This window comes from Rhinopithecus roxellana, chromosome 11 (genome assembly GCF_007565055.1).
Source record: "Rhinopithecus roxellana isolate Shanxi Qingling chromosome 11, ASM756505v1, whole genome shotgun sequence".
Taxonomy (NCBI): domain Eukaryota; kingdom Metazoa; phylum Chordata; class Mammalia; order Primates; family Cercopithecidae; genus Rhinopithecus; species Rhinopithecus roxellana.
Genome location: NC_044559.1, coordinates 125,129,637 through 125,201,725, shown reverse-complemented (window position 1 = coordinate 125,201,725; position 72,089 = coordinate 125,129,637).

The window sequence follows — 72,089 nt, the reverse complement described above, 5'->3', positions numbered from 1 at the left end:
TGGTGAAAAAGCGAATATCCCAGGATAAAAACTAGAAGGAAGTTATCTCAAAAACCGACCAGTGTCATGTGCATTCATCTCACAGAGTAAAAACTTTCTTTTTGTTCTGCAGTTTTGAAACACTGTTTTCTTTGTATCTGCAAAGGGATTTTTTTTTTTTTAGCACATTGAGGTCTAAAGTGAAAAAGGAAATATCTTCAGATAAAAACTAGAAAGAATCTTTCTGAGAGTCTGCTTGGTGATGTGTGCATTCCTCTCACAGAGTTAAAATTTTCTTTGGATTCAGCAGTTTGGGAACACAATTTTTGTCCATTTTGTTAAAGGATATTTGGGAGCTCATTAAGGCCAAGGGCGAATAAGGATATATCCCAGTACAAAAACTAGAAGTATCATATCTGAGATATCGCTTTGTGATGTATGCTTTCGTCTCACAGATGTAAACCTATCTTTTCATTCAGTAGTTTGGAATCACTATTTGTGTAGAATCTGTGAAGGGATATTTGGAAGCACATTGAGGCCTATGCTGAAAAAGAAAATATCTTCACATATAAACTAGAAAGAACCTTTCTGAGAAACTGCTTTGTGATGTGTGCATTCATCTCACAGAGAAACCTTTGGATTCAGCAGTTTGGAAACACAGTTTTTGTTCATTCTATGAATGAAGCTATCTGACACACCAACATGTGATGTGTGCATTCATTTCTCAGAGTTCAACCTGTCTTCACTAAGCAGTTTGGAAACACTGTTTTCTTTCTTTCTTTTTAGATTTATTTTATTTATTATTACTATTATTGGTGAGAGTGTGTGATTTTTTTATTACTATACGTTAAGTACTAGGGTACATGTGCACAACATACAGGTTTGTTACATGTGAATACATGTGCCATGTTGGTGTGCTGCACCTATCAACTCATCATCTACATTAGATACATCTCCTAATGGTATGCCTCCCCCCCCTCTCCCCACCTCATGACAAGCCCTGGTGTGTGATGTTCCCCTTCCTATATCCAAGTGTTCTCATTGTTCAAGTCCCACCTATGAGTGAGAAAATGCGGTGTTTGGTTTTCTGTTCTTGTGATAGTTTGCTGAGAATGATGGTTTCCAGCTGCATCCATGTCCTACAAAGGACATGAACTCATCCCTTTTTATGGCAGCACAGTATTCCATGGTATATATGTACCCACATTTTCTTTCTTTCCTTTTGCATTTTTTTTATTATTATACTTTATATTCTAAGGTACAGGTGCACAACGTGCGTGTTTGTTACATATGTATACATGTGTCATGTTGCTGTGCTGCACCCGGTAACTCGTCATTTACATCACGTGTGTCTCCTAATGCTATCCCCCCCCTCACCTCACAACAGGCCCCAGTGTGTGATGTTCCCCTTCTTGCGCCCAAGTAATCTCATTGTTCAATTCCCACCTATGAGTGAGAGCATGTGGTGTTTGGTTTTCTGTTCTTGCAATAATTTGCTGAGAATGATGGTCTCCAGCTGCATCCATGTCCCTACAAAGGACATGATCTCATCCTTTTTTATGGCTGCATAGTATTCCATGGTGTATATGGGCCACATTTTCTGAATCCAGTCTATCATAACAGACATTTGGGTTGGTTCCAAATCTTTGCTATTGTGAGTAGTGCCACAATAAACATATGTGTACATGTGTCGTAACAGCAGCATGATTTATAATCCTTTGGGTATGTACCCAGTAATGGGATGACTGGGTCAAATGGTATTTCTAGTTCTAGATCCTTGAGGAATCACCACACTGTCTTCCACAATGGTTGAACTAGTTTATTTACAGTCCCACCAACAGCGTAAAAGTGTTCCTATTTCTCCACATCCTCTCCAGCACCTGTTGTTTCCTGACCTTTTAATGATTGCCATTCTAACTGGTGTGTGATGGTATCTCATTGTGGTTTTGATTTGCATTTATCTGATGGCTAGTGATGATCAGCATTTTTTCATGTGTCTGTTGCCTGCATAAGTGTTTCCTTTTGAGAAGTGTCTGTTCATTTACTTTGTCCACTTTTTCATGGGATTGTTCATTGTTTTTTCTTGTAAATTTGTTTGAGTTCTTTGTAGGTTCTAGATATTAGCCCTTTGTCAGATGAGAAGATTGCAAAAATTTTCTCCCATTCTGTAGGTTTCCTGTTCACTCTGATGGCGGTTTCTTTTGCTGTGAAGAAGCTCTTTAGTTTAGTTAGATTCCATTTGTCAATTTTGGCTTTTGTTGCCATTGCTTTTAGATATAAAATGTAAGTCTCTAACCCATCTTGAAGTAATTTTTGTGTAAGGAGTAAGGGAGGAATCCAGTTTCAGCTTTCTAGTTATGGTAGCCAGTTTTCACAGCACCATTTATTAAAGAGGGAATCCTTTCCCCATTTCTTGTTTTTGTCCAGTTTGTCATAGATCAGATGGTTGTAGCTATGTGGTATCATTTCTGAAGGCTCTGTTGTCTTTCCTTGGTCTATATCTCTGTTTTGGTACCGGTACCATGTTGTTTTGGTTACTGTAGCTTTCTAGTATAGTTTGAAGTCAGGTAGCGTGATGGCTCCAGCTTTGTTCTTTTGAGTTAGGATTGTCTTGGCAATGCGTGCTTTTTTGGTTCCATATGAACTTTAAAGTAGTTCTTTCCAATTATGTGAAGAAAGTCATTGGTAGCTTAATGGTGATGGCATTGAATCTATAAATTAAAATGGGCGTTATGACCATTTTCATGATATTGATTTTTCCTATCCATGAATATGGAATGCTCTTACATTTGTTTGTGTCCTCTTTTATTTCATTGAGTTTGTAGTACTTCTTGAAGAGATCCTTCACATCCCTTGTAAGTTGGACTCCTAGGTATTTTATTCTCTTTGAAGCAATTGTGAATGGGAGTTCGCTCATGATTTTGCTCTCTTTTTGTCTGTTTTTGATGTAGAGGAATGCTTGTGATTTTTGCACATTGAGTTTGTATCCTGAGACTTTGCTGAAGTTGCTTATCAGTTTAAGGAAATTTTGGGCTGAGATCATGGGGTTTTCTAAATAGACGATCATGTCATCTGCAAACAGGAACAATTTGACTTCTCCTTTTCCTAATTGAATACCCTTTATTTCTTTGTCTTACCTGATTTTCCTGGCCAGAACTTCCAACACTATCCTGAACAGGAGTGGTGAGAGAGGGCATCCCTGCCTTGTGCCAGTTTTCAAGGAGAATTTTCCCCATTTGTGCCCATTCAGTATGATATTGGCTGTGGGCTTGTCATAAATAGCTCTTATTATTTTGAGAGACTTTCCATCAATACCTAATTTTTTGAGAGTTTTTAGCATGAAGGGGTTTTGAATTTTGTCAAAGGCCTTTTCTGCATCTATTAAGATAATCATGTGGTGTTTGTCTTTGGTTCTGTTTATATGCTGAAATACGTTTATTGATTTGCATATGTTGAACTAGCCTAGCATCCCAGGGATGAAGGCCACTCAGTCATGATGGGTAGGCTTTTTGATGTGCTGATGGATTCGGTTTGACAGTATTTTATTGAGGATTTTTGCATCGATGTTCATCAGGGATATTGGTCTAAAATTATCTTTTTTGTTGTGTCTCTGTCAGGCTGTGGTATCAGGATGATGTTGGTCTCATAAAATGAGTTAGGAAGGACTCCCTCTTTTTCTATTGATTGGAATAGTTTCAGAAGGAATGATACCAGCCCCTCCTTGTACCTCTGGTAGAATTCGGCTGTGAATTCGTCTGGTCCTGGACCTTTTTTGTTGGTAGGCTATCAATTATTGCCTCAATTTCAGAGTCTTCTATTGGTCTATTCAGGGATTAAACTTCTTCCTGGTTTAGTCTTGGGAGAGGGTATGTGTCCAGGAATTTATCCATTTCTTCTAAGGTTTTCCAGTTTATTTGCGTAGAGGTGTTTATAATATTCTCTGATGAAAGTTTGTATTTCTGTGTGGTCGGTGGTGATATCCCCTTTATCATTTTTCATTGCATCTATTTGATTCTTCTCTCTTTTCTTCTTTATTAGTCTTGCTAGCAGTCTATCAGTTTTATTGATCTTTTCAAAAAACCAACTCCTGGATTCATTTATTTTTTGAAGGGGTTTTTGTGCCTCTATCTCCTTCAGTTCTGCTCTGATCTTAGTTATTTCTTGCCTTCTGCTAGCTTTATAATATGTTTGCTCTTGCTTCTCTAGTTACTTTAATAGTGATGTTAGAGTGTTAATATTAGATCTTGGAAACACTGTTTTCTTAGAATCTATGAAGAGATACTCTGTAGTTCATTGAAGCCCATGGTGAAAAAGGAAATTTCATCAGATAAACAGTAGAAATAGTGTTTCTGAGTAACTGGCTTGTGATGTATGCATTCACCTCATAGAGGTAAACTTTTCTTTGGATGCATCAGTTTTTAAACACGTTTTTTGTCCATTCTGTGAATGTATATTTGGGAACTCATTGACACCAGTGGTGAAAATGTGAATATTCCAGGATAACAACTAGAAGAAAGACATCTGAGAAACCACTTTGTGATGTGTGCATTCATCTCGTGGAGTTAAACTTTCTTTTCTTTTAACATTTGGTAGCACTCTTTTCTTAGTATCCATGGAGAGATATTTGGTAGTGCATTGAGGCCTGTGATGAAAAAGGGAATATCTTCAGATAAAAACTAGAAAGAAGCTTCCTGGGAAACTGATTTTGGATGTGTTCATTCATCTCACAGATTTAAAGCTTTCTTTGGATTCAGCAGTTTGGAAACACTGTTTTTTTCCATTCTGTGAATGGATATTTTGGAGATATTTGAGGCCAATGGTGAAAAAGCGAATATCCCAGGAAAAAATCTATAAGGAAGTTATCTGAAATACAAACTCATGATTTGAGAATTTAACTCACTGAGTTAAACATTTCTTTTCATTCAGGAGATTGGAATCAGCCTTTTCTTGTATTCTGCAAAGAGATATTTGGTAGCACATTGAAGCCCATGGTGAAAAAGGGAATATCTTCTGAGAAAAACTAGCAAGAAGCTTTCTGGGAAACTGCTTTGTGATGTCTGTATTCATCTCACAGAGTTAAACCTTTCTTTGGATTCATTAGTTTGGAAACACGGTTTTTGTCCATTCTGTGAATGGATGTTTGGGAGCTCAGGAAAGCCAATGGTGAAAAGCAGAATATCATAGGATAAAAACTAACAGGAAGATATCTGAGAAATTGCTTTGTGATGTGTCTGTTCATGTTGCAGAGCTAATCATTTCTTTTCATTCAGCAGTTTGGTAGCACTGTTTTCTTAAAATCTGAGAGGAGATATTTGGCATCGTATTGAGGCCTATGATGAAAAAGGAAATGTCTTCAGATAAATAGTAGAAAGAAGATGCCTGGGAAGCTGCTTTTGGATGTCTTCATTCGTGTTACAGAAGTAAACCTTTTTTTGATTCAGCAGTTTAAAAAATCTAGAAGGAAGTTACCTGACAAAAAGACTTGTGATTTGTGCATTTGTCTCAGAGAGTAAAAGATTTCCTTTCATTCAGCAGTTTGGAAGCAATGCATTACTGTATTCTGTGAGGAGATATTTGGTAGCGATTTGAGGCCCATGGTGAAAAAGGAAATATCCTGTGAGAAAAATTAGAGAGAAGCTGTCTGAGAAACTGCTCTGTGACGTGTGCATTCATCTCACAGAATTAAACCTTTCTTTGGATTCAGCAGCGTGCTAACACTGCTTTTGTTTAATCTGTGAATTGACATTTTATATTTCCTTGAGGTCAATGACGTAAAAGTGAATATCCCAGGATAAAAAAAAGAGGGAAGATATCTGAGAAGCCGCTTTGTCACGTGTGCATTCATATCACAGATGTAAACCTTTCTTTTCATCCAGCGGTTTTGAAATACTGTTTTTGTAGTATCTGTGAAGGTATATTTGGGAGCACATTGAGGCCAATTGTGAAAAAGGAAATATCTGAAGATTAAAAACTAGAAAGAAGCTTCCTGGGAAACTGCTTTCTTATGTGTTCATTCATCTCACAGAGTTAAAGCTTTCTTTGGATTCAGCAGTTTGGAAACACTGTTTTTGTCCATTCTGCAAAAGGACATTTGGGAGATATTTGAGGCCAATGGTGTAAAAGTGAATATCCCAGGACAAAAATTAGAAAGAATTTAACTGACAAACCGACTTGTGATTTGGGCATTTGTCTCATAGAGTTAAAGATTTATTTTCATTCAGTAGTTTGGAAACAGTGTTCTCTTATATTCTGTTAGGAGTTACTTGGTAGCACTTTGAGGTCCACGTTGAAAAAAGAAATATCCTGTGAGATAAACTAGAAAGAAGCTTTCTGAGAAACTGCTTAGTGATGTGTGCATTGATCTCACAGAATTATACTTTTCTTTGGATTGAGCAGTGTGTTAACACTGTTTGTTTATTCAGCATATGGACATGGGTTAACTCTTTGAGGTCAATGGCAAATAAGTGAATATCCCAGGATAAAAACTAGGAAGAAGACATCTGAGAAACTGCTTTGTGATGTGTGCATTCATTTCACAGAGTTTACCCTTTCTTTTCGTTCAGCAGTTTGAACACACTGTTTTTGTAGTACCTGTGAAGGTATTTTTGGGAGCGCATTGAGGCAACTGGTGAAAAAGGAAATATCTTCAGATGAAAACCAGAAAGGATCTTTCCAAGCAACCACTTTGTGATGTGTGCATTCATCTCACAGAGTTACACCTCTCTTTGGATTCAGCAGTTTGGGAACAATGTATTTGTCCATTCTGCGAAAGGACATTTGGGAGCTCTTTGAGGCCAATTGCAAAAAAGGGAATATCCCAGGACAAAAACTAGAAGGAAGTTATCTGACAAATCGACCTGTGGTGTGTGCATTCATCTCACAGAATTAAACCTGTATTTTCATTCCACAGTTTGGAAACACTGTTTTCTTAGAATCTGTGAAGAGCTATTCGGTAGCACATTAAGGCCTATGGTTGAAAAGGAAATATCTTCAGATAGATAGTAGAAACAATGTTTCTGAATAACTGCTTTGGAATGTGTGCCTTCATCTCAGAGAGTTAAACCTTTCTTTTGATTCATCAGTTTGTAAACACGGTTTTTGTCCATTCTGTGAATGGACATCTGGGAGCTCATTGAGGCCTATCATGAAAAACTGAATATCCCGGGATAAAAACTACAAGAAAGATATCTGAGAAACTACTTTGTGATGTTTCCATTCATGTTGCAGAGTTAAACCTTCCTTTTCAATCAGCAGTTTGATAGCACTGTTTTCTTAGAAACTGCAAAGTGATATTTGGTAGCGCATTGAGGCCTATGATGAAAAGGAAATATCTTCAGATAAAAACTAGAAAGACGCTTCCCAGGAAACTGTTTTAAGATGTGTTCATTCATCTCACAGAGTTAAAGCTTTCTTTGGTTTCAGCCGTTTGGAAGCACTGTTTTGGTCCATTTTGCAAATGGATGTTTGGCTGCTCTTTGAGGCCAATGCCAAAAAAGTGAATATCCCAACATAAAAAGTAGAAGGAAGTTACCTGACAAATCAACTTATGATTCCTACATGCATCTCACATAGTTAAACATTTCTTTTTCTCCAGCAGTTTTGAAACAGTGTTTTCTTTGATTGTCCAAAGAGACATTTCGTTGTGTTTGGAGGCCTATGATGAAAAAGGAAATATCTTCAGATAAAGCTAGAAATAAGCTTTCTGAGAAACTACTTTGTGATGTGTGCACACATCTCCCAGAGTTAAAACATTCTTTAGATTCAGCAGTTTGAGAACACGATTTTTATCCATTCTGCAAATGTATATTTGGGAGATCTTTGAGGCCAATGGCAAAAAAGTGAATATCCCGTGATGAAAACTATAAGGAAGTTATCAGATAAAACAACTTGCAATTTGTACATTCACCTCACAGATTTAAACATTTCTTTTAATTCAGCAGTTTGGAACACGGTTTTCTTGGATTTTCCAAAGACATATATGGTAGCACTTTGAGGCCTACTGTGTAAAAGGAAAAACCTTGTGAAAAAAACTAGAGAGAAGCTTTCTGAGAAACTGCTTTGTGATGTGTGCATTCATGTCACAGAGTTTAACGTGTCTTTACATTCAGCTGTATGGAAACACTTTTCTTAGTATCTGCAAAGAGATATTCAGTAGCACATTGAGGCCCATGGTGAAAAAGGAAATATCTTCAGATAAATAGTAGAAAGAATGTTTCCTATTAACTGCTTTGTGATGTGTGCATTCATCTCAGAGAGGTAAACCTTTCTTTGGATTCAGCAGTGTGGTAACACTGTTTTTGTTTATTCTGCGAATGGACTTTTTGTAGTTCTTTGAAGTCAATGGCGAAAAAGCATATGTTCCAGGATAAAAACTGGAAAGAACAAAACTGAGAAACTGCTTTTTGACGTATGTATTCATTTCGCAGATTTAAACTTTTCTTTTCATTCAGCAGTTTAGAAACATTGTTTTCATAGTATCTGTGAAGGTATATTTGGAAGTGCATTGAGCCCAAAGGTGAAAAAGGAAATACTTCAGATAAAAACTTGAAAGAATCTTTCTGAGAAACTGCTTTGTGATGTGTGCATTCAACTCAAGGAGTTAAACCTTTCTTTGTGTTTAGCAGTTTCAGAACACTGTTTTTGTCCCTTCTGCCAATGGACATTTTGGTGCTCTTTGAGGCCAAAGGTGAAAAAGTGAATATCCCTAGATAAAACTACAAGGAACTTATCTGACAAACCAACTTGTGTTTCATACATTCATCTCACAGAGTTAAACAATTTCTTTTCATTCAACACTTTAGAGAAAGTGTTTTCTTGTATTCTGTGAAGAGATATTTGATAGTGCTTCGAGGCCCATGGTGAAAAAGGAAATATCTTGTGAGAAAAGCTAAAGAGAAGCTTTCTGAGAAACTGCTTTGTGATGTGTGCTTTCATCTCACAGAGTTAAACCTTTCTTTGGATTCAGCAGTGTGGTAACACTGTTTTGTTTATTCTGTGAATGAACATTTTATAGCTATTTGTGGTCAATGGCGAAAAAGTGAACGTCCCAGGTTAAAAACGAGAATGAAGATATCTCGGAAACTGCTTCATGATGTGTGCATTTGTCTCACAGAGTTTAACCTTTATTTTCATTCAGCAGTTTGGAAACATTGTTTTTGTAGTATCTGTAAAGTTATATTTGGGTGCTCATTGAGGCCAATGCTGAAAAAAGAAATATCTTCAGACGAAAAGTAGAAAGAATATTTCTGAGAAGCTGCTTTGTGATGTGTGCATTCACCTCACAGAGTTACACCTCTCTTTAGATGCAGCAGTTTAGAAACAATGTTTTTGTCCATTCTGTGAAAAGACATTTGTGAACTCATTGGGGTCAATGGTGAAAAAGTGAATATCCCATCACAAAAACTAGAAGGAAGTTATCTGACAAACTAACCTGTAATGTGTGCATTCACCTCACAGAGGTAAACGTTTCTCTGAATTCAGCACTTTGGTCACACTGTTTTTGTCCATTCTGTGCATGAATGTTTGTGTGAACCTTGAGGCTAATGTCAAAAATACGAATATCCCCAGATAAAATCTAGAAGGAAGTTATCTGACAAACTGACTTGTGATTTGTGCATGAATTTCACAGAGTTAAACATTTCTCTTCATTCAGCAGTTTGGAAACAGTGCTCTTTTGTATTCTGTGAAGAGATATTTTGTAGCACTTTGAGGCCCATGGTGAAAAGGAAATATCTTGTGGAAAAGCTACACAGAAGTTTTCTGAGAAACTACGTTGTGATGTGTGTATTCATCTCCCAGAGTTAAACCTTTCTTTGGATTCAGCAGTTTAGAAACACTGTTTTTGTAGAAACTGTGAAGGAATATTTGGGAGAGCATTCAGGTCTATGGTGAAAAAGGAAACATCTTCAGTTAAAATCAGGAAAGAAGATTTCTAAGAAACTGCTTTGGAATGTGTGCATTCATCTCCTAGATTTAACGTGTTTTTGGATTCAGCAGTTTAGAAATACTGTTTTTGTAGAATCTGAGAAGGGGTATTTGGGAGTGCATGACCTATGGTGATAAAGAAAACATATTCAGATAGAAACTAGAAAGATGCTTTCTGAGAAACGTTCTTGTGATGTGTCTATTCAACTCACAGAGTTAAAGTTTTTTTCAATTCTGCCAGTGGACCCTTCTGAACTCCTTGAGGCCAAAACCAAAAAAGCACATATCCCAGGATTAAATCTAGAAGGAAACTGTGGGAGAAACCACTTTGAGATCTGTGAATTTGTCTCACAGAGTTATACCTTTCTTTTCATTCAGCAGTTTGAAACAGCATTTTTTAAGAATCTACACAGGGATATTTGGCATCGTATTGTGGCCTGTTGTCAAAGAGGGAACATCTTCAGATAAAAACTAGAAGTAGTTTTCTGAAAAACTGCATTGTGATGTGTGCATTCATCTGACAGAACTAATACTTTCTTTCAATTCAGCAGATTGGAAACCCTGTTTTTTCCGTTCTGCGAGTGAACATTTGGAAACCTGTTAGGACAAAGGCAAAAAAGGGAATATTCCACGATAAAAAGTAGAAAGAAGCTGCAAAAAACACCATTTTGTGATGTGTGCATTCAACTCGGAGATTTAAACCTATCTTTTCATTAAGCAGTTTTTAAACACTGTTTTTGTAGAATCTGCAAAGGGATATTATTAGGAAATCCATTGAGGCCTACTGTGAAAAAGCTAACTTCTTCAGATAAAAACTAGACAGAAGCATTCTGAGAAACTTCTTTGTGATGTACACAGTCATCTCACTGCGTTAAAACTTTCTTTAGATTCAGCAGTTAAGAAACACTATTTTGGTCCATTCTGCTAATGGACATTTGAGAGCTTATTGAGGCTGATGTGAAAAAGTGAATAACCCAGGATGAATACCAGAAGGAAGCCATCTGAGAAATCACTTTGTGATGTGTGTGTTCATCTCACAGAGTTAAACCTTTATTTTCATTCAACTGTTTGGAAACCCTATTCTCGTAGAGCCTGCAAAGGGATATTGGGAGCACATTGAACTCTATGGTGTCAAACGAAATATCTTCAGATAAAAACAAAATGCAAGCTTTCCAAGAAACTGCTTTGAGATGTGTGCATTCATCTCCTAGAGTTAAACCTTTATTTGGATTTAGCAATTTAGAAACACTGTTTCGTAGAAACTGCTCTTTGAGGCCAAAAGAGAAAAGCAAATATACCAGGATAAAAATCTAGAAGGAAACAATGTGAGAGACCACTTTGTGATGTGTGAATTCATCTTGCAGAGTTAAACCTTTTTTTGCAGAATCTGCACAGGGATATTTGGGATCACATTGTGGTCTGTGGTGAACAAGGAAACGTCCTCAGATAAAAAGAAGAAAGAAGCTTTATGAGAAACTGCTTTGTGATGTGTGTATTCTTCTCATGGACTTATAACTTTCTTTAGATTTAGCAGTTTAAAAACTGTTTCTGTAGAAACTGTGAAGGGATATTTGGGAGTGCATTAAGGCCTATGGTGATAAACAAAACATCTTCAGATAGAAATTAGAAAGAAGCATTCTGAGAAATTGTCTTGTGATGCGTGTATTCAACTCACAGAGTTAAACCTTTCATTCAATTCAGCAGTTTGGAAACACTGTTTTTGTCCATTCTGCTAATGGGTATTTGGAAGCTCTTTGAGGCCAAAAGAGAAAAAGCAAATATCCCAGGATAACAATCTAGAAGGAAACTATGTGAGAGACTGCTTTGTGATGTGTGAATTCATCTCACAGAGTTAAACCTTTCTGTTCAGTCATCAGTTTGGAAACACTGTTTTTGTAGAATCTGCACAGGGATATTTGGGATTGCATTGTGGCCTGTGGTGAAAAAGGAAACATCTTCAGATAAAAAGAAGAAAGAAGCTTTCTGAGAAACTGCTTTGTGATGTGTGCATTCTTCTCACAGAGTTATAACTTTCTCTGGATTTAGCAGTTCAGAAACACTGTTTTTGTAGAAACTGCAAGGGGATATTTGGAAACATATTGAGACCTACAGGGAAAAAGAAAACATCTTTAGATGTTTAGAAACTAGAAAGAGGCATTCTGAGAAATTACTTTTTGATGTTTCTATGCATCTCACAGAGTTGAATCCTTCTTTCAATTCATCAGTTTGGAAACACTGTTTTTTTTCCATTCTGCCAATGGACATTTGGGAGCTCTTTGAGGCCATAAGCAAAAATGTGAATATCCAAGGGTAAAATCTAGAAGGAAACTGTGAGAATCCGCTTTGAGGTGTGTCAATTCATCCAGCAGAGTTAAACCTTTCTTTTATTCAGCAGTTTGGAAACAGTTTTTGTAGGATCTGCACAGGGATATTGGGGATCACATTGTGACCTATAGCGAAAAGGAAACATCTTCAGATAAAAAGAAGAAAGAAGTTTTCTTAGAAACTGCTTTGTCGTGTGTGCAGTCATCTCACAGAGTTACAAATTTCTTTGTATTCAGCAGTTTGGAAACACCATTTTTGTCCATTCTGCAAATGGACATTTTGGAGCTCATTGAGGCCATTTGAGATAAAGGGACTATCCCAAGTTGAAAACCAGAAGGAAGCAATCTGAGAAACTGCTTTGTGATGTGTGCATTCATCTCACCAACTTACAACTTTATTTTCATTCGGCAGGTTGGAAGCACTGTTTTTGTAGAATGTGCAAAGGGATATTTGGTAGCACATTAAGGTCTATGGTGAGAAAGGAAATATCTTCAGATAAAAACTAGAAAGAAGCTGTCTGAAAAACTGTTTTCTGATGTGTGTTTTCATCTCACAGAGTTAAACCTTTCTTTCTATTCAACAGATTGGAAACCCTGTTTTTGTCCATCCTATGAATGGACATTTGGGAGCCGGATAGGTAATGGGAAAAAGGGAATATCCCATGATAAAAACTAGAAGGAAGCTATCTAAGACACCATTTTGTGATGTGTGCATTAATATCACAGAATTAAACCTTTCTTTTCATTCAGCAGATTTAGACACTGTTTTTGTAGAAGCTACAAGGGAATATTTGGAAGCACATTGAAGTGAAAACTTCTTCAGATAAAAGCTAAACAGAAGCATTCTGAGAAACTTCTTTATGATGTGTGCATTCATCTCACAGTGTTAAAAATTTCTATTGATCAGCAATTAGGAAATACTGCTTTAGTCCATTTTGCAAATGGACCTTTTGGAGCTCATTGAGGCCAAAGGCAAAAAAATGAATATCCCAGGATAAACGCTTGAAGACAGCCATCTGAGAAATCGCTTTGTGATGTGTGCATTCATCTCAGAGTCAAAACTTTATGTTCATTCAACAGGTTGGAAACACTGTGTTTGTAGAATCTGTGGAGGGATATTTGTGAGTGCATTGAGGTCTATGGTGAAAAGGGAAATATCATCAGATAAAAACAAGAAAGAGGCTTTCTGAGAAACTCCTTTGGGATGTATGCATTCATCTCCTTGACTTAAACTTTTCTTTGGATTCAGCAGTTTAGAAGCACTGTTTCTGTAGAAACTGAAAGAGATATTTGGCAGGACATTGAGGTCTATGGTGATGAAGAAAACATCTTCAGATGGAAACTAGAAAGAAGCTTTCTAAGAAATTATTTTGTGATGTGTGTATTCATCTCACAGAGTTATACCTTTCCTTCAATTCAGCAGTTTGGAAACACTGTTTTTGTCCATTCTGTCAATGGAAATTTGGGAGCTCATTGAGGCCAAAAACAAAAAAGCGAATATCCCAGGATAGAATCTAGAAGGAAGCTATATGAGAAACCACTTTGTGATATACGAATTCATCTCCTAGAGTTAAACCTTTCTTTTCATTCAGCAGTTTGGAAACACTGTTTTTGTAGAAACTGCAATGGGATATTTGGAAGCCCATTGAGGCCTAGAGTGAAAAAGCAAACTTCTTCAGATAATAACTACCCAGAAGCATTCTGATAAACTTCTTTTTGATGTGTGCATTCATCTCAGAGTGTTAAACCTTTATTCTGATTCAACAGTTAGGACACACAGTTTTGGTCCATTCTGTGAATGGACATGTGGGAGCTCATTGAGGCCAGTGGCGAAGAAGCGAATATCCCAGTATAAAGAATAGAAGAAAGCAATCTGAGAAACTGCTTGGTAATGTGTGCGTTCATCTCACAGAGGTAAACCTTCATTTTCATTCAGCAGATTTTAAACACTGTGTTTTCAGAATCCACGAAGGGATATTTGGGAGCACATTGTGGTCTATGGTGAAAAAAGGAACACCTTCAGACACAAACAAGAAAGCAGTTTTCTGAGAAACTGCTTTGGAATGTGTGAATTAATCTCCCAGAGGTAAACCTTTCCTTGGATTCAGCAGTTTAGAGACACTGTTTTTGTAGAAACTGTGATAGGATATTTTTGAGCTCATTGAGGCCTATTGTGAAACAGAAAACATCTTCAGATATAAAATAGAAATAATTTTTCTGAGAAACTGCTTTGTGATACGTGTATTCATCTCACATAATTAAGCCTTTCTTTCAATTCAGCAGTTTGGAAACACTGTTTTTGTCCATTCTGCCAATGGACATTTGGGAGTTCTTTTAGGCCAAAAGCAAGAAAGTGAAAATCTCAAGATAAAATCGGGAAGGAAGCTATGTGAGAAACTGCTTTGTGATGCGTGAATTCATCTTGCGGAGTTAAAATTTTCTTTTCAGTCAGCATTTTGGAAGTACTGTTTTTGTAGAATCTGCACAGAGATATTTGGGGTCGTATTATGGCCTGTGGTGAAAAAGGAAACATATTCAGATAAAAAGAAGAAAGAAGCTTTCTGAGAAACCACTTCATGATGTGTGCATTTACCTCCAGAATTATAACTTTGCATTCAGCAGTTTGGAGACACCATTTTTGTCCATTCTGCAAATGGACTTTTGGGAGTTCATTGAGATCAGTAGAGAAAAAGTGAATGTCCCGAGGTAAAAATTAGAAGGAAGCTGGGAAACTGCTTTGTCATGTGTGCATTCATCTTGCAGAGTTACACATTTCTTTTCAATCAGCATTTTGGAATCACTGTTTTTGTATAATCTGTGAAGGTGTATTTGGGAGCACATTGAAGCCTATGGTGAAAAAGGAAATATCTTCAGATCAAACTAGAAAGAAGCTTTCTGAAAAACTGCTTTGTGATGTGTACATTCATCTCAAAGAGTTAAACCTTTCTTTCTATTCAGCAGATTGGAAGCCCTGTTTTTATCCATTCTGACAATGGGCATTTCGGAGCCCTTTGGGGCCAAAAGCCAAAATGGGAATAACCCAGGATAAAATCTAGAAGGAAACTATATGAGAAACTGCTTTGTGATGGGTGAATTCATCTAACAGAGTTAAAACTTTCTTTTCATTGATCAAGTTGGAAACACTGTTTTTGTAGAATCTGCAAAGGGATATTTGGAAGTGCATTGAGGCTTACAGCGTATAAGCAAACTTCTTCTGATAAATGCTAGACAGAAGCATTGTGAGAAACTTCTTTGTGATGTGTGCATCCGTCTCACAGTGTTAAATCATTCCTTTGATTCAGCAGCTAGGAAACACTCTTCTGGTCCATTCTGCCAATGGACATTTGGGAGCTCATTGAGGCCAATTGCAAAAAAGCTAATACCCCAGGATGAACACTAGAAGGAAGTCATCTGAGATATCACTTTGTGATGAGTGTGCTCATATCAAAGAGTTAAACCTTTATTTACATTCAACAGGTTGGAAACACTGTGTTTGTAGAATCTGTGGATGGACATTTGGGAGTGCATTGAGGTCTATGGTGAAAAAGGAAATATCTTCAGATAAAAATAAGAAACTCTCTGACACACTGTTTTGGGATATCTTCATTCCATTCCTTGGTTTAAACCTCTCTTTGGATTCAACACTTTAGAAACACTGTTTTTGTAGAAACTGCCAATGAATATTTGGGAGTGCATTGAGGCATATGGTGATAAAGAAAACATCTTCAGATCAAAACTAGAAAGAAGCTTTCTGAAAAACTCCTTTGTGATGTGTGTATTCATCTCACAGAGTTAAACATTTCTTTCAATTCAGCAGTTTGGAAACACAGTTTTTGTCCATTCTGCCAATGGACATTTCAGAGCTCCTTGAGGCCAAACGGAAAAAAAGTGAATAACCCAGGATAAAATCTAGAAGGAAGCTATGTGAGAAATCGCTTTGTGATGTGTGAATTCACCTCACAGAGTTAAAAATTTCTTATCATTCATCAGTTTGGAAACCCTGATTTTGTAGTACCTGTAAAGGAATATTTGGAAGCACATTGAGGCCTATGGTGAAAAAGCAAACTTCTTCCAATGAAAACTTGACAGAAACATTCTCAGAATCTTCTTTTTGATGTGTTCATTCATCTCACAGTGTTAAAGCTGCCCTTCCATTCGACAGTTAGGAAACACTGTTTTGTTCCTTTCTGCGAATGGACATTTTTTAGCTCATTGAGACCAATGGCAAAAAAACAAATATCCTCAGATAAACACTAGAAGGAAGCCATCTGAGAAATCGCTTTGTGATGTGTGCATTCATCTCACAGAGTTAATCTTTTATTTTCATTCAACATGTGGGAAACACTGTGTTTGCAGAATCTGTGAAAGGATATTTGGGAGTGCATTGAGGTCTGCAGTGAAAATGGAAACATCTTCAGTTAAAAACAAGAAGGAAGCTTTCTGAGAGACTGCTTTGGAATGTGTGCATTCATCTCCTGGAGTTAAACCTTTCCTTGGATTTAGCAGTTTACAAACACTGTTTTTGTAGCAACTTTGAAGGGATAGTTGGGAGTGCATTGAGGTCAATGGTGATAAAGAAAAAATCTTCAGATAGAAACTAGAAAGAAGGTTTCTGAGAAACTGCTTTGTGATGTGTGTATCCATCTCACAGAGTTAAACCTATCTTTCAATTCAGCAGTTTGGAAACACTGTTTTTGTCCATCCTCCAATGGACATTTGGGAGCTCTTTGAGGCCAAAAGCGAAACAGTGAATATCCCAGAATAAATTCTAGAAAAAAGCTATGTGAGCAACAGCCCTGCAATGTGTGAATTCATCTCACAGAATTAAAACTTTCTTTTCAGTCAGCAGATTGGAAACACTGTTTTTGTAGAATCTGCACAGGGATATTCGGATCGCATTGTAGCCTGTGGTGAAAAAGGAAACATCTTCAGATAAAAAGAAGAAAGAAGCTTTCTGAGAAACTGCTTTGTGTTGTGTGCATTCATCTCACAGAGTCGTAACTTTCCGTGTATTCAGCAGTTTAGAAACACCATTTTTGTCCATTTTGCAAATGAATATTTGGGAGCTCATTCAGGTCATTGGAGAGAAAGTGAATATCCCAGGCTTAAAACTAGAAGGAAGCTATCTGATAAATTGCTTTGTGAAGTGTGCATTCATCTCACAGAGTTACACTTTGCTTTTCATTCAGCAGTTAGGAAGCACTGTTTCTGTAGAATTTGTGAAGTGATATTTTGGAGTGCATTGAGGCCTATGCAAAAAAGGAAATATCTTCAGATAAAACTAGACAGAAGCTTCCTGAAAAACTGCTGTGATGTGTGCATTCATCTCACAGAGTTAAACCTTTCTTTATATTCAGCAGATTGGAAATCATGGTTTTGTCCATTCTGCCAATGGACATTTGGGAGCTATTGAGGCAAAAAGCAGAAAAGGGAGTAACCCAGGATAAAACCTACAAGGAAGCTATGTGAGAAACTGCTTTGTAATATTTGAATTCATCTCACGTATTTAAAGCTTTCTTTTCATTCAGCCATTTGGAAATACAGTTTTTGTAGGATCTGCAAAGAAATATTTGGAAGCTCATTGAGGCCTACAGTGTAAAAGCCAACTTCTTCAGGTAAAAGCTAGACAGAAGCATTCTGAGAAACTTATTTGTGATGTGTGCATTCAGCTCACAGTGTTAAACTTTTCTTTTGATTCAGCAGTTAGGAAATACTGTTTTGGTCCATTCTGCAAATGGACATTTGGGAGCTCTTTGAGGCCAAATTGAAAAAGCGAACATCCCAGGATAAAGACTAGAGGGACCCTACGTGAGAAACAGCTTTGTGATGTGTGAATTCATCTCCCAGAGTTAAACCTATCTGTTCAGTAACTAATTTGGAAACTCTGTTTTTGTAGAATCTGCACAGTGACATTCGGTATCACATTGTGGCCTGTGCTGAAAATGAAACATCTTCATATAAAAAGAAGAAAGAAGCTTTCTGAGAAACTTCTTTGTGATGTGTGCATTCATTTCACAGAGTTATAACTTTCTTTGTATTCAGCAGCTTGGAAACACCATATTTGTCCACTCTGCAATTGGACATTTTGGTGCTCACTGAGGCTATTGGAGAAAAAGTGACTATCCCAGGGTAAAAACTAGAAGGAAGCACTCTGAGGAACTGCTTTCTCATGGTGCATTCATCTCACCGAGTTACACCTTTCCTTTCATTCAGCAGTTTGGAAGAACTGTTTTTGTAGAATCTGCGAAGGGATATTTGGGAGTGCATTAAAGTCTATGGTGAAAAAGGAAATATCTTCAGATAAAAAGTAGAAAGAAGTTTTCTGAAAAACTGCTTTGTGATGTGTTCATTCATTTCACAGAGTTAACCCTTTCTTTCTGTTCAGCAGTTTGGAAACACTGTTTCTGTCTATTCTGAGAATGAACATTTGGGAACTCATTGAGGCCATTGGAGAAGAAGCGAATAACCCAGAATAAAAATTAAAAGGAAGCTATCTGAGAAACTGCTTTGTGATGTGTCCATTCATCTTGCAGAGTCACATCATTCTTTTCAGTCAACAGTTTGGAAGCATTGTTTCTGTAGAATCTGTGAAGGAATAATTGGGAGGGCATTGAGGCCTATGGTGGAAAAAGAAATATCATCATATAAAAACTGGAAAAAGACTTTCTGAGAAAATGCTTTGTTATGTTTGCATTCATCTCAGAGTTCAACCATTCTTTATCTTCAGCAGTTTGGAAACATTGTTTTTGCCAATTCTGCAAATGGACAATAGAGAGCTTATTGAGGCAAATGGCAAAGAAGGGAGTATACCAGGATAAAAACCAGAAGGCACCTCTCTGAGAAACTGCTTGGAGATATGTCTATTCATCTCACAGAGTCAAACCTTTTTTTTATTTCATCAGATTGGAAATACTGTTTTTGTTGATTCTTGGAAGGGATAATTCAGAGTGCAAGGAGGCCTATAGTGAAAAAGGAAATATCTTTGTGTAAAAACTACAAAGAATATCTCTGAGAAACAGCTTTGAGATGTGTGCATTCATCTTGTAGTGTTAAAACTTTCTTTAGATCAGCAGTTTGGAAACAGTGTTGCTATAGAATCTGCAAAGGGATATTTGTGAGTGCATTGAGGCCTTCAGTGAAAAAGGAAACATCTTCAGAGAAAAACAAGAAAGAATCTTTAGGAGAAACCACTTCGTGAAGTGTGTATTTGACTTTCAGTGTTAAACCTTTCCTTTTATTCAGCATTGTGGAAACACTGTTTTTGTCCTTTCTGCCAATGGACATTTGTGAGCTCACTGAGGCAAATGGAGAAAAAGCGAATATCTCAGTACAAAAATGAGAACAAACTATCAGAGAAACCACTTTGTGATGAGTGCATTCATCTCACAGAGTAAAACATTTCTTTGGATGCAGCAGTTTTGAAACACTGTGTTTGTTGAATCTGTGAAGAGATATTTGGGAGCACATTGAGGACTATGGGGTAAAAGGAAACATTTTCCAATAAAAAGGGGAAATTTTTCTGTAAAACTGCTTTGTGATGCATGCATTTGTCTCACAAAGTTAAATCTTTTTTGGATTCAGCACTTTGGAAAAAGTGTTTTTGTCCCTTCTGCCAATGGACATTTTGCAGCTCATTGAGGGCAATGCAGAAAAAGCCAGTATCTCAGGATAAAACTAGAAGGGATCTATCTCAGAAACTGCTTTGTGATTTTAGCATACATATTGGAGAGTTAAACTTTTCTTTTCATTCAGCAATTTGGAAATGTGTGATGTGTGCATTCATCTCACAGAGGTAAACCATTCTTTGGATTCAACAGTTTGGAAACACAGTTTTTGTCAATTCTGCCAATAGACTCTTGGGAGCTCATTGAGGCCAAAGGCAAACAATTGAAAATCCCAAGAATAAAACCAGAGGAAAGCTATCTAAGAAACAGCTTTGTGATGTGTGCATTCATCTCACATAGGGAAAACTTTCTTTTCATTCAGGCATTTGGAAACACTGTTTTTGTAGCATCAGATGAAGGATATCAGAGCACTTTGAGACCTATGGTGAAAAAGCAAATATCTTCAGTTAGAAACAAGAAACAAACTTTTTGAGAATCTGCTTTGTGATGTGTGCATTCATCTCCCAGAGTTAAACTTTTCTTTGAATTCAGCAGTATGGAAACATGGTTTTTTCGTATCTGCAAATGAATATTTGGGAGCTCATTGAGGCCATTAGGGGAAAAGATAACATCTCAGATAAAAACTAGAAGGAAGCTATCTCAGAAACCACTCTGTGATGTGTCCGCTCATCTCACAGAGTTAAAACTTTCTTTTCATTTACTGGTTTGGAAACATTGTTTTTGTAGAATCTTCAATGGCGTATTTGGGAGCACTTTGACGACTATGGTGATAATGAAAACATCTTCAGATAAAAACTTTAAAGTACCTTTCTGAAAAACTGCTTTCTGATGTGTGCATTCATCTCACAGTTAAACCTTTCCTTATATTCATCAGTTTGAAGACACTGTTTTTGTCCATTCTGCCAGTGGACATTTGGGAGCACACTGAGTCAAAAGGTAAAAAAGTGAACATCCCAGGACAAAAACTAGAAGCAAGCTATCTGAGAAACTGCATTGTGATGTGTGCATTCTTCTGGCAGAGTTAAACATTTCCTTTCATTTAGTATTTTGTAAACACTGTTTTTGTAGAATCTGGAAGGGATATTTGGGAATGCATTGAGGCATATAGTGAAAAATAAAACATCTTCAGATAAACACAAGAAAGAAGTTTTCTGAGAAACTGCTTTGTGAAATGTGCATTCAATTTTCAGTGTTAAATATTTCCTTTTATTCAGCCTTGTGGAAACACTGATTATTTCCTTTCTGTGAATGGACATTTGAGAGGTCACTGAGGCAAATGGCAAAAAAAGCGAATGTCTCTGTATAAAAACTAGAAGGAAACTATCAGAGAAACTGCTTTGTGGTAGGTGCATTCATTAACAGTGTTAAACATTTCTTTCGATTGAACAGTTAGAAAACACTGTTTTTGTCCGTTCTGTGAATGGACATTTGGGAGCTCATTGAGGCCATTGGAGAAAAAGTGAATATCCCAGAGTAAAACTAAAGGGAATCTACTTGAGAAACTGCTTTATGATGTGTGCATTCATCTCACAGAGTTACACCTTTCTTTTCATTCCGCAGTTTGGAAGCACTGTTATTGTATAATCTGCAAAGGGATAATTGGGAGTGCATTGAAGCCTGTGGTGGAAAAGAAAATATCTTGAGATAAAAACCAAAAAGAAGCTTTCTGAGAAACTGCTTTGTGATGTGTACATTCACCTCACAGAGTTAAACCTCTTTGGACTCAGCAGTTTAGAAACACTGTTTTTGTCCATTCTGTGAATGAATATTTGGGAGCTCACTGAGGCCAATGGCAAAAAAGGGAATATACCAGGATAAAAGCCAGAAGGAGCTTCTCTGAAAAACCTCTTATAGATGTGTCCATTCATCCGACACAGTTAAACTTTTCTTTTCATTCAACAGATTGGAAAAATTGCTTTTATAGAATCTTGGAAGGGATATTTTGGAGCAAAATCATGCCCATGGTGAAAAAAAATCTTAGAGTAAAAACTAGAAAGAAGCTTTCTGAGAAACTGCTTTGTGATATGTCCATTCATCTCAAAAAATCAAACCTTTATTTGGATTCAGCAGCTTGGAGAAACTGTTTTTGTCCATTCTGTGAATGGACATTTGGGCGCTCACTGAGGCCAATGGTGAAAAAGTGAATATCTCAGGATAAAAACGAGAAGGAAGATATCTGAGAAACTGCTTTCTGATGTGGACATTCATCTCACAGAGTTAAACCTTCCCTTTCTTTCAGCAGTTTGTTCTTCCAGCAGTTTGTAAACACTGCTTATTTTAGAATCTGCAAAGGGGTATTTTGGAGCAATTTGAGGCCTATTGTGAAAAGGGAAAATCTTCAGATAAAAAGTTGAAAGAGGCTTTCTGAGAAACAACTTTGCGATGTGTACCTGCATCTCACAGAGTTAAATCTTTCTTTGGACTCAGCAGTTTAGAAACACTGTTTTTGTCCATTCTGGGAATGAACATTTGGGAGTTCATTGAGGCCAATGGTGAAAAAGGGAATATCCCAGGATAATAACTAGAAGGAGCCTCTCTGAGAAACTGCTTGTAGATGTGTCCATTCATCTGACACAGTTAAACCTTTCTTTTCATTCAGTAGATTGGAAACATTGTTTCTATAGAATCGTGGAAGGGAAATTTTGGAGGGCAATCTTGCCTATGGTGAAAAAGAAAACATCTTCAGGTGAAAACTAGAAAGAAGCTTTCTGAGAAAGTGCTTTGTGATACACATTCATCTCTAAGAATCAAATCTTTATTTGTATTCAGCAGTTTGGAAAAACTGTTTTTGTCCATTCTGTGAATGGACAAAAGTGCTTTGTGATGTGTCCATTCATTGCTAAGAATCAAACCTTTATTTGGATTCAGCAGTTTGGAAAAATTGTTTTTGTCCATTCTGTGAATGGACATTTGGGTGCTCATTGAGGTCAATGGCGAAAAAGTGAATATCCCAGGATACAAATGAGAAGGAAGATATCTCAGAAACTGCTTTCTGACGTGGACATTCATCTCACAGAGTTAAACCTTTCTTTGGATTCAGCATTTTGGAAACACTGTTTTTGAAGAATGATGCGAAGGGATATTTGGGAGCATATTGAGGTCTTGGGTGAAAAAGAAAACATCTTCAGATAGAAACTAGAAAGAATGTTTCAGAGAAATTGCTTTGTGATGTTTGCATTCATCTCAAAATTTTCTTTAGATTCAGCAGTTTGGAAACACAGTTTTTGTCCATTCTTCATTGGATATTTGGGAGCTCTTTGTGACCAATAGCAAAAAACGCCAATATTCCAGTTTTCAAACCAGAAGGAAGTTATCTCACAAACTGCTTTGTGATGTGTGCATTCATCTCGCAGTGTTAAATCTTTCTTTGGATACAGCAGTTTGGAAACACTGTTTTTATAGAATCTGTGAAGGGATATTTGTGAGTGCATTGAGGCCTACAGTGAAAAAGAAAACATCTTTAGAGAAAAACTAGAAAGAAGCTTTCTGAGAAACGCCTTTGTAATGTGTGCATTCATCTCACTGATTTAAACTTTCTTCAATTCAGCAGTTTGAAAATAGTGTTTTAGTGCATTCCATCAATTGGCATTTGGGAGTTCATTGAGGTCAATGGTGAAAAAGCAAAAGTCCCAGGATAAAAACTAGAAAGAAACTATCTGAGAAACTGGTTTGTGATGTGTGCATTCATCTAGCAGAGTTAAATCTCTCTTTTCATTCGCAGTTTAGTAGTACTGTTTTTGTGGTATTTCTGAAGGATATTTGGGAAAGCGTTGAGTCCAATTGTGAAAAAGGAAACATCTTCAGATAGCAACTAGAAAGAAACTTCCTGAAAAGCTGCTTTGTGATGAGTCCATTCATATCACAGAATTTAACCTTTCTTTGGATTCAGCAGTTTGGAAACACTGAACGTGTCCATTCTGCACATGGACATTTGGAAGCTCATTGAGGCCTACAGTGTAAAAGCCAACTTCTTCAGGTAAAAGCTAGACAGAAGCATTCTGAGAAACTTATTTGTGATGTGTGCATTCAGCTCACAGTGTTAAACTTTTCTTTTGATTCAGCAGTTAGGAAATACTGTTTTGGTCCATTCTGCAAATGGACATTTGGGAGCTCTTTGAGGCCAAATTGAAAAAGCGAACATCCCAGGATAAAGACTAGAGGGACCCTACGTGAGAAACAGCTTTGTGATATATATGCACCCAATACAGGAGCACCCAGATTCATAAAGCAAGTCCTTAGAGACTTACAAAGAGACTTAGACTCCCATACAATAATAATGGGAGACTTCAACACTCCTCTGTCAACATTAGACAGATCAACGAGACAGAAAGTTAACAAGGATATCCAGGAATTGAACTCATCTCTGCACCAAGCGGACCTAATAGACATCTATAGAACTCTCCACCCCAAGTCAACAGAATATACATTCTTCTCAGCAACACATCACACTTCCTCCAAAATTGACCACATAATGGGAAGTAAAGCCCTCCTCAGCAAATGTAAAAGAACAGAAATTATAACAAACTGTCTCTCAGCCACAGTGCAATCAAACTAGAACTCAGGACTAAGAAACTCAATCAAAACCGCTCAACTACATGGAAACTGAACAACCTGCTCCTGAATGACTACGGGGTACATAACCAAATGAAAGCAGAAATAAAGATGTTCTTTGAAACCAATGAGAACAAAGATACAACATACCAGAATCTCTGGGACACATTTAAAGCAGTGTGTAGAGGGAAATTTATAGTACTAAATGCCCAAAAGAGAAAGCTGGAAAGATCTAAAATTCACACTCTAACATCACAATTAAAAGAACTAGAGAGGCAAGAGCAAACACATTCAAAAGCTAGCAGAAGGCAAGAAATAATTAAGATCAGAGCAGAAATGAAGGAGATAGAGACACAAAAACACCTCCAAAAAATCAATGAATCCAGGAGTTGGTTTTTTGAAAAGATCAACAAAATTGACAGACCGCTAGCAAGACTAATAAAGAAGAAAAGAGAGAGGAATCAAATAGATGCAATAAACAATCATAAAGGGGATATCACCACCGACCCCACAGAAATACAAACTACCATCAGAGAATACTATAAACACCTCTACGCAAATCAACTAGAAAATCTAGAAGAAATGGATAATTTCCTGGACACTTACACTCTTCCAAGACTAAACCAGGAAGAAATTGAATCCCTGAATAGACCAATAGCAGGCTCTGAAATTGAGGCAATAATTAATAGCCTACCAACCAAAAAAAGTCCAGGACCAGATGGATTCACAGCTGAATTCTACCAGAGGTACAAGGAGGAGCTGCTACCATTTCTTCTGAAACTATTCCAATCAATAGAAAAAGAGGGAATCCTCCCTAACTCATTTTATGAGGCCAACATCATCCTGATACCAAAGCCTGGCAGAGACACACACACAAAAAAGAGAATTAAAAAAGGATGAGTTTGTGTCCTTTGTAGGGACATGGATGCAGCCGGAAATCATCATTCTTAGCAAACTATCACAAGAACAGAAAACCAAACACCGTATGTTCTCACTCATAGGTGGGAACTGAACAATGAGATCACTTGGACTCAGGAAGGGGAACATCACACACCGGGGTCTATCATGGGGAGGGGGGAGGGGGGAGGGATTCCATTGGGAGTTATACATAATATAAATAATGAATTGATGGGTGTTGACGAGTTGATGGGTGCAGCACAGCCACATGGCACAAGTATACATATGTAACAAACCTGCATGTTATGTACATCTACCCTAGAACTTAAAGTATAATTAAAAAAAAGAAAAAAGAAAACCAGAACAAAGCTTTCTGAGAAACTGATTTCTGATGTGTGAATTCCACTCACAGAGTTCAACTTTCATTTCATGGAGTAGTCTGTTACCAGGGTTTTTGGGGAATCTCAGAAAGGATATTTTAGATCACTTTGAAGCTTATGCTGACAAAGGAAATATCCTCAAATAAAAACTAGTAAGAGGCTTTCTGAGAAACTTCTTTGTGATGTGTGAATTCACCTCACAGAATGACACCTTTCTCTTCATGAAGGAGTTTACTAACACTGTGTTCCTGTAATCTGCAAAGTAATGTTTGGGAGTGCCCTGAGGCATATGGTGAAAAAGGAAATATCCTCAGACGGCAACTAAAAAGAAGGTTTCTGATAAAATGTTCTATGAGGTGTGAATTCTTTTCAGAGTTACACTTTCTTTTTATGGAGCAGTCTGCTACCACTGTTTTTATGGAATCTGGGAAGGGATATTTTTTATCGCATTAAAGCCTAAGTGGAAAATGAAGTATCTTCAAATGAAAATTAGAAAGAAGCTTTCTGAGAAACTTCTTTGTGATGTGTGTATTCATCTCATTGACATACACTTTTCTCTCCATGAAACAGTTTGCTATCACTGTTTCCGTGGAATCTGCAAAGGAGCATATTGAGGCATAAGGTGAAAAAGGAAATATCCTCAGAGGAAAACCAGAAAGAAGCTTTCAGAGAAACATTTTTCTGATGTGTGAATTCATGTCACAGAGTTATACTTTCGTTTAATGGAGCAGTCGATTACCACTGTTTTTGGGGAATCTGAGAAAAGATATTTTGGATCGCATTGAAGCCTATGCTTACCAAGGTAATATCCTCAAATAAAAAAGAGAAAGAAGCTTTCTGAGAAACTTGTGATGTGTTAACCCACTCACAGAATTACACTTTTCTCTTCATTAAGGAGTTTGCTAACACAGTGTTCCTGTAATCTGCAAAGTGATGCTTGGGAGTGCACTGAGGCATATAGTGAAAAAGGAAATATCCTCACATGAAAATTAGAAAGAAGTTTCCTGAGAGACTGTTCTCTGATGTGTGAATTCGCCTCACAGATTTACACTATCTTTTCATGGAGCAGTCTATTACTACTCTTTTTGGGGAATCTGAGAAATGATATTTTTTTTATTGCATTGAAGCCTCTGTGGACAAAGGAAATACACTCAAATAAAAACTAGAAAGAAACTTTCTAAGAAAGTTCTTTCTGATGTGTGAATTCACCTCACAGAATTACAACTTTCTCTTCATTAAAGAGTTTGCTAACACTGTGTTCCTGTAATCTGCCAACTGATATTTGGGAGTGCACTGAGGCATATGTTGAAAAAGGAAGAATCCTCACATGAAAACTAGAAAGAACGTTTCTAAGAAACCGTTCTCTGATATGTGAATTTTTCTCACAGAGTCACACTTTCTTTTCATGGAGCAGTCTGTTACCACTGTTTTTGGGGAATCTGAGAAGGGATATTTTCTCCCGCATTAAACCTAAGCAGACAAAGCTAGTATCCTCTAATGAAAGCTAGAAAGAAGATTTCTGGGAAACTTCTCTGTAATGTGTGAATTCCCCTCACAGAATTACACCTTTTTATTCATGAAGGAGGTTGCTAACTCTGTGTTCTTATCATCTGCAAAGTGATATTTTGGAGTGCATTGAGGCATAAGGTGAAAAAGTAAATATCCTCAGATGAAAACCAGAAAGAAGCTTTCAGAGAAACTGAATTCTGAAGTGTGAATTCATGTCGCAGAATTACACTTTCACTTCATGAAGCAGTCTGTTACCAGTGTTTTGGGGGAATCTCACACATGATAGTTTGGATCGCATTGAAGCCTATGCTGACAAAGGATATATCCTTAAATAAAAAAAAAGAAAAAAGCATTCTGAGAAATTTCTTTGTGATGTGTGAATTCACCTCACAGATTTACAACTTTCTCTTCATAAAGGACTTTGCTAACAGTGTGTTCCAGTAATCTGCAAAGAGATATTTGGGAGTGCCCTGAGGCATATGGTGAAAAAGGAAATATCCTCAGATGAAAACAAAAAAAAAAAGTTCCTGAGAAACTGTTCTCTGATGTGTGAATTCGTCTCTCAGAGTTACACTTTCTTTTCAAGGAGCAGTCTGTGACCACTGTTTTTGGGGAATCTGAGAGGTGATAATTTTTATCGCATTAAAGCCTATGCAGACAAAAGAAATATCCTCAAAAAAAATTGATAGAAGCTTTCTGAGAAATTTCTCTGTGATGTGTGAATTTGTCTCAATGACATACACCTTTCTCTTCATGAAACAGTTTCCTAACCCTTTTTCTTGGAATCTGCAATGTGATATATTTGAGTGCGTTGAGGCATAAGGTGAAAAAGATAATGTACTCAGATGAAAACCAGAAAGAAACTTTCTGAGAAACTGATTTCTGATGTGTGAATTCATCTCAAAGAGTTAAACTTTCCTTTCATGGAGCAGTCTGTTACCAGTGTTTTTGTGGAAACTGAGATATGGTATTTTAGATCGCATTGAAGCCTATGCTGACAAAGGAAATATAATCAATTAAATACGAGAAAGAAGCTTTCTGAGAAACTTCTTTGTGATGTTTAAACTCACCTCACAGAATTACACCTTTGTATTCATGAAGGAGTTTGCTAACACTGTGCTCCTGTAATCTGCAGAGTGATATTTGGGAGTGCCCTGAGGCATGTGGTGAAAAAGGAAATATCCTCAGAGGAAAAGTAGAAAGAAGGTACCTGAAAAACTGTTCTCTGATATGTGAATTCATCTCACAGAGTTACACTTTATTTTCATGGAGCAGTCTGTTACCACTGTTTTTGGGGAATCTGAGAAGTGATAATTTTTATGGCATTGAAGCCTAGGCGGACAAACGAAATATCCTCAAATAAAAAAGAGAAAGAAGCTTTCTGAGAAACTTCTTTGTGATGTGTGAATTTACCTCACAGAATTACACCTTTCTCTTCATGAAGGAGGTTGATAACACTGTGTTCCTGTAATCTGCAAAGTGATATTTGGGAGTGCCCTGAGGCATATGATGAAAAAGGAAATATCCTCTGATGAAAACTAGAAAGAAGGTTTTTGAGAAACTGCTGTCTGATGTGTGAATTCGTCTCACAGAGTTACACTTTCTTTTCATGGAGCAGTCTGTTACCACTGTTTTTGGGGAATCTGAAAAGTGATATTTTTTATCTCATTGAAGCCTAAGCGAACAAAGGAAATATCCTCAAATAAAAACGAGAAAGAAGCTTTCTGAGAAACTTCTTTGTGATGTGTGAATTCACCTCACAGAATGACACCTTTCTCTTCATGAAGGAGTTTGCTAACACTATGTTCCTGTAATCTGAAAGGTGATATTTGGGAGCGCACTGAGGTATAGGGTGAAAAAGGAAATATCCTCAGATGAAAACTAGAAAGAAGGTTTCTGAGAAACTGTTCTCTGATGCTTGAATTCTTCTCACAGAGGTACACTTTCTTTTCAAGGAGCAGTCTGTTACCACTGTTTTTGGGGAAGCTGAGAATTGATATTTTCTATCACATTGAATCCTACTCGGACAAAGGAATTATCCTCAAATAAAAACTAGTAAGAAGCTTTCTGAGAAACTTATTTGTGATATGTGAATTCATCTAAAAGAGATACACCTTTTTCTTCATGAAACACTTTGCTAACACTTTTTCGTGGATTCTGGAAAGTGATATTCCGGAGCGCATTGAGGCATAAAGTGAAAAAAGAAATATCCTCAGATGAAAACCAGAAAGAAGTTTTCTGAGAAACTGCATTGTGATGTGTGAATACATCTCCCGGAGTTACACTTTTCTTTTCATTGAGCAATTTGCCAACACTGTTTTCTTGGAATCTGCAAAGGGATATTTCTTAGCATAAGGTGACTTATGTTGACAAAGGAAATACCCTAGATAAAAACTTGAAAGAAGTATTCTGAGAACTGCTTTGTGGTGAGTTAATTCATCTCATAGAGTTACACCCTTCTTTTCATTGAGCAGTCTACAAACACTGTTTTTGTGGAATCTGTGTAGGATATATGGGAGTGGATTGAAGCCTATGGAGACAAAGGAAGCAGCCTCCAATGAAAACCAAAAAGAAGCTGTCTGAGAAACAGCTTTGGATGCTTGAATTCACCTCACAGAGTTACATGATTCTTTTCATGGATAACGTTGACAGCACTGTTGTTGGGGAATCAGAGGGGATATATTGCCTCGCATATATGCTTATGTTGGCAAGGAAATATCCTCAGATAAAAACTTGAAAAAATGTTTCTGGGAAAGTTCTTTGTGATGTTTGAATTCAACTCACAGAGTTACACCTTTCATTTCATGGAGCATTTTGATAACTCTATTTTTGTGGAATCTGCAAGAGGATGTTTGGGAGCACATTGAAGCCCATGGTGACAAAGGAAATATCCTCAGATGAAAACCAAAAGGAAGCCTTCTGAGAAACTGCTTTCTGATGGGTGAATACATCTCACAGAGTTAAAATGGTATTTTCATTGAGCAGTCTGCTAACATTTTTTTCTTGAAATCCGTAAAGCACACGTCGGAGCGCCTTGAAGCTTCTGGTGACAAAGGAAAATCCTCAGAGGAAAACTACAGAGAAATTTTCTGATAAACTGCATTCTGATGTGTGAATACCTCTCACAGTGCTACAGTTTCTTTTCATGGAGCTGTCTGTTTCCACTGTCATTGGGAATCTGAGATGGGATATTTGGCATAGTGCTGAAGCCTACACTGACAAAGGAAACATACTCAACTAAAAACTAGAAAGAAGCTTTCTGAGGAACTTTTTTGTGATGTGTTAATTCACCTCACAGTGTTACACGTTTCTTTTCATGGATAACATTGATAGCACTGTTGTTGGGGAATCTGAGAGGGGATATTTTGCATTGATTAGAAGCCTATGGTGGCAAGGAAATATCCTCAGATAAAAACTGCAAGTATCTTTCTGGGAAAGTTCTTTGTGATGTGTGAATTCATCTCACTGGGTTACACCTTCCTTTTCATGGAACAGTTAGGTAACACTTTTTTCGTGGAGTCTGCAAAGGGATATTTGGGAGGACTTGGAGGCTTATAGTGGAAAAGGAAATATCCTCAGATGAAAACTAGAAAGAAGGTTTTTGAGAAACTGCTTTGTGATGTGTGTATTCACCAAACAGAGTTACACTGTTCTTTTCATACAGCAGTTTGCTAACAGTGTTTTCGAGGAAAATCCAAGAGGATGTTTGGGAGCTCATTGGAGCCCATGGTGACAAAGGAAATTCCTTCAGATAAAAACCATAATTAAGCCTTCTGAGAAACTGCTTTGTGATGTGTAAATTCATCTCACAGACTTATATCTTCGTCTTCATGAAGCAGTTTGCTGACACTGTTTTAGTGGAATCTGTGTTAGTATATTTGGGAGCGGTTTGAAGGCTTTGGAGGCAAAGAATATATGCTCAGATAAAAACCAAACAGAAGCTTTCTGAGAAACAGCTTTGGATATGTGAATTCACCTCACAGAGATACACAATTCCTTTAATGGAACACTTTGATAGCACTGCTGTTGGGGAATCTGAAATAGGATCTTTTAAATCGCATTGAAGCCTATGGTGACAAGGAAATATCCTCAGATAATAACTGGAAAGAAACTTTCTGAGAAAGTTCTTTGTGATGTGTGAATTCATCTCACAGAGTTACAATGTTATTTTCATTGAGCAGTTTATGAATCAGTTTGCTAACACTGTGGTGAAAAAGGAAATATTCTCTGATAAAAACTGGAAAGAAACTTTCTGAGAAACTGCATTGTGATGTGTGAATACATCTCCCGGAGTTACACTTTTCTTTTCATTGAGCAGTTTGCCAACACTGTTTTCTTGGAATCTGCAAAGGGATATTTCCTAGCGCAATGAAAATTATGTTGCAAAAGGAAATATCCTCAGATAAAAACTGGAAAGCAACTGTCTGAGAAACTACTTTGTGATGGGTTAATTCATCTCACAGAGTTACACCTTTCTTTTCATTGATCAGTCTGCTAACACTGTTGTCGTGGAATCTGCGTTAGGATATTTGGGAGTGGATTGAAACCTATGAAGACAAAGGAAATATGAGCTCAAAAAAGTACATTTGCAGAATGGACAAAAGCAGTGTTTACAAACTGCTGAATTAGAAGAAATGTTTAACTCTGTGAGATGAATGCACACATCTGATAACATTTTCTCAGAAAGCTTCTTTAGAGATTTCATATGAAGTTATTTCCTTTTTCACCATCGGCCTCAAGGTGCTCCCAAATATCCTTCCTCAGATTCTACAAAACCAGTGTTTCCCATCTGCTGAATGAAAAGAGAGGTTTTGCTCTGCGAGAAGAATGCACTCATAATACAGCAGTTTCTCAGAGAGATTCCTAGTTTTTGTCCTGGGATATTTGCTTTTTTGCCTTGGGCCTCAACAAACTCCAAAATGTCCATTTTCACAATGGACAAAAGAGTGTTTCCAAACTACTGCATACAAGAAAAGGTATATCTCTGTGAGATGAATGTACACATCACAAGGCAGTTTCTCAGAAATCTTCTTTCTAGTTTTAATCTCAAGATGTTTCCTTTTTCACTATAGGTGCAATGCGCTCCCAAATATCCCTTCGCAGATTCTACAAAAACAGTTTTTACCAACTCGTGATTGAAAAGAGAGGTTTAACTCTGCAAGATGAATGCACACATCACAAAGTGGTTTCTCACATAGGTTCCTTCTAATTTTTATCCTGGGATGTTCACTTTTTTGCCATTGATGTCAATGAGCTCCCAAATGTCCATTGACAGAATGGGCAGAGCCAGTGTTTCCCAACTGCTGAATCCAAAGAAATGTTTAAATCTGTGAGATGAATGCCCACATCACAAAACAGAAAGCTTCTCTGAAAGCTTCTTTATTCTTGTTATCCGAAAATATTTCCTTTTCCCGATAGGCCTATGCATTCCCACACAGGATCCTTCTAGTTTTTATCCTGGTATATTTGCTTTTTCACCATTGGCCTCAGTGAGCTCCCAAATGTCCACTCGCAGAATGGTCAAAAAGAGTGTTTCCAAACTGCTGAATCAAAAGAAAGTTTTAACTCTGTGAGATGAATGGACACATCACAGTTTCTCAGAGAGCTTCTTTCTAGTTTTTATGTGAAGATGTTTCATGTCTCACCATTGGCTTCAGTGTGTTCCCAAATATCCCTTCACAGCTTCTACAAAAACACTGTTTCCAAACTGATGAATTAAAAGAAAGGTGGAACTCTGCTATATGAATGCACACATCACAGAGCAGTTTCTCAGATAGCTTCTTTCTAGTTTTTATCCTGGGATATTAATTTTTCACCATTGATCTCAATGAGTTCCCAAATGTCCATTCGTAGAATGGACAAACACAGTGTGTCCAAACTGCTCAGTCTAACAAAATGTTTAACTCTGTGAGATGAATGCGCACATCACAAAGCAATTTCTCAGAAAGCTTCTTTCTAGTTTATATCTGAAGATGTTTCCTTTTTCACCATTGGTCTCAATGTACTCCCAAATATCCCTTCACAGATTCTGCAAACACAGTGTTTCCAAACTACTGAATGAAAAGAAAAGTTTAACTCTGTGAGATGAATGCACACATCACAAAGCAGTTTCTCAGATAGCTTCCTTCTTATTTTTATCCTAGGATATTCACTTTCACCATTGGACTCAATGAACTCCCAAATGTTCCTTCACAGAATGGACAAAACGAATGGTTCCAAACTGCTGAATCAAAGCAAAAGTTTATGAATTATAACCTACATGTCCATAGTTGATGCTCCTTAGATAAATGACCTTGGCCTAGGAGAAATATGTCCAGAATTTTATTATCAATTTTGGCAAAACTTGGTTATTGGAGAAGTTAATGTCTCTTTTCCTTAGTTTCTTCATTTGTAGAACATGGATATTCCCTCTTCCCTTTCTCTTGGGTTTTCTTTGCATAGAAATGTGAGATTGTTTACTATTATAGCAATGTTACAGGATCCTCTCTACTTGGTTTTACCGATTTCCAGGTTGGATTTCATTAAAAGCCAAATATAGGATATTGAGGAATGCAAATACAATGACATTTTGTGGGAAAAGAGTAGCATTCACCTAATATTGTAAACTCAATATCAGGAGAATGATAATGTGTGAATATGATCTAATACTGGGGGTTCTCATTACAGTAAAGTATACAGAAATGTTACTGCAGTGCTCATTTCCTAAATTTCTTTTTTTTTTTTGTCTTCCATTACAACTTTATTTATGGACATTGAAATGTGAATCTCATGTAATTTTTACAGTTCACAAAATATTATTCTTCTTTTCGTTCTTTTCTTTTTTCCTTATTTTTATTCTAAGTTTTAAGGTGCATGTGCACAACATGGAGGTTTGCTACATATGTACACATGTGACATGTTGATGTTCTGGACCCATTAACTCGTCATTTACATTAGGCATATCTCTTAATGCTATCTCTCCCCACTCCCGCCAACCCACGACAGGCTCCAGTGTGCATGTTCCCCTTACTGTGTCCAAGTGTTCTCCTTGTTCATTTCTCACCTATGAGTGAGAATAAGCGGTGTTTGGTTTTTTGTCCTTGTGATACTCTGCTGAGAAAAATGGTTTACAGCTTCATCCATGTCCCTACAAAGGACATGAACTCATCCTTTTTTATGGCTGCATAGTATTCCATTGTGAATAGTGCTGCTGTGAATAAGTGTGCGTGTGTCTTTATAGTAGCATCATTTGTAATCCTTTGGTTATATACCCAGTAATGGGATGGCTGGGTCAAATGGTATTTCTAATTCTAGATCCTTGAAGAATCGCCACAAGGTTTTCCACAATGGTTGAACTAGTTTACAGTCCCACCAACAGTGTAAAAGTGTTGCTATTTCTCCACATCCTCTCCAGCACCTGTTGTTTCCTGACTTTTTAATGATTGCCAATATAACCGGTCTGAGATGGTATCTCATTGTGGTTTTGATTTGCATTTCTCTGATGACCAGTGATGATGAGCATTTTTTCATGTGTCTGTTGGCTGCATAAATGTCTTCTTTTGAGAAGTGTCTGTTCATATCCCTCACCCACTTTTTGAAGGGGTTGTTTGCTTTATTCTTTTAAAATTGTTTGAGTTCTTTCTAGGTTCTGGATTTTAACCCTTTGTCAGATGAGTAGGTTGCAAAAATTTTCTCCCATTCTTTAGGTTTCCTGTTCACTCTGGTGGTAGTTGCTTTTGCTGTGCAGAAGCTCTTTAGTTTAATTAGATCCCGTTTGTCAATTTTGGCTTTTGTTGGCATTGTTTTTGGTGTTTTAGACATGAAGTCCTTTCCCATGCCTATGCCCTGAATGATATTGCCTAGGTTTTCTTCTAGGGTTTTTATGGTTTTAGGTTTAAGATTTAAGTCTTTAATCCATATTGAATAATTTTTGTATAAAGTGTAAGGAAGAGATCCAGTTTCAGCTTTCTACATATGAGTAGTCAGTTTTCCCAGCACCATTTATTAATAAGAAGTCATTTCCCCATTTCTTGTTTTTGTCAGGTTTGTCAAAGATCTGATTCTTGTACATGTGTGGTACTCTTTCTGAGAGTTCTGTTCTGTTTCATTGGTACATATCTCTGTTTAGTACCAGCACCATGCTGTTTTCGTTACTGTAGCCTTGTAGCTTAGTTTGAAGTCAGGTAGCGTGATACCTCCAGCTTTGTTCTTTTGGCTTAAGACTGTCTTGGCAATGCGGGCTCTCTTTTGGTTCTATATGAACTTTAGAGTAATTTTTTCCAATTCTGTGAAGAAAGTCATTGGTAGCTTGATAGGGATGGCATTGAATCTATAAATGACCTTGGGCAGTATGGCCATTTTCACGATATTGATTCTTCCTATCCATGAGCATGAAATGTTCTTATGTTTGCTTGTGTCCTCTTTTATTTGGTTGAGCCGTGGTTTGTAGTGCACTTTGAAGAGGTCCTTCACATCCCTTGTAAGTTGGATTCCTAAGTATTTTATTCTCTTTGAAGCAATTATGGATGGGAGTTCACTCATGATATGGCTCTCTGTTTGTCTGTTATTGGTGTATAGGAATGAATGGGGTTTTTCACTTTGATTTTGTATCCTGAGAGTTTGCTGAAGTTGCTTATCAGTTTAAGAAGATTTTGGGTTGATTCCAAGTCTTTGCTATTGTGAATAGTGTTGCAATAAACATACGTGTGCATGTGTCTTTGTAGTAGAATAATTTATAATCCTTTGGGTATATAAAACCCAAGTGTCCATCTGTGACAGGCTGGATTAAGAAAATGTGCCACATATACACCATGGAATACTATGCAGCCATAAAAAGGATGAGTTTGCATCCTTTGTAGGGACATGGATGCAGCTGGAAACCATCATTCTTAGCAAACTGTCACAAGAACTGAAAACCAAGCACTGCATGTTCTCACTCATAGGTGGGAATTGAACAATGAGATCACTTGGACTCGGGAAGGGGAACATCACACAGTGGGGCCTATCATGGGGAGGGGGGAGGAGGGAGGGATTGCATTGGGAGTTATACATGATATAAATAATGAATTGATGGGTGCTGACGAGTTGATGGGTGCAGCAAACCAACATGGCACAAGTATACATATGTAACAAACCTGCATGTTATACACATGTACCCTAGAACTTAGAGTATAATAAAAAAAAAGAAAAGGAAGGTTGATTACTTTGATTAAAGATGATAATTAATGTAAATGCTTAATGCAGAGAAACACAAAATGTATACCGGACAATAAATATCCTGCTGATCTTCTGTTTATTAGGAAAAAAAAAAAGATTTTGGGCTGAGACAATGGGATTTTCTAAATATACAGTCATGGCATCTGCAAAGAGGAACAATTTGAATTCCTCTTTTCCTAATTGCATACCCTTTATTTGTTTCTCCTGCCTGACTGCCCTGGCCAGAACTTCCAACACTATGTTGGATAGGAGTGATGAGAGAGGGCATCCCTGGGTTGTGCCCGTTATCAAGGTGAATGCTTCCAGTATTTGCCCATTCAGTATGATATTGACTCTGGGTTTGTCGTAAATAGCTCTTATTATTTTGAGATATGTCCCATCAATACCTAATTTATTGAGAGTTTTTAATTTGAAGGGCTGTTGAATTTTGTCAAAAACCTTTTCTGCATCAATTGGGATAATCATGTGGCTTTGTCTTTGGTTCTTTTTATATGCTGGGTTACGTTTATTGATTTGCATATGTTGAACAAGACTTGTATCCCAGGGAGGAAGCCCACTTGATCATGGTGGATAAGCTTTTTGATATTATGGTGGATTCAGTTTGCCAGTATTTTATTGAGGATTTTTGCATCAATGTTAATTAGGGATATTGGTCTAAAATTCTCTTTCTTGTTTTGTCTCTGCCATGCTTTGTTATCAGGAGGATACTGGTCTCATAAAATGAGTTAGGGAGGATTACCTCTTTTTCTTTTGATTGGAATAGTTTCGGAAGGAATGATACCAGCTTCTCCTTGTACCTCTAGTAGAATTCGGCTGTGAATCCCTCTGGTCTAGGAGTTTTTTTGGTGGGTAAACCATTAATTATTGCCTCAATTTCAGAGCCTGTTATTGATCTATTCAGGGATTCAACTTCTTCCTGGTTCAGCCTTGGGAGGGTGTATGTGTCCAGGAACTTATCCATTTCTTCTAGATTTTCTAATTTATTTGCATAGAGGTGCTTATAGTATTCTCTGATGATTGTTTGTATTTCTGTGGGATCGATGGTGATGTCGCCTTTGTCATTTGTTATTGCGTCTATTTGATTCTTCTCTCTTTTCTTCTTTATTAGTCTTGCTAGCGGTCTTTCCATTTTCTTCACCTTTTCATAACACTAGCTACCAGATTCATTGATTTTTTGAAGGGTTTTTTTATCTCTATCTTCTTTAGGTCTTCTCTGATCTTAGTTATTTCTTGCCTTCTGCTAGCTGTTGAATGTGTTTGCTCTTGTTCTCTAGTTCTTTCAATTGTGATGTTAGGGTATCAATTTTAGATCTTTCCTGCTTTCTCTTGAGGGCATTGAGTGCTATAAATTTCCCTCTACACACTGCTTTAAATGTATCCCAGAGATTCTGGTATGTTGTGTCTTTGTTCTCGTTAGTTTCAAAGAACATCTTTATTTCTGCCTTCATTTCGTTATGTACCCAGCAGTCATTCAGGAGCAGGTTGTTCAGTTTCCATGTGTTTGAGCAGTTTTGATTGAGTTTCTGTAATCTGAATTCCAGTGTGATTACACTGGTCTGAGAGACAGTCTCTGTTATAATTGCTGCTCTTTTACATTTCCTGAGGAGTACTTTACTTCCAAGCATGTGGTCAATTTTGGAATAAGAGAGATGTGGTGCTGAGAAGAATGTATAATCTGTTCATTTGTGGTGGACAGTACTGTAGATGTTTATTACATCTGCTTGGTGCACAACTGAGTTCAATTCCTGGATATCATTGTTAACTTTCTGTCTAGTTGATCTGTCTAATGTTGACAGTGACAGATCAATGAGACAGTGACTGTCAACACAAAGCTATTTCCTAGTTTTTATCTGAAGATGTTTCCATTTTCACATCAGCTTCAATGCACTCCCAAATGTCCCTTTGTAAATCCTACAAAAACAGTGTTTCCAAACTGCTGAATCCAAAGGAAGGTTTAACTCTGTGACTTGAATGAACCCATCACAAAGCAATTTGTCAGAAAGCTTCTTTCTAGTTTTTGTCTGAAGATGTATCCTTTTCAAACTTAGGCCTCAATGCACTTCCAAATATCCCTTCGCAGAATCTACAAAAACAGGGTTCCCAAACTGCTGAATGACCGGAAAGGTTAAACTCTGTGAGAAAAATGCACACACCACAAAGCCGTTTCTCAAAGAGTTGCTTTCTACTTTTTATCCTGGGATATTCACATTTTTGCCATTGGCCTCAACGAGCTCCCAAATGTCCATTCACAGAATGGACAAAAGTTTCCAAACTGCTGAATGAAAATAAAGGTTTACCTCTGTGAGAAGAACGCACACATCACAAAGCAGTTTCTTAGATAGCTTCCTTCTAATTTTTTTCCTGGGATATTTGCTTTTTCGTCATTGGCCTTAAAGAGCTCCGAAATGTCCATTCACAAAATGGAAAAGAACGGTGCTTGAAAATTGCTGAATAAAAAGAAGGTTTAACTCTTTCAGATCAATGAACACATCCCAAAGCAGTTTCTCAGAAATCTTCTTTCTATTTTTTTATTTGGAGCTGTTTTCTTTTTCACCCTAGGCCTCAGTGCGCTCCCAAATAACCCTTCACAAATTCCACAAAAACAATTTTGCAAACTGCTGAGAGAAAAGAAAGATTTATCTCTGCATGATGAATGTACACATCACAAAGCGTTTTCTCAGATAGCTTCCTTCCCAGTTTTTGTCCTAGAATATTCGTTTTTTTGCCATTGTCCTCAATGAGCTCCAAAATGTCCATTCACAGAAGGGACAAAAAGAGTGTTTCCAAACTGTCGAATCAAAAGAAAGGTTTAACTCTGTGAGATGAATGGACAAATCTCAAAGCAGTTTCTCAGAAGGCTTGTTTCTAGTTTTTATCTGAAGATATTTCATTTTTCAACATAGGCCTCAAAGCGCTCCAAAATATCCCATCGCATATTCTACAAAAACATTGTTTCCAAACTGACAAATGAAAAGAAAGTTTTAGCTCTGTGAGATGAATGCTCACATAACAAAGTGGTTCCTCAGATGACTTCCTTATAGCTTTTATCCTGGGAGATTCACTTTTTGGCCATTGGCCTCAATGAAATCCCAAATGTATATTTGCTGAATGGACAAAAATGGTTTCCAAACTGCTCAATCCAAACAAATGTTTAGCTCTGTGAGTTGAATACACACATCGCAAAGCAGTTTCTCTCAAAGTTCATTCTAATTTTTATCTGAAGATGTTTCCTTTTTCACCAGCAGCCTCAATGGGGTCCCAAAAATACCTTCACAGATTCTACTTAAGGAGTGTGTCCAAACTATTCAATGAAAAGAGAGGTTTATCTCTGCAAAATGACTGCTAACATCAAAACGTGGTCTCTCAGATCACTTCCTTCTAGGTTTTGTCCTGAGATAATGGCTTTTTGGCCATTGGACTCAATTAGCAGAAAAATGTCCATTCACAGAGAAAAGAAAAACAGTGTTTCCAAACTGCTGAATCCAAAGAAAAGGTTAACTCTGTGAAATGAATACACATATCAAAAGCAGTTTCTTAGAAAGCTTCTTTATGTTTTTATCTGAAGCTGCTTCCTTTTTCACCACCGGCCTCATTGTGCTCCCAAATATGCTCTTGCAGATTCTAAAATAAGAGTGTTTCCAAATTGCTGAATGAAGAGAGGTCTACCTCTACAAGATGAATGCACACATCACAATGTTGTCTGCCAGATAGCTTCCTTCTACTTTTTATACCGGGATTTTGGCTTTTTTGCCATTGGACTCAATGCACTCCCAATTATTCACTCACAAAATACACAAAAGTAGTGTTTCCCAACTGCTGAATCCAAAGAAAACTTAACTCTGTGAGATGAATACACACATCACATAGCAGTTTCTCAGAAAGATTCTTTGTTGATTTTATCTGAAGACCCTTCCTTTTTCACCACAACCTTCAATGCACTCTTAAGTATCCATCACAGATTCAACAAAAACAGTTTCCCAACCGCTGAATCAAAAGAAAGTTTTAAATCTGTGAGATGAATGCACACATCATAAAGCGGTTTCTCAGATAGCTTCCTTCCAGATTATATCCTGGGATATTCATTTTTTCAACTTTTTCCTCATTGAGCTCCCACAATTCCATTTGCAGAATTGACAAAAAGTGATACCAAACTGCTGAATGTAAAGAAATGTTTAAGTCTGTGAGAAAAAACACACATCACAAAGCAGTTTCTTAGAAAACTTCTTTCTAGTTTTTATTTGAAGATGATTCAATTTTCAACATAGGCTTCAATGCACTCCCAAATATCCGTTCGCAGTTTCTATGAAAACAGTATTTCCAATCTGCTGAATGAAAACAGTGGTTTAACTCTGTGAGATTACTGCAAACGTTACAATACGGCTTCTCAGAAAGCAACCTTCTAGTTTTTATCCTGGGATATTCACTTTTCGCCACTGGCCTCAATGAGCTTCCAGATATCCATTTGCAGAATGGACAAAAAGAGTGTTTCCGAATTGCTGAATCCAAAGAAAGGTTTAACTCTCCTGATAAAAATGCACACATCACAAAGCAGTTTTTCAGAAAGCGTCTTTTTATTTTATCATGCAATATTCCGTTTTTCACCATTGGTCTCACTGAACTCCAAAATGACCTTGTGCAGAATGGATAAAAACAGTGTTGCTAAACAGCTGAAATCAAGGAAACTTTTAACTCTGTGTGTTGAATGCACACATCACAAAGCAAGTTCTCAGAAATCTTCTTTCTAGTTTTTGTCTGAAGATGTTTCAGTTTTGTACATAGACTTCAATGTGCTCCCAAATATCTCTTTGCAGATCCTACATAAACACTGTTTCCAGTCTGCTGAATGAAAAGAGAGGTTTCTCTCTGTGAGATGAATGCACACATCACAAAGCGGTTTCTCAGAGAGCTTCATTCTAGTTTTTATTCTAGGATATTTGCTTTTACACTATTGGCCTCAATGAGACCCCACATGTCCTTTCACAGCATGGTCAAAGAAGTTTTTTCAAACTTCTGAATCCAAAGAAAGGTGTAACACTTTGAGATGAATGCACACATCACAAAGCTGTTTCTCAGAAAGCTTCATTCTAGTTTTTATCGGAATATGTTTCCTTTTGCAACATTCGCCTCAATTTGCTCCCAAATATCCCTTCGCAGATTCGACTAAAACAGTGTTTCGAAACTGCTGAATGAAAACAAAGTTTTTACTCTGTGAGATTAATGCACACATCAGAAAACAGTTTCTCAGAAAGCTTCTTTCTCGATTTTATCTGAAGATGTTTCCTTTTTCACCATAGACCTCAATGTGCTCTGAAATACTCCTTGGCAGATTCTAAAAAAAGAGTGTTTCCAATCTGCTGAGTGAAAAGAGCAGTTTAACTTGGCTAGATGAATGCAAACATCACAAAAGGGCTTCTCAGAGAGCTTCCTTCTAGTTGTTATCCTACGGTATTCACTTTTTTGACATTGGCCTCAATGAGCTCCCAAATGTCCATTCACAGAATGGACAAAAACAATGTTCCAAACTGCCGAATACAAAGAAAATTTTACCTCTGTGAGATGAATGCACACATCTAAAAGCTGTTTCTCAGAAAACTTCTTTCTAACTTTTATCTGATGATGTTTCCTTTCTCGCCATAGACCTCATTGTGCTCCTAAATATCTCCTCGCAGATTCTACAAAAAAAGTATTTTCAATCTGCTGAATGAAAAGAGTGGTTTACCTCTCTAATATGAATGCAAACGTCACAATGCTGTTTCTCAGAGAGCTTCCTTCTAGTGTTTATCCTGGGATATTCGCTTTTTACAGACTGGCCTCAATGAGCTCTCAAATGTCCATTTGCGAAATGTACAGAAAAAGTGTTTCCAAACTGCTGAATCCAAAGAAATGTTTAACTCTGTGAGATGAATGCACACATCACAAAGCAGTTACTCAGGAAGTTTCTTTCTAGTTATCTAAATATTTATCCTTTTTCATCATAGACCTCAATGCACTTCAAAATATCCTTTCACAGATTCTAGAAAAGCAGTGTTCCAAACCACTGAATTAAAAGAAATCTTTAACACTTCGTGATGAAGGCAAACATCACAAAGCGATTTCTCAGAGACCTTCCTTCTAGTTTTTATCCTGGGATATTCAGTTATGGCCATTGGCTTAAATGAGCTCCCAAATGTCCATTCGCAGAAAGAACAAAAAGAGTTTTTAGAAAGTGTTGAATTCAAAGAATGCTTTACGTCAGTGAAATGAATGCAAACATCACAAAGTGCTTTCTCTGATAGCTTTCATCTAGTTTTTACGATACAATATTCGAATTTTGGCCATTGGCCTCAATGAGCTCCAAATTGACCTTTCACAGAATGGACAAAAGCATTGTTTCTGAACGCTGAAATCAAGGAAAGATTTAAATCTGTGAGTTGAATGCCCACATCACAAAGCAGTTTCTCAGAAAACTTCTTTCAAGTTTTAATACGAAAATATTTCCTTTTCACCATAGACCTCAATGCACTCCCTAATACTTTTTCATCATAGGTCCCAATGTGCTCCCACATATCTCTTCGCAGATTCTTAAAAAAGTGATCCCAAACTGTCGAATGAAAATAAATGATCAACTCTGCGAGGTGAATGGACATTGCACAAAGTGGTTTCTCAGAGAGCTTCCTTCTGGTTTTTAACTTACGATATTTGCTTTTCCACCATTGACCTCAATGTGCTCCCAAATGTCCATTAGAAAAATGAACAAAAACAGTGTTTCCAAACTGCTGAATCCAAACAAAGGTTTAATTCTGTGAGATAAATGCACACACCACAAACTAGTTATTCAGAAAGCTTCTTTCTAATTTTTGTCTGAAGATTTTTCCATTTTCACCATAGGCATCAATGTGTTACCAAATATGCCTTCACAGATTCTAGAAAAACAGTGTTTCCAAGCTGCTGATTGAAAAGAAAGTTTTAATTCTGGGAGGTGAATGCATACATCTCAAAGCAGTTTCTCTGAGAGCTTCCTGCTAGTTTTTATCCTGGGATATTCACTTGGTTCCCATTGGCATCAATGAGCTCCCAAATGTCTATTAGCAGAATGGACAAAAACACTGTTTCCAAACTGCTGAATCCAAAGAAACTTTTAACTCTGTGAGATGAACGCACACATCCAAAGCAATTTCTCAGAAAGATTCTTTTCGGTTTTTATGTGAAGGTCTTTAATTTTTCACTATAAGCCTCAATGCATTCCCATATATCCTTTCACTGTAACTGCCAAAAAAATGCTTCCAAATTACTGAATGAAAAGAAATGTTTAACTTGGCGAGGTGATGGCAAACATCACAAAGCAGTTTCTCAGACAGTTTCCTTCTAGTTTCACCCAGGTATATTTGCTTTTTCACCATTGGCTTCAATGAGTTCCCAAATGTCCATTAGCAGAATGGACAAAAACAGTGTTTCCAAACTGCTGAATCCAAATAAACTTTTACTCTGTGAAATGAATGCACACATCACAAAGCTGTTTCTCAGAAAGTTTCTTTCTAGTTTTTATTTGAAAATGTTTTGCTATTCACCATAGGCCTCAAAGTACTCCCAGATACCCCTTCACAGATACTACAAAAACAGTGTTTACAAACTACTGAATGAAAAGAAAGTTTTAAGTCTGCGAGATGAATGTACAGACCAATGAGTGGTTTCTCACGTACCTTCCTTCTAGTTCTTGTCCTGGGATATTTTCTTTTTTGCCATTGGCCTCGATGAGCTCCCAAACTTCCATTCACAGAAAGGACAAGAACAGTGTTCCAAACTGCTGAATCAAAAGAAAGTTATAACACTGTGAGATGAGTACACACATCACAAAGTAGTTTCTCGGAAAGCTTCTTTCTTGTTTTTATCTGAAGAAGTTTCCTTTTCCACAATATTCCTCAAATCACTCCCAAATATCCCTTCACAGATTCTACAAAAAGAGTGTTTCCAAACTGTTGAATTTAAAGAGAGTTTTAACTCTGCAATATGAATACACATGTCAAAATGCAGTCTCTCAGACAACTTCCTTCTAATTTTTATTCTTGGATATTAGCTTTTTAGCCATTGACCTCAAGAAGCACCCAAATGTCCACTCACAGATGGGACAAAAACAGTGTTTCCAAGCTGCTGAATCCAAAGAAAGGATTCACTGTGAGATGAATGCACACATCAGGAAGTGGTTTCTCTGATAGCTTCCTTCTAGTTTTTTATCATATGATATTCCCTTTTTCAACGTTGGCCTCAATGAGCTCCAAAATGAACTTTCACAGAAACTACAAAAACAGTGTTGCCAAAACGCTGAACACAAGGAAAGGTTTAACTCTGTGAGTTGAATGCACACATCACAAATAGTTTCTCAGAAAGCTTCTTTCTACTTTTTATCTGAAGATGTTTTCTTTTTCTCCATAGTGCTCAATGCACTCCCAAATTTGTCTTTGCAGATGTTACAAAAACAGTGTTTCCAGTCTGCTGAATGAAGAGAGGTTTAACTCTGCAAGATGAATGCACACATCACAAAGTGATTTCTCAGAGTTTCCTTCTAGTATTTTTCCTAGGATATTCCCTTTCTTGCCATTGGCCTCAGTGAGATAAAAAATGTCAATTTGAAGAATGGACAGAGAAGTGTTTCCAATCTTCTGAACCCAAAGAAAGGTTTAACTCTGTGAGATGAATGTACACATCCAAAGCTGTTTCTCAGAAAGCTGCTTTCTAGTTTTTATCTGAATCCTTTTTAACCATAGGCCCCAATTTTCTCCCAAATATTCATTTGCAGATTCCAAAAAACATTGTTTCCCAACTGCTGAATGAAAAGAAAGTTTTAACTCTGAGAGACGAATGAACATATCATGAAATGGTTTCTCAGATAGCATCCTTCTAGTTTTTATCCTAGGATACTGGCTTTTTTGACATTGGTCTCAATGATCTCCCCAATGTCCATTTGCAGAATGGACAAAAACAGTGTTTCCAAACTGCTGGATCCAAAAAAATTTTAATTCTGTGAAATGAATGCCCACCTCATGTAGCAGTTTCTCAGAAAGATTCTTTCTAGTTTTTATCTGAAGATGTTTTCTTTTTCACCACAGCCCCCAATGCATTCCCAATTATCCCTCACAGCGTGAACAAAAACAGTGTTTCCAAACTGCTAAATGATAAGGAAGTTTTAAATCTACATGATGAATGTACACATGACAAAGCAGTTTCTCTTGTAACCTCTTTCTAGTTTTCATCCTGTGATACTCACTTTTTCACAATTGGCCTCAATGAGCTCCCAAATGTCCATTTGCAGAATGGACAAAAAGAGTGCTTCCAAACTGTTGAATCCAAAGAAAGGTTTAACTCTGTGAGATGAATGCACACATCACAAAGCAACTTCTCAGAAAGCTTTTTGCTTCTTTTTATTTGAAGAAGTTTCATTTTTTACCATAGGCCTCAATGTGCCCTGAAATATGCTTTTGCAGATTCTAAAAAAAACAGTGTTTCACATCTGCTGAGTGAAGAGAACTGTTAGCTCTGCAAGATAAATGCGCACATCATAAAGTGCTTTCTCAGATAATTTTCTTCTAGTTTTTTTCCTGGGATATTCTCTTTTTCACAGTTGGCCTCATTAAGCTCCCAAATGTCCATTTGCACAATGGTCAAAAAGTGTATCCAAACTGCTGAATGCAAAGAAATGTTTAAGTCTGTGAGAAGAATGCATATATCACACAACAGTTTCTCAGAAAGCGTCTTTCTGGTTTTCATGTGAAGATGTTTCCTTTTTCACCAACAGCCTCAAAGGGCTCCCAAGTATCCCTTCGCCAATTCTACAAAAACAGTGTTTCAAAACTGCTGAATGACAAGAAATGTTTAACTCTGTGAGATGAACGCACACTTCACAAAGCGGTTTCTCAGATAGTATCCTTCTAGTTTTATGCAGGGTTATTCACTTTTTCACCATGGCTTCAATGAACTCCCAAATGTCCATTGGCAGAATGGACAAAAGCAGTGTTTCCAAACTGCTCAATCCAAATAAAGATATATCTCTGTGAGATGAATGCATACATCACAAGGAGTTTCTCAGAAAGCTTCTTTCTAGTTTTTATCTGAAGATATTTCCTTTATCACCACAGGCCACAATGCGCTCCAAAATATCCCTTTGCAGGTTCTACAAAAACAGTGTTTACAAACTGCTGAGTGAAACAAAATGTTTATCTCCATAAAATGAATGCACACTTCATAAAGTGGTTTCTCAGATAGCTTCCTTCTCCTTTTTATACTGGGATATTCTCTTTTTTTCCATTGGCCTCAAAGAACTCCCAAATGTCCATTTGTGGAATGGACAAAAACAGTGTTTCCAACTACTGAATCCAAAGAAAGGTTTAAGTTGGTGAGATGAGTGCAGACATGACAAAATGTTTTATCGGAAAGCTTCTTTGTAGTTTTCATCTGAAAATATTTCCTTTTTCACCATAGGCCTCAATGCAATCCCAAATATCCCTTCACAGATTCTAGAAAAACAGTGTTTCCAAGCTGCTGAATGAAAAGAAGGTTCAACTCAGCTATATGAACGCACACATCAGAAAGCAGTTCCTCAGATAGCTTCCTTCTAGTTTTCATCCTGGGATTTTTGCCATTGGCCACAGTGAGCTCCCAAATGTTCAGTCACAGTATGGAGGAAAAGAGTGTTTTCCAACTGCTAAAGACAAAGAAAGGTTTAACTTTGTGACATGAATGCACACATCACAAACCAGTATATCAGAAAGCTTCTTTCTTGTTTTTATCTGAAGGTGTTTAGTTTTTCACCATAGGCCCAAATATCCCTTCATATCCCTTCATAGATTCTGCAAACACAGTGTTTCCCAACTGTTGAATGAAAAGAAATTTAACTCTGAGAGGTGAATGCACACATCACACAGAGTTTTCTCAGATAGCTTCTTTCTAGTTTTTATCATGTGATATTTGCCTTTTTGCTGTTGGACTCAGTGAGCTCCCAAATGTCCATTTGCATAATTTATATTAACAGTGTTTCCAAACTGCTGAATCCAAAGAAAGGTTTAACTCTGTGAGTTGAATGCACACATCACAAAGCACTTTATCCATAGCCCTCAATGCCCTTCCAAATATCGCTTCACCAATAGTATAAAAAGAGTGTTTCCAAACTGCTGAATGAAAAGTTTAACACTTTGAGATGAATGTACACATCACTGAATGTTTTCCCTGACAGCTTCCTTCTACTTTTTATCCTGAGATATCAGCTTTTTTGCCCTTGGCCCCAGTAGGCTCCCAAATGTCCTTTCACAGAAGAGACAAAAGCAGTGTTTCCAAACTGCTGAATCCAAATGAAGGTTTAAATTTTTGAGATTAATGCAACCATCAAAGCCAGTTTCTCAGAAAGCTTCTTCGTTGTACCTGAAGATGTGTCCTGTTTCAACACAGACCTCAAAGTGCTCACAAATACCCCTTCACAGATTCAACAAAAACAGTGTTTCCAAACTGCTGAATTATAAGAAAAGTTTAACTCTGCAAGCTGAATTTACACATAAAAAAGCTGTTTCTCTGATAGTTTTCTTCTAGGTTTTATCCTGGGATACTCACTTTTTTGCCATTGGCCTCAATGAGCTCTGAAATGTCCACTGGCCAAATGGCCAAAAATAGTGTTTCTCAACTGCTGAATGCAAACAAAGGTTTAACAATGTGAGATGAATGGAGACATCACAAAGCAATTTCTCAGAAAGCTTCGTTCCATTTTATATCTGAAGATGTTTCATTTTTCACCATAAGCCTCAATACATCCCAAATATCCCTTTGCAGATTCTACAACGGTAATGTTCCCAAACTGCAGAGTGAAAAGAAAGGTTTAACTCTGCAAGATGAATGCACACATCACAAAGCAGTTTCTCAGAGAGCTTCCTTCTGGTATTTGTCCTGGGATATTTTCTCTTATGCCACTTGTCTCAATGAGCTCCCAAATTTCCATTCACGCAATGGACAAAAGCAGTGTTTCCAAATTGTGGAATGAAAAGAAAGGTTGGCCAGGCATGGTGGCTCAAGCCTGTAATCCCAGGACTTTGGGAGGCCGAAGTGGGCGGATCACAAGGTCAGGAGATCGATACCATCCTGGCTAACACGGTGAAACCCCGTCTCTACTAAAAAATACAAAAAACTAGCCAGGAAAGGTGGTGGGCACCTGTATTCCCAGCTACTCCGGAGGCTGAGGCAGGAGAATGGCATGAACCCGGGAGGCGGAGCTTGCAGTGAGCTGAGATCTGGCCAGTGCACTCCAGCTTGGGTGACAGAGCGAGACTCCATCTCAAAAAAAAAAAAAAAAAAAGAAAAGAAAAGAAAGGTTTAACTCTGTGAGGGGAATGCTCACATGACAAAGTGGTTTCTCAGATAACTTCTTTCTAGTTTTTATCTGAATATGATTCCTTTTTCACTGCATCCCTCAATGCACACCTAAATATCTCTTTGCAGATTTCACAAAAAGAGTGTTTGCAACCTGCCGAATGAAAAGAGAAGTTTTTCCCAGTGAGAAGGATGTGCACATCACAAAGTGATTTATCAGATAGCTTCCTTCTAGTTTTTATCCTGGGATATTCACTTTTTATGCCATTCACCTCAAAGAGTTCCCCAATGTCCATTGGCAGAATGGACAAAAACAGCGTTTCCAAACTGCTGAATGCACAGAAAGGTTTAACTCTGTTGCTGAATGCTCATATCACAAAACAGCATCTCAGAAAGTTTCTTTCTAGTTTTTATTTGAAGATGTTTCCTTTTTCACCAGAGTTTCTCATGTGCTCCAAATTGTCCCTTCACAGATTCTACACAAACAGTATTGCCAAACTGCTGAATGAAAAGAAAGGTTTAACTCTGTGCGATGAATGCACATATCACAAAGTGGTTTATCAAATAGCTTCCTTCTGGTTTTTATCCTGGGATATTTGCTCCTAAGCCATTGGCCTCAATAAGCTCCCAAATGTCCACTCACAGAATGGACAAAAACAGTGTTTCCAATCTACTGAATAGAAAGAAATGTTTAACTCTGTGAGATGAATGAATACATCAGGAAGCAATTTCTCAGAAAGCTTCCTTCCAGTTTTTATCTGAAGATGTTTCCCTTTTCACCATACCCCTCAATACACTCCTAAATATCACTTCGTAGATTCTACAAAAGTAGTGTTTCCAAACTGCTGAATGAAAAAAATAAAGGTTTCTGTCAGCGAAATGAATGCACACTTCACAAAGTGGCTTCCTAAATGGTTTCCTTCTAGTTTTTATCCTGGGATATTTGCTTTTTCTCCATTCACCTCAAACAGCTCACAAATGTTCATTGGCAAAATGGACAAAAACATGTTTCCAAACTGCTGAATCCAGAGAATGATTTAACTCTGTGAGATGAATGCACACATCACAAAGTAATTTCTCAGAAAGCTTCTTTCTGGTGTTTATTTGAAGATGTTTCCTTTTTCACTGTACGCCTGCATGAGCTCCCAAATATCCCTTTGTAGATACTACAAAAGCTGTATTTTCAAACTGCCGAATGGAAAGAAAGGATTCACTCTGTGAAATGAGTGCACACATCACAAACGCTGCCACAGATAGCTTCCTTATAATTTTTATACTGGGATATTCACTTTTTCACCATTGGCCTCACTGACCTCAAAAATGTCCATTTGCAGAATTTAGAAAAACTGTTTCCAAACTGCTGAATTTAAAGAAGGAATTAACTCTTTGAGATGAATGCACACATCACAAGGTGGTTTTTACCAAAGCTTCTTTCTTGTTTCATCTGAATATGTTTCTTTTATACCGTAGGTTTCAATGTGTTCTAAAATATCACTTTGCAGATTCCTAAAAACAGTGTTTCCAATAAGCTGAATGAAAAGAAAAGTTTAACTCTGTGAGGTGAATGCACAAATCACTAAGATCTAAGTTATTTGTGAATGCACAAATCACTAAGTTATCACTTTCTCTGATAAATTCTTCCTAGTTTTTATACTGGGATATTCCCTTTTTGTAATTGGCCTCAAATAGCTCTGAAATGTCCATGGCAGAATGAACAAAATGTTGACTCTAAAGTAAGGTTTAACTTTCTGAAATGAATACACACGTCACAAGACAGTTTCTCAGAAAACTTATTTCCAGTTTGTATTTGAATTTATTTCCTTTTTCCTCATTGGCCTCAATGTGCGCCTAAACATTCCTTCACAGATTCTACAAAAATAGTGTTTGCAAACTGCTGAATCCAACGAAAATTTTAACACTTTGAGATGAATGCACACATCACAACACAGTTTTTCAGAAAGCTCCTTTCTAGTTTTTCTTTGAAAATATTTCCTCTTTCACCACACGCCTCAATTCGCTCCCAAATATCCCTTCGCAAATTCTACAAAAACAGTGTTTACAAACTGTTGAATGAAAAGACAGGTTTGACTCTGTGAGATGAATGCACACATTACAAAGTTGTTTCTCAGATAGCTTTCTTTTAGTTTTTATCCTGGGATATTTGCTTTTTTGCCATTGGCCTCAGTGAGCTCCCAAATGTCCATTTGCAGAGTGAAGAAAGACAGTGTTTCAAAACTGTAGCCAAAAAACGGTTTAACCCTGTGAGATGAATGCACACATCACAAAACAGTTTCTCAGAAAGCTTCTTTCTAGTTTTTATCTGAAAATGTTTCCTTTTTCACCATAGGCCTCAATGTAGTCTAAAATATCAATTTGCAGATTCTACAGAAACACTGTTCCCAAACTGCTGAATGAAAAGAAAGGTTTAACTCTGAGAGATGTGTGCACACATCACAAAGTGGTATCTCATAAAGCTTCCTTCTAGTTTTTATCTTGGAATTTTCACTTTTTCACCATTGGCTTCGCTGAGCTCTCAAATGTCCATTTGCAGAATACACCAAAACAGTATTTCCAAACTTCTGAATTCAAAGAAAGATTTGACTTCATGAAGGAAATGCACACATCCCAAGTCAGTTTCTCACAAAGCTTCTTTCTAGTTTTCATCTAAATATGTTTCTTTTTTTCCATACGGCTCAATGCATTCCAAAATATCACTTTGCAGATTCTCAGAAAACAGTTTTTCCAACATGCTGAATGAGAGGAAGTGTTTAATTCTGTGAGGTGAATGTACACATTACAAAGCAGTTTCTCAGCTAGCTTCCTCCTAGTTTTTACACTGGGATATTCACTTTATTGCAGTTGGCCTCAAATATCTCCCAAATGTCCATGTGCAGAATGAACGAAAATATTGTTTCCAAAATGTTGAATCCAAAGAAAAGTTTAACTCTCTGAGATGAATACACGCATCCAAAAGCAGTTATCTGACAGCTTCCTTCCAGTTTGTATTCGAATTTATGGCCTTTTTCACCATTGGTCTCAATGCACACCTAAATATTCCTTCAGAGATTCTGTGAAAACAGTGTTTGCAAACTGCTGAATCCAACGAAAGTTTTAACCCTGTGAGATGAGTGTACACATCACAACGCATTTTCTCAGAAAGCTTCTTTCTAGTTTTTCTTTGAAGATATTTTCTCTTTCACCATAGGCCTCCTTTCACTCCCAAATATCCCTTTGCAGATTCTACCAAAACAGTGTCTCCAAACTGCTGAATGAAAAGGGAGGTTTGACTCTGTGAGACAAATGCACACTTTACAAATTGGTTTCTCAGATAACTTACTTCTGGTTTTTATCCTGGGATATTCGCTTTTTTGCCATTGGCCCCAGTAAGCTCTGAAATGTCCATTTGCAGAATGGAGAAAAGCAATGTTTCAAAACTGATGAATCTAAAGAAAGCTTTAACTCTGTGAGTTGAATGCACACATCACAAAACAGTGTCTCAGGAAGCTTCTTTCTAGTTTTTATCTGAAGATGTTTCCTTTTTCACCATAGGTCTCAATGCACTCCCAAATATCCCTTTGCAGATTCTTCAAAATCAGTGTTTCAAAACTGCTGAATGAAAAGAAAGTTTTGCCTCTGCAAGATGAAGGCCCACATCACAAAGCTGTTTCTCAGATAACTTCCTTCTAGTTTTTAACCTGAGATATTTGCTTTTTTGCCTTTGGCTTCAGTGAGCTCCCAAAAGTCCATTCACAGAATGGACAAAAAGAGGGTTTCCAAGCTGCTGAGTCCAAAGTAAAGTTTAACCCTGTGAGGTGAAGGAACATCTCGCAAAGCAGTTTCTCAGAAGCTTTCTTTCTAGTTTGATTTGAAGATATTTCCTTTTTCATCGTAGGACTCAATGTGCTTCCAAATGTCCCTATGCAGTTTCTACAATAACAGTATTTCCAAAGTGTTGAATGAAAATGAAGTTTTGACTCTTCAAAATGAATGGAAACATCACAAAGCTATTTCTCAGAAAGCTTCTTTCTATCTATTACATGAAGATGTTTCCTATTTCACCATAGGACTCAATGCACTCCCAAATATCCTATCACAGATTCTACAAAAACAGTGTTTCCAAATTGCTGAATGATAAAAAAAAATTTTCCTTAATGTTTAGTGATCACTATTATAACTTGTGTGAGAATATATCACATTGTGTTTTTTTTCCTCTGATGGCCAGTGATGATGAGCATTTTTTATGTGCCTGTTTGTTGCATAAGCATCTTCTTTTAAGAAGTGTCTGTTCACACCCTTCACCCACTTTTGAATTGGTTTGTTTGCTTTTTTCTTGTAGACTTGTTTGAGTTCTTTGTAGATTCTTGATGTTAGCCATTTTTCAGATGAGTAGATTGCAAAAACAGTTTTCCCATTCTGTAGGTTGCCAGTTCACTCTGATGATAGTTTCTTTTGCTGTGCAGAAGCCCTTTAGTTTAATTGAACCCAATTTCTCATCTTTGACTTTTGTTGCTCTTGGTTTTGGTGTTTTAGACACGATGTCCTTGCCCATGCCTATGCCCTGAATGGTATTGCCTAGGTTTTCTTCTAGGGTGTTTATGGTTTTAGGTCAAACAATTAACTATTTAATCCAACTTGAATTAATTTTTGTATAAGGGATCCAGTTTCAGTGTTCTACATATGGTTAGCCAGTTTTCCCAGCAAAACATTTATTAAATAGGGAATCCTTTCCCCATTTCTTATTTTTGTCAGGTTTATCAAAGATCAGATGGTTGTAGATATGTGATATTATTTCTGAGAGCTCTGTTCTGTTCCACTGGTCTATGTCTTTGTTTTGGTACCAGTACAATGGTGTTTTCATTACTGTAGACTTTTAGTATAATTTGACGTCAGGTAGTGTGATTCCTCCAGCTTTGTTCCTTTGGTGTAGGTTTGTCTTGGCAATGCAGGCTTTTTTTTGGTTCCATATGAACTTTAAAGTAGTGTTCTCCTATTCTGTGAAGAAAGTCATTGGTAGCTTGATGGGGATGGCATTAAATCTATACATTACTTTGGGCCATGTGGAGATTTTCATGTTGATTCCTCCTATCCATGAGCTTGGAATGTTCTTATATTTGCTTGTGTTCTCTTTTATTTCATTGAGCAATGGTTTGCAGTTCTCCTTGAAGAGGCCCATCACATCCCTTGTAATTTGGATTCTTAGGTATTTTATCCTCTTTGAAGCAATTGTGAATGGGAGTTCACTCATGATTTGGTTCTCTGTTTGTCTGTTATTGGTGTAGAGAAATGCCTGTGAGTTTTGCACATTGATTTTGTATCCTGAGAGTTTGCTGAAGTTGCTTATCAGCTTAGGGAGATTTTGGGCTGAGAAGATGGGGTTTTCCAAATACACAATCATGTCATCTGCATACAAGGACAATTTGACTTCCTCTTTTCCTAATTGAATACGCTTTATTTCTTTCTCGTGCCTGATTGCCCTGGCCAGAATTTCCAATACTATGTTGAATAAGAGTGGTGAGAGAGGGCATCCCTGTCTTTTGCCAGTTTTCAAAGGGTATGCTGGAAAGGATGTGGAGAAATAGGAACACTTTTAGACTGTTGGTGGGAATGTAAACTAGTTCCACCACTGTGGAAGACAGTGGGGCAATTCCTCAAGGATCTAGAACCAGAAATACCATTTGACACAGCCATCCCATTACTAGGTATACACCCAGAGGATTATAAATCCTGCTACTATAAAGACACATACATGTATATGTTTATTGTGGCACTAATCACAATAGCAAAGACTTAGAACCAACCCAAATGTCCATCAATGATAGACTGTATTAAGAAAATGTGGCACGTATACATCATGGAATACTATGCAACCATAACAATGGATGAGTTCATGTCCTTTGTAGGGACATGGATGCAGCTGGAAACCATCATTCTCAGCAAACTATTGCAAGGCCAAAAAACCAAGTACCACATGCTCTCACTCATAGGTGGTAAATGAGCAATGATAACACTTAGACACAGGAAGGGGAATATCACACAACCAGGCCTGTTGTGGGGTGGGGGGAGGGGTACGGATAGCATTAGGAGATATACCTAATGTAAATGACGAGTTACTGGGTGCAGCACACGAACGTGTCACATGTGTACATATGTAGCAAACGTGCCTGTTGTGCACGTCTATCCGAACACTTAAACTATAATAAAAATAGAAAAAGTTTTATCAAAAAACCAAAGCCTGCCCATTAAAATATCTAAATTTAAAATAGTAAATCCTTCTACTTTTAGAGAGGAAGAATATATTATATTAGCCTTTCATTTTCTAATTATAAAACAATCTAGTCTTCCCTTAGAAGTGATGTAGGGGTATAATATTTATCTTTTACGTCAATAAAAATATTTTTTGAGAAATTAAACTTGAAGCAGAAATGACTGCTTTAAAACCCAATGCTTGAAATTTTCCATCAGAAAAAAAAGACTCAAAATTAAAATTGAGATAATTTGAATATATTTTTTATTTCAATGAACTAATCAGTGCTTCTAAATAATTTCTGGTGCTTTTGGTATGCAACTAAAATGTAAAAGACCAAGTGTCCTTCTAAACCTGTTTCATAATCTTTAACGGTACCAAGCTATTTTCCCAACATGTGTATTTTACTTGGTCGAATGTAAAGTCAATATTAAAGGCCCAGGAAAATTGCTTTAAAACACATTTTTAAAGTCACGTTGTAAAAGGTAACATTGAAACAGAGATAAAAGGTCTAGTTTTTGTTAAAAGTAGACAGAAATAGAATAGATGACATTTAACATCCTAAATCCACTTGTGACTTTGTAGAGATAAAAAAAAAATTAAACTATCATCTTAATACTTTTGGTTAGCATTTATTGGGAATTTTAATATTACATGTAGAAAAATCTTCAGTCATAGTACCTTGAGTTTTCAGGTACAAGTTTAAACTTTTATGCTCACTACAAAAATCAATGTTATCTGGAAATAAATTTTGATTCAATTTATTTCATCAAAATATTCTCAACAATGTTACAGTTTTCTAATGATATCTATTTGTGTGAAAAAATAATTAGAGATTCTAGGTTTCTTGCACTAAAAACTTATTTTTCAAATAAAGTGTAATCAATTTTGTTGTTTTACTTCATGGGCTGCTATATCATACATGTCCATATCTAGACATGACATAGACATAACAATATTTTAACTTCTACAAATGATTTCAATCATATTACAAAGAAAATTATGCCATTCTTTAAAAAAGTCTCATTTTAATTAAATATATAAATGTAATAAAAGTTATTTAAACAAAAAGAAGAAAATAAAAGTCTAACTTGGCAAGAGGAATGCACACATCACAAATTGGGTTTGCAGAGAGCTCCCCTCTAGTTTTCGTATTGGAATATTCAATTTTTTGCCATTGGCCTCAATGATCTACCAAATGTCCATTCGCAGTTGGACAAAAACTGTTTTTCCAAACTGCTGAATCCACAGAAAGGTTTAACTCTGTGAGATGAATGCACACATCACAAAGCAGTTTCCAAGAAAGCTTCTTTTTAGTTTTCATCTGAAGATGTTTCCTGTTTAACCATAGGCTTCAATGCTCTCCGAATTATCCCTTCACAGATTCTCCCAAAACACTGTTTCCAAACTGCTGAGTCAAATAAAATTTTAATTCTGTGAGATGACTGCACACATCGCATACAGATTCTCAGATTGCTTCCCCCTTTTTTTTTATCCTGGGATATTAGCTTTTCTGCCAATGGCCTCAATGAATTCCCAAATGTCCATTTGCAGAATGGAGAAAAACAATGTTTCCAAACTGCCTGAATCCAAAGAAAGATTCAACTCTGTGAGATGAATGCACACATCACAAAGCAGTTTCTCAGAATGCTTCTTTCTTGTTTTTATCTGAAGACATTCCTGTTTCACCTTCTTCCTCAGTGCGCTCCCAAATATCCCTTCAGAAATTATGCAAAAACAGTGTTTCCAAACTCTTGAATAAAAAGAATGGTGTATCACTGTGTGATGAATGCATACACTGCAAGTGGTTTCTCAGATAGCTTCCTTCTAGTTTTTATCCTGGGACATTTGCTTTTTCACCTCTGGCCTCAATGAGCTCCCAAATGTCCATTCACACGATGGACAAAAAAAAAAATCACAAAATTCTGAATGCAAAGAAAGGTTTAACTCTGTGAGACGAATGAACACTTCAAAAAGCAGTTTCTCAGAAATCTTCTGTCTTGTTTTTATCTGAAGATGATTCAACTTTATCCATAGGCCTCAATGCGCTCCCAAATATCCCTTTACAGATTCTACAAAAACAGTTTCCAAACTGCCGAATCCAAGGAAATGTTTAAATCTGTGTGATGAATTCACACATCACAAAGCAGTTTCTCAGAAAGCTTCTTTCTTGTTTTCTACTGAAGATGTTTCCTTTTTCACCATAGGCTTCATTGAGCTCCAAAATATCCCTTCTCAGATTCTACACAAACAGAGTTTTGAACCTGCTGAATGAAAACAAAGGTTTAACTCGGTGAGATGAATGGACACATCACAAAGCGATTTCTCAGATAGCTTCCTTCTAGTTTTTATCCTAGAACATTCACTTTTTCACCATTAACCTCAATCAGCTCCAAATGTCTTTTCACAGAACAAACACAAAGAGTGTTTCCAAACTGCTGAATTGAAATAAATGTTTAACTCAGTGTGATGAATGCACACATCTCAAAGCAGTTTCTCACAAAGTTTCTTTCTAGTTTTCATCTGAAGATGTTTCCTTTTTCACCATAGGCCTCAATGTGCCCCCAAATACATATTCACAGATTCCACAAAAACAGTGTTTCCAAACTGCTGAATAAAAAGAAAGTTTTAATTCTGTGAGACAAATGCAGACATCATGAAGCAGTTTCTTAGAGAGCTTTCTTCCAGTGTCTATCCTGGAATAATTACTTTTGTGCCATTTCCCTCAGTGAGTTCCCAAATGTCCATTCACAAAATGGACAAAAACAGTGTTTCCAAACTGTGGAATCCAAAGAAAGGTATAACTGTGACATGAATGCACATATCACAAAGCAGTTTCTCAGAAAGCTTCTTTCTAATTTTTATCTGAAGATGTTTCCTTTTTCAACTTAGACCTCAATTCGCTAACACCCCTTTGCAGATTGTCCAAAAACAGTGTTTCCAAACTGCTTCATGAAAAGAAAGGTTTGATTCTGTGAGATGAATTCACACATCATGAAACAGTTTTTCAGTTAGCATCCTTCTAGTTTTTACCCTGGGATATTCACTTTTTCGCCATTGGCCTAAATGAACTTCAAAGTGTCCATTCACAGATTCTACAAAAACAGTGTTTCCAAACTGCTGAATCAAAAGAAAGTTTAACTCTGTGAGATGAAAACACACATCCCAAAGCAGTTTCTCAGAAAACTTCTTTCTAGTTTTTATCTGAAGATGTTTCCTTTTTCAACATGGGTCCTCAAATCACTCCCAAATATCCTATTGCAGATTCTACAGAAAAAAATGTTTCCAAACTGCTGAATGAAAAGAGATATTTACCTCTATGAGATGAATGCACACATCACAAAGGGGTTTCTCAGAGGGCGTCCTTCTTGTTTTTATCTTGGGATATTCACTTTTTCACCATTGGCCTCCAAGACCTCCCAAATGTCCATTTGCTAGAATGGATAAAAACAGTTTTTCCAAACTGTTGCATCCAAACCAAGGTTTAACTCTGTGAGATGAGTGCATACATCAACATTCATTTTCTCAGAAAAATTCTTAAGAGTTTTTATCTGAAGTTGTTTTCTTCTTCACTTCAGTCCCCAATGTGCTCCCAAATATCCCTTCATGGAGTCTACAAAAACAGTGTTTCTAGACTGATGAATGAAAAGAAAGATTTTCCTCTCCGTGATGAAAGTACACATTGCAAAGGGGTCTGTCAGAGGGCTTCCTTCCAGTTTTTGTATTGGGATATTCAGTTTTTAACCATTGGCCTCAATGAGTTCCCAAATGTCCATTTGCAGAATGCACAAAAACAGTGTTTCCAAACTGCAGAATCCAAAGAAAAGTTTAACTGTGAGATGAATGCACACATCACAAAGCAATTTCTCAGAAAGCTTCTTTCTAGGTTTTTTGTGTGGTTATTCCTTTTTTCACCATAGGCCTCAATGTGTTCTCTAACACCTCTTTGCAGATTCTCCAAAAACAGTGTTTCCAAACTACTTAATGAGAAGAAAAGCGTAATTCTGTGAGATTAATGCACCCATCACAGAACAGTTTCTCAGTTAGCTTCATTCTAGTTTTTATTCTTGGATGTTCACTTTTTCACCATTGGCCTCATTGAGCTCCAAAACGTCCATTCATAGAATGGACAAAAATAGTATTCCAAACTGCTGAATCCAAAGAAATGTTTAACACTGTGAGATGAATGTGCACATCACAAAGTGGTTTCTCAGATAGCTTCCTTCTAGTTTTTATCCTGGGTTATTCACTTTTTCACCATTGGCCAAAATGAACTCCCAAATATCCATTCACAAATTCTACAAAAACAGTGTTTCCAAACTGATGTATCACAAGAAAGTTTAACACTGTGAGATGAATGCACACATGAAGAAGCAGTTTCTCAGAAAGCTTCTTTCTAGTTTTTATCTGAAGATGTATCCTTTTTCAACATAGGCCTCAATGCACTCTCAAATATGGCTTCACAGATTCTACAAGAACAGTGTTTCCAAATTGCTCAAAGAAAATAAAGGTTTAACTCTGTGACATGGATTCACACATCACAAGACTGTTTCTCAGATAGCTTCCTTCTAGTTTTTATACTGGGATGTTCGTTTCCCTGCCATTGGCCTCAATGGCCCCAAATGTCCATTTGCAGAATGGACAAAAACAATATTTTCAAACTGCTGAATCCAAAGAAAAGTTTACCTCTGTGAGATGAGTGCACACATCACAAAGCAATTTCTCAGAAAACTTCTTACTAGTTTTTGTCTGAAGATGTTTCCTTTTTCAACTTAGACCCCAATGCAATCCCAAATATCCCTTCGAAGATTTTACAAAAACAGTGTTTCCAAACTGTTGAATAAAAAGAAAGGTTAAACTCTGTGAGATGAATGCAAACATGACAATGCGACTTCTCAGATAGCTTCCTTCTTGTTTTTATCCTGGGATAATCGATTTTTTGCCATTGTTCTCAATGAGATCCAAATGTCCACTAACAGAATGGACACAAATAATGTTTCCACATTGCTGAATAAAAAAATTTACTGGGTAACATGAATGCACACATCCCAAAGCAGTTTCTCAGAATGCTTCTTTCTAAGTTTTATCTGAAGTTGCTTTCTTTTTCAACTTAGACCTCAATGCGCTCCCAAATATCCCTTTGCAGTTTCTACAAATACAATGTTTCCAAGCTGTGGAATGAAGAGAAAGATTTAACTCTGTGAGTTGAATGCACACATCACAAATCAGGTTCTCAGATAGCTTCCTTCCAGTTTCTATACTGGAATATTTGCATTTTGCCACTGGCCTCAATGAATTCACTAATGTCCTTTTCAGAATGGACAAAAACAGTTTTTCCAAACTGCAGAATTCAAACAAAGATATAACTGTGAGATGAATACAGACATTACAAAGCAGTCTCTCAGAAAGCTTCTTTCTAATTTTTATGTAAAAATGTTTCCTTTTTTACCATAGGTCTCATTGTGCACTATAACACCCTTCATACATGGATGTTCATTTTTTCACCATTGGCCTCAATGAGCTCCAAAATGTGTATTCACAGAATGGACAAAAAAAGTGGTTCCAAACTGCTGCATCCAAACAAATGTTTCACACAGTGAGATGAATGCACACATCATGAAGCAGTTTCTCAGAAATCATCTTTCTAGTTTTTATCTGAAGATATATCCTTTTTCAACATAGGCCTCAATGTTCTCCCAAATAACCCTTTGCAGATTCTACAAAAACAGTGTTTCCAAACTGCTGAATCCAAGGAAAGGTTTACCTCTGAGATGAATGCACACATCACAAAGTAGTTTCTCAGAAAGCTTCTCTCTGGTTTTTATCTGAAGATGTTACTTTTTTTTATCATAAGCCTCAATGCACTCCTAAATATCCCTTCACAGATTTTACAAAAACAGTGTTTCCAAACTGCAGAATGAAAAGAAAGTTTTAACTCTGTGAGATGAATGCACACATCACTGGGTGGTTTTTCAGATAGTTTCCTTCCAGTTTCTATCCTGGGATATTCGCTTTTTTGCTGTTGGTTTCAATGGTTCACAAATCTCCATTCGCAGAATTGACAAAAACAGTGTTTCTAAACTGCAGAATACAAAGGAAGGTATAACTGTTAGATGAATGCACACATCACAAAGCAATTTCTTGTAAATCTTCTTTCTAGTTTTTATATGAAGATGTTTCCTTTTTCACCATAGGCCTCAATATGGATTCTAACACCCCTTTGCAGATTCTCCAACAACAGTGTTTCCTAACTGCTTAATGAAAAGAAAGGCTGATTCTGCGAGATGAATGATTAGATAACAAAATGGCATCTCAGTTAGTTTCCTTCTAGTTTTTACCCTGAGATATTCACTTTTTCATCATTCGCCTCAATGAGATCCAAAGTGTCCATCCACAGAATGGACCAAAAAGTGTTTCCAAACTCCTGACCCCAGAGAAATGTTTAACACTGTGAGATGAATGCACACATCACAAAGTGGTTTATTGTATAGCTTCCCTCTAGTTTTTACCCTGAGATATTCTCTTTTTCAACAATGTGCTCCCAAATGTCCATTCACAGAATGGACATGAACAGTGTTTACAGACTTCTGACTCCAAAGAAACGTTTAAATCTGTGAGGTGAATGGAAACATCACAAAGTAGTTGCCCAGGAAGCTTCTTTCTCCTTATTATCTGAAGATGTTTCCTTTTTCACTATTGGCTTCAATGCACTCCCAAATATTCCTTAGGAGATTCTACAAAAAGACTGTTTCCAAACTGCTGAATGAAAATAAAGTTTTAACTCTGCGAGATGCATGGGCACATCACCAAGTGGTTTCTCAGATAGCTTCCTTCTAGTTTTTATACTGGGATATTCACTTTTTTGCCATTGGCCTCAATGAACTCCAAATGTCCTTTCACAGAATGGACATAAACAGTGTTTCCAAACTCCTTAATGAAAAGAAACGTTAAACTCTACAGGATGAGTGCACACATCACAAAGCAATTACTCAGATAGCTTCCTCCTAGTATTTATCCTGGGATATTCTCTTTCTTGCTCTTGGCCTCAATGAGCTCCAAAATGATAATTCACAGAATGGACAAAAGCAGAGCTTACAAGCTGCTGAATCCAAAGAAAGTATTAACTCTGTGAGATGAATGAACACATAAGAGACAGTTTCTCAGAAAACTTTCTAGTTTTAATCTGACAGTGTTTCATTTTTCACAATAGACTTGAATACACTCACAAATATCCCATTGCAGATTCTACAAAAAACAGTGTTTCCAAATTGCTGAATGAAAACAAAGGTTGAACTCTCCGAGATGAATGAACACATAACAAAGTGGTTTCTCTGATAGTTTCCTTCTAGTTTTCATCTTGGGGTATTTGCTTTTTTGCAATTGACATCAATGAGATCCGAAATGTAATTTTGCAAAATAGACAAAAACAGGGTTTTCAAACTGCTGAATACATAGACAGTTTCATCTCTGTGAGATGAATGCACACATCACAAAGCAGCTTATCAGAATGCTCCTTTCTAGTTATTATCTTAAGGTGTTTCCTTTTTCAACGTAGGCTTCAAGGCGTTCTCAAATATCTCTTCAGAGATTCTTTTTTTTATTTTTTATTTTATTATACTTTAAGTTCTAGGGTACATGTGCACAACGTGCAGGTTTGTTACATATGTATACTTGTGCCATGTTGGTGTGCTGCACCCATCAACTCGTCAGCACCCATCAATTCATCATTTATATCATGTATAACTCCCAATGCAATCCCTCCCCCCGACCCCCTCCCCATGATAGGCCCCACTGTGTGATGTTCCCCTTCCCGAGTCCAAGTGATCTTATTGTTCAGTTCCCACCTATGAGTGAGAACATGCAGTGTTTGGTTTTCAGTACTTGTGACAGTTTGCTAAGAATGATGGTTTCCAGCTGCATCCATGTCCCTACAAAGGACGCAAACTCATCCTTTTTTATGGCTGCATAGTATTCCATGGTGTATATGTGCCACATTTTCTTAATCGAATCTGTAACAGTTGGACATGTGGGTTGATTCCAAGTCTTTGCTATTGTGAATAGTGCTGCAATAAACATACGTGTGCATGTGTCTTTGTAGTAGAATAATTTATAATCCTTTGGGTATATACCCAGTAGTGGGATGGCTGGGTCATATGGTACATCTAGTTCTAGATCCTTGAGGAATTGCCATACTGTTTTCCATAATGGTTGAACTAGTTTACAATCCCACCAACAGTGTAAAAGTGTTCCTATTTCTCCACATCCTCTCCAACACCTGTTGTTTCCTGACTTCTTAATGATTGTCATTCTAACTGGTGTGAGATGGTATCTCATTGTGGTTCTGATTTGCATTTCTCTCATGGTGAGTGATGATGAGCATTTTTTCATGTGTCTGTTGGCTGTATGAATGTCTTCTTTTGAGAAATGCCTGTTCATATCCTTAGCCCACTTTTTGATGGGGGTGTTTGTTTTTTTCTTGTATATTTGTTTGAGTTCTTTGTAGATTCTGGATATTAGCCCTTTGTCAGATGAGTAGATTGCAAAAATTTTCTCCCATTCTGTAGGTTGCCTGTTCACTCTGATGGTAGTTTCTTTTGCTGTGCAGAAGCTCTTTAGTTTAATTAGATCCCATTTGTCAATTTTGGCTTTTGCGGCCATTGCTTTTGGTGTTTTAGACATAAAGTCCTTGCCCATGCCTATGTCCTGAATGGTACTACCTAGATTTTCTTCTAGGGTTTTTATGGTATTAGGTCTAACATTTAAGTCTCTAATCCATCTTGAATTAATCTTCATATAAGGAGTAAGGAAAGGACCCAGTTTCAGCTTTCTACTTATGGCTACCCAATTTTCCCAGCACCCCTTATTAAATAGGGAATCCTTTCCCCATTTCTTGTTTCTCTCAGGTTTGTCAAAGATCAGATGGCTGTAGATGTGTGGTATTATTTCTGAGGACTCTGTTCTGTTCCATTGGTCTATATCTCTGTTTTGGTACCAGTACCATGCTGTTTTGGTTACTGCAGCCTTGTAGTATAGTTTGAAGTCAGGTAGCGTGACACCTCCAGCTTTGTCCTTTTGACTTAGGATTGTCTTGGCAATGCGGGCTCTTTTTTGGTTCCATATGAACTTTAAAGCAGTTTTTTCCAATTCTGTGAAGAAACTCATTGGTAGATTGATGGGGATGGCATTGAATCTATAAATAACCTTGGGCAGTATGGCCATTTTCATGATATAGATTCTTCCTATCCATGAGCATGGTATGTTTTTCCATTTGTTTGTGTCCTCTTTTATTTCACTGAGCAGTGGTTTGTAGTTCTCCTTGAAGAGGTCCTTTACATCCCTTGTAAGTTGGATTCCTAGGTATTTTATTCTCTTTGAAGCAATTGTGAATGGAAGATCATTCATGATTAGGCTCTCTGCTTGTCTGTTACTGGTGTATAAGAATCCCTGTGATTTTTGCACATTAATTTTGTATCCTGAGACTTTGCTGAAGTTGCTTATCAGCTTAAGGAGATTTTGGGCTGAGACGATGGGGTTTTCTAAATATACAATCATGTCATCTGCAAACAGGGACAATTTGAATTCTTCTTTTCCTAACTGAATACCCTTGATTTCTTTCTCTTGCCTGATTGCCCTAGCCAGAACTTCCAACACTATGTTGAATAGGAGTGGTGAGAGAGGGCATCCCTGTCTTGGGCAAGTTTTCAAAGGGAATTTTTCCAGTTTGTGCCCATTCACTATGATATTAGTTGTGGGTTTGTCATAAATAGCTCTTATTATTTTGAGATATGTTCTATCAATACCGAATTCATTGAGCGTTTTTAGCATGAAGGGGTGTTGAATTTTGTCAAAAGCCTTTTCTGTATCTATTGAGATAATCATGTGGTTCTTGTCTTTGTTTCTGTTTATATGCTGGATTACGTATATTGATTTGAGAAAGTTGAACCATGTCTTGCATCCCAGGGGTGAAGCCCACTGATCATGGTGGATAAGCTTTTGAATGTGCTGCTGAATCCGGTTTGCCAGTATTTTATTGAGGATTTTTGCATCCATGTTCATCAGGGATATTGGTCTAAAATTCTCCTTTTTTGTTGTGTCTCTGCCAGGCTTTGGTGTCAGTGTGATGTTGGCCTCATAAAATGAGTTACGGAGGATTCTGTCTTTTTCTATTGATTGGAATAGTTTCAGAAGGAATGGTAGCAGCTCTTGTTGTACCTCTGGTAGAATTCAGCTGTGAATCCATCTGGTCCTGGACTTTTTTTGGTTGGTAGGCTATTAATTATTGCCTCAATTCAAAGCCTGCTATTGGTCTATTCAGGGATTCAACTTCTTCCTGGTTTAGTCTTGGAAGAGGGTAAGTGTCCAGGAAATTATCCATTTCTTCTAGATTTTCTAGTTGATTTGCGTAGAGGTGTTTATAGTATTCTCTGATGGTAGTTTGTATTTCTGTGGGGTCGGTGGTGATATCCCCTTTATCATTTTTTATTGCATCTATTTGACTCCTCTCCCTTTTCTTCTTTATTAGTCTTGCTAGCGGTCTGTCAATTTTGTTGATCTTTTCAAAAAACCAACTCCTGGATTCATTGATTTTTTGGAGGGATTTTTGTGTCTCCATCTCCTTCAGTTCTGCTCTGATCTTAGTTATTTCTTGCCTTCTGCTAGCTTTTGAATGTGTTTGCTCTTGCCTCTCTAGTTCTTTTAATTGTGATGTTAGAGTGTCAATTTTAGATCTTTCCTGCTTTCTCTTGTGGGCATTTAGTACTATAAATTTCCCTCTACACACTGCTTTAAATGTGTCCCAGAAATTCTGGTATGTTGTATCTTTGTTCTCATTGGTTTCAAAGAACATCTTTATTTCTGCTTTCATTTCGTTATGTACCCAGTAGTCATTCAGGAGCAGGTTGTTCAGTTTCCATATAGTTGAGCGGTTTTGATTGAGTTTCTTAGTCCTGAGCTCTAGTTTGATTGCACTGTGGTCTGAGAGACAGTTTGCTATAATTTCTGTTCTTGTACATTTGCTGAGGAGTGCTTTACTTCCAATTATGTGGTCAATTTTGGAATAAGTGCGATGTGGTGCTGAGAAGAATGTATATTCTGTTGATTTGTGGTGGAGAGTTCTATAGATGTCTATTAGGTCCGCTTGGTGCAGAGATGAGTTCAATTCCTGGATATCCTTGTTAACTCTCTGTCTCGTTGATCTGTCTAATGTTGACAGTGGAGTGTTGAAGTCTCCCATTATTATTGTAAGTGAGTTTAAGTCTCTTTGTAAGTCTCTAAGGACTTGCTTTATGAATCTGGGTGCTCCTGTATTGGGTGCATATATATTTAGGAGAGTTAGCTCTTCCTGTTGAATTGATCCCTTTACCATTATGTAATGGCCTTCTTTGTCTCTTTTGATCTTTGATGGTTTAAAGTCTGTTTTATCAGAGACTAGGATTGCAACCCCTGCTTTTTTTTGTTCTCCATTTGCTTGGTAGATCTTCCTCCATCCCTTTATTTTGAGCCTATGTATGTCTCTGCATGTGAGATGGGTCTCCTGAATACAGCAGACTGATGGGTCTTGACTCTTTATCCAGTTTGCCTGTCTGTGTCCTCTAATTGGACCAATTAGTCCATTTACATTTAAGGTTAATGTTGTTATGTGTGAACTTGATCCTGCCGTTATGATATTAACTGGTTATTTTGCTCGTTAGTTGATGCAGTTTCTTCCTAGCCTCGATGGTTTTATATTTTGGCATGTTTTTGCAATGGCTGTTACCGGTTGTTCCTTTCCATGTTTAGGGCTTCCTTCAGGGTCTCTTTTAAGGCCCGCCTGTTGGTTACAATTCTCTACGCATTTGCTTATCTGTAAAGCATTTTATTTCTCCTTCACTTGTGAAACTTAGTTTGGCCGGATATGAAATTCTGGGTTTAAAATTCTTTTCTTTAAGAACGTTGAATTTTGGCCCCCACTCTCTTCTGGCTTGTAGAGTTTCTGCCGAGAGATCTGCTGTTAGTCTGATGGGCTTCCCTTTGTGGGTAACCCGACCTTTCTCTCTGGCTGCCCTTAAGAGTTTTTCCTTCATTTCAACTTTGGTGAATCTGGCTATTATGTGTCTTGGAGTTGCTCTTCTGGAGGCATTATCTTTGTGGCATTCTCTGTATTTTCTGAATTTGAATGTTGGCCTGCCCTTCTAGGTTGGGGAAGTTCTCCTGGATGATATCCTGAAGAGTGTTTTCCAACTTGGTTCCATTTACCCCCTCACTTTCAGGCTTCCCAATCAGATGTAGATTTATTCTTTTTACATAATCCCATACTTCTTGCGGGCTTTGTTCATTTCTTTTTCTTCTTTTTTCTTTTGGTTTCTCTTCTCGCTTTGTTTCATTCATTTGATCCTCAATCGCTGATACTCTTTCTTTCAGTTGATCGAATTGGTTACTGAAGCTTGTGCATTTGTCACGTATTTCTCGTGTCATGGTTTTCATCTCTCTCATTTCGTTTATGACCTTCTCTGCATTAATAAGCCTAGCTGTCAATTCTTCCACTCTTTTTTCAAGATTTTTAGTTTCTTTACGCTGGGTAAATAATTACTCCTTTAGCTCTGAGACGTTTGATGGACTGAAGCCTTCTTCTCTCATCTCGTCAAAGTCGTTCTCTGACCAGCTTTGATCCGTTGCTGGTGATGGGCTGCGCTCCTTTGCAGGGGGAGGTGCGCTCTTATTTTTTGAATTTCCAGCTTTTCTGCCCTGCTTTTTCCCCATCTTTGTGGTTTTATCTGTCTCTGGTCTTTGATGATGGTGACGTACTGATGGGGTTTTGGTATAGGTGTCCTTCCTGTTTGATAGTTTTCCTTCTGACAGTCAGGACCCTCAGCTGTTGTTCTGTTGGAGATTGCTTGAGGTCCACTCCAGACCCTGTTTGCCTGGGTATCAGCAGCAGAGGTTGCGGAAGATAGAATATTGCTGAACAGCAAGTGTACCTGTCTGATTCTTACTTTGGAAGCTTCCTCTCAGGGGTGTACTCCACCCTGTGAGGTGTGGGGTGTCAGACTGCCCCTAGTGGGGGATGTCTCCCAGTTAGGCTACTCAGGGGTCAGGGACCCACTTGAGCAGGCAGTCTGTCCGTTCTCAGATCTCAACCTCCGTGTTGGGAGATCCACTGGTCTCTTCAATGCTGTCAGACAGAGTTGTTTGCTTCTGCAGAGGTTCTGCTGCTTTTTTGTTATTGTTGTTTATCTGTGCCGTGTCCCCAGAGGTGGAGTCTACAGAGACAGGCAGGTTTCCTTGAGCTGCTGTGAGCTCCACCCAGTTCGAGTTTCCCAGCAGATTTGTTTACCTACTTAAGCCTCAGCAATTGTGAGCCCCCTCCCGCAGCCTCGCTGCTGCCTTGCAGTTAGATTGCAGACTGCTGTGTTAGCAATGAGGGAGGCTCCGTAGCCGTGGGACCCTCTCGGCAAGGTGTGGGATATATTCTCCTGATGTGCCCGTTTGCTTAAAGCGCAGTATTGGAGTGGGAGTTACCTGATTTTTCAGGTGTTGTGTGTCTCAGTTCCCCTGGCTAGGGAAAGGGATTCCCTTCCCACTTGCGCTTCCCAGGTGAGGCGATGCCTCGCCCTGCTGCAGCTCTCGCTGGTCGGGCTGCAGCAGCTGACCAGCACCGATTGACCTAGTGAGATGACCCCAGTACCTCAGTTGAAAATGCAGAAATCACCGGTCTTCTGTGTCACTCGCGCTGGGAGTTGGAGACTGGAGCTCTTCCTATTCGGCCATCTTGCTCTGCCACCCAGAGGTTCTACAAAACCAGTATTTCCAAACTGCTGAATGAAAAGAAAGGTGTAACTCTGTGAAATGAATGCACACATCACAAAGGGTTTTCTCAGATAATTACTTCTAATGTTGATCCTGTGATATTCACTTTTTCTCCTTTGGCTTATACGAGCTCCCTAAGGTCCATTGGTAGGACAAACAAAAATAGTATTTACAAACTGCTGAATCTAAGGAAAACTTTAACTCTGTGAGATGAATGGACACATCAGAATGCAGTATCTCAGATAGCATCTTTCCAGGTTTTATCTGAAGGTATTTCCTTTTTCACCACAGGCGTAAAAGCGCTCCCTAAAAACCCTTTCCAGATTCTACAAAAACAGTGTTTCCAAACTGCTTATGAAAAGAATGGTTTAAATCTCTGAGATGAATGCACACATCACAAAGCAGTTTCTCAGGAAGATTCCTACTTGTTTTTATCTGAAGTTGTTTCCTTTTTCACACTAAGACTCATTGCACTTACAAATATCCTTTCACAGTTTCTACAAAAAGAGTGTTTCCAAACTGCTGAATGAAAAGAAAGGTTTAACTCTGCAAGATGAATGAACATATCACAATCAATTTCCAAGACAGATTCCTTCTAGGTTTTATCATGAGATATTCGCTGTTTCCTCATTGAACCTAGTGAGCTCCCAAATGTACATTTACAGAATGGACAAAAACAGTGTTTCCAACGTGCTGAATCCAAATAAAGGTTTAAGTCAGTGAGATTAAATCGCAAATCATAGCAGTTTATCAGAAATTATGTTTCCAATTTTCATTTCAAGATATTTCCCTTTTTACCGTAGGCATCAGTGCACTACCAAATATCTCTTTGCAGATTCTAGAAAAGCAGTGTTTCCAAATGGTTGAATGAAAAGAAAGGCTTATCTCTGTCAGATGAATGCACACATCACAAAGCAGTTTGTCAGATAGCTTCCTTGTAGTTTTCATCCTTAGATATTTGCATTTTTACCATTGGCCTCAATGAGTTCACAAATGTCCATTCGCAGAATGAACAAAAACGGGTTTTCAAAGTGTTGACTCTAAAGAAAGGGTTAATTCTGTGAGGTGTATGCACACATCACAATACAGTTTATCAGAAAACTTCATTCTAGTTTTTATCTGAAGTTGTTTCCTTTTTCACACTAGGACTCATTGCATCTCCAAATATCCTTTCACAGTTTCTACAAAAAGAGTATTTCCAAAGTGCTGAATGAAAAGAAAAGTTTAACTCTGCAAAATGAATGAATATATCACAATCAGTTTCCAAGACAGATTCCTTCTATGTTTTATCATGGGATATTCGCTGTTTCCTCATTAACCCTAATGAGCTGCCAAATGTCCATTTGCAGAATGGACAAAAACAGTGTTTCCAAAGTGCTGAATCCAAAGAAAGGTTTAAGTCAGTGAGATTAAAACGCAAATCATAGCAGTTTATCAGAAATTATCTTTCCAATTTTCGTTTCAAGATGTTTCCCTTTTCACCATAGGCGTCAGTGCTCTCCCAAATATCCCTTTGCAGATTCTAGAAAAACAGTGTTTCCAAATGGCTGAATGAAAAGAAAGGCTTAACTCTGTCAGATGAATTCACACATCACAAAGCAGTTTGTCAGATAGCTTCCTTCTAGTTTTCATCCTTAGATATTTGCATTTTTGCCATTGGCCTCAATGAGTTCCCAAATGTCCATTCGCAGAATGGACAAAAACGGGTTTCCAAAGCGTTGACTCTAAAGAAAGGGCTAACTCTGTGAGGTGAATGCACACATCACAATGCAGTTTCTCAGAAAACTTCATTCTAGTTTTCATCTGAAGTTATTTCCTTTTTCACCAAAAGTCTCAATGTGCTCCCAAATAAGCCTTCACAGTTTCTACAAAAACAGTGTTTCCAAAGTGCTGAATGAAAAGAAATCTTTAACTCTGCAAGGTGAATATACACATCACGAATTGGTTTCTCAGATAACTTCCTTCCAGTTTCTATCCTGGGATATTCGCTTTTTTGCCATTGGCCTCAGTGAACCCCCAAATGTCCATTTGCAAAATGGACAAAAACAGTGTTTCCAAACTGCTGATTCCAAAGAAAATTTTACCTCTGTGAGATGAATGTGCACATCACAAGCAGTTTCTCAGAAAGCTTCTTTCTACTTTTGATGTGAAGATATTTCCTTTTTCACCATAGACCTCAATGAGCTCCAAAATATCCCTTTGGAGATTCTACAAAAACATTGTTTCCCAACTGTTAAATGAAAAGGAAAGCTAACCTCTGCGAGATGAATGCACACATCATGATGCGGTTTCATAGATAGCTTCCTTCTAGTTTTTATCCTGGGAGTCATGTCTTTGCCATTGGACTCAATGACCTCCCAAAAGTCCATATGGAGGATGAACAAAAACCGTTTTTCCAAGCGCTGAATCCAAAGACAGTTTAACTTTATGAGATGAATACACACATTGGAAATCAGTTTCACAGAAAGTTTCTTTATTGTTTTTATCTGAAGACGTTTCTGTTTTCACTGTACGCCTAATGCACTCCTAAATATTCCTTTGCAGATTTTACAAAAACAGTGTTTCAAAACTGCTGAATGAACAGAAAGGTTTAACTCTGTGAAATGAATGCATACATCACAAATTGGTTTCTCAGATACCTTCCTTCTAGTTTTTATCCTAGGTTATTCCCTTTTTTGCCACTGACCTTAATTTGCTCTAAAATGTCCACTCACAGAATGGAGATAAACAGTGTTTCTAAACTGCTGAATCTGAAGAAAAGTTGAATTCTGTGAGATGAATGCACACAACACAAAGCAGTTTCTCAGAAAGCTTCTTTTGTAGTTTTTATCTGAAGATGTATCCTTTTTCACCATAGACCTCAATGCGCTCCTAAATATCCCTTTGCAGGTTGTACAAAAACAGTGTTTCTATACTCCTGAGTGAAAAGAAAGGTTTACCTCTGTGACATGAATGCACACATCACAAAGCAGTTTCTTAGATAGAGTTCTTATTTTGTCCTGGGATATTCACTTTTTCACAATTGTCCTCAGTGCTCTCTAAAATATCCTTTCAAATATTCTACAAAAACAGTGTTTCTAAACTGCTGAATTGAAAGAAAGTTTTAACTCTGTGAGATGAATGGACACATCACAAAGCAGTTTCTCAGAAAGTGTCTTTGTTGTTTTCATATGAGGATGTTTCCTCTTTCAACATAGACCTCTATTCGCTCCAAAATATCCCTTTGCAGGTTGTAGAAATACAGTGTTTCCAAGCTGCTGAATGAAAAGAAAGGTTTTACTTCATGAGATGAATGCAGACATCAAAAAGCAGTTTCTTCAAATAGTTTCCTTATACTTTTTATACTGGGATA